Source organism: Lactuca serriola, chromosome 8 (genome assembly GCF_051521515.1).
Source record: "Lactuca serriola cultivar US96UC23 chromosome 8, Lser_US96UC23_V15, whole genome shotgun sequence".
Lineage (NCBI taxonomy): Eukaryota > Viridiplantae > Streptophyta > Magnoliopsida > Asterales > Asteraceae > Lactuca > Lactuca serriola.
In genome coordinates this window covers 45,471,447-45,543,535 of record NC_136415.1, presented here as the reverse complement: position 1 = coordinate 45,543,535, position 72,089 = coordinate 45,471,447, and the positions used below count along the sequence as shown (strand labels likewise).

Here is a 72,089-nt window from a genome sequence, read left to right as displayed (position 1 = left end):
ACAATTCTCAAATCAACTACTCTACCATGGAGAAGGAGTTATTGGCCATAGTGTTCGCCTTGGAGAAATTTAGCAAATACCTACTTGGTACCAAGGTCACAGTGTAGTCGGATCACGCATCAATTAAGTACTTGATGACGAAGAAAGATGCAAAGCCAAGACTCGTCCGGTGGATCCTACTGTTACAAGAATTTGACTTGGAAATCCGGGACAAGAGCGGATGTGAGAACCTCGTTGCCGATCATCTAAGTCGGATCACTTCAAATGAAACTCCTCTCCCGTTGCGGGACGAGTTTTCGGATGAGCATCTCTTTTCCCTTACTCAATCTATTCCTTGGTATGCCGATATCGTTAACTTTTTGGTCACAAAAGGTATCCCGACACATTCACACGTGCTCAAAAAGACAAGCTCAAAAGTGATGCAAAATACTATGTGTGGGATGAGCCTTATTTGTGGAAACATTGTCCCGATCAAATCATTAGACGATGTGTACCCCAACAAGAGCATCAATCTATTTTGAAATTCTATCATGAATTTGCTTGTGGGGGACACTTCGGACCTAGCCGAACCTTGAGAAAAGTTCTTGAATGTGGGCTATTTTGGCCAACCATGTCACGCGACTGTTACTTGTTTTGCAAAAGTTGTGAACGGTGTCAAATGACGCGAAACATTTTGGAAAAGAACCAAATGCCCCAAAATCCAATCCTTGTTTGTGAAATTTTTGACGTATGGGGGATTGATTTCATGGGCCCATTTCCTGTTTCGTTTGGCAACGTTTACATGTTGCTCGCGGTTGACTATGTTTCTAAGTGGGTTGAGGCCAAAGCCACAAGATCGGATGATGCCAAAACGGTTATCGAGTTTTTAGAATATAATGTGTTTGTGAGATTTGGTGTGCCTAGGGCTTTGATTAGTGATAGAGGGACGCACTTTTGCAACAAAATGATGGAGGCTTTATTGAAGAAGTACAACGTGCCCCATCGTGTCTCTACCGCCTACCACCCTCAAACGAATGGTCAAGCGGAGGTCTCGAATCGTGAAGTGAAGTCTATTCTAGAGAAAACGGTGAATTCGACAAGGAAGGTGTGACATCCCCAAAAATCTCGGCCAGAAAAGACCGGTTTTCATTTATGCTTTTAAAATATTTTCAGAGTAAATCCTTTTGATTTGAAAGAGTTGCGGAATTTGTTCCCAAAAACAAAACATGATAAAACAATGTTTACCAAAGCATTTCATAAAAGAAATGTATTTTCATTATAATCAAAACTCGGGGTGTCATGTTCCGATACAGACCAATAAGCATAAACGAATACATTACAAGTCATTCAACAAATATAAACATATACAGACTTGCAATCAAAACAACTGATGGTTCATCCATCTCATGCTCTTGCGCCACTTCCTGTAATACAAATAAAACTGAGTGGGTCAGGCTTGGGGAGCCTGGTGAGCATATAGGGTTTTCAACCCACAATAAATAATCATATTTAATTTTCACCAACCAACAATAACCCAATTACCCATTCCCGTTATTCTCACTTTATGTCCCTAAAACAACTAACACAAGGGACCTAGTCTAAGAATATTTCATCGGGGCGACAACACATGCTTCGGGGATACCTCAGCAATATAAGTCAAATAAGGCAACCATGAGGGGGATGGAGTACAGCGAATGAACACCCAAGTTCATTAACACCTACAGGTGGTGAACCTGCTAATGTTTCCACAAGACTGTCTAGAATAGCCAGTGGTCGTCATCTAAACTCCGCTAGATGACTAAATCAAACAACAACGAGGCCTCTCATCTGTTTATTACACACCAACTATCTACCCATGTTCTACCCAACATATTAGTAGATAAAAATATACATTTTTATACATAGTTTAAAAACCTGTATAGCATGCTTTAATCAACACAAAATCCACATAACAGATGAGGCACACACACACATAACACATATCTCATAGAGAATAGATCATATCTATGAGATAGAAGAGAGTGAATACACATTCACACATATAAACAACAATATACCATACACATAACACGTATTTTATATAAAATACTTAATATTTATGTGTTAGAAGAAGGTAACTACACACTCACACCTATAAACAACAATATACTTAATACACTCGAACCAAACTTGTATTATTATCGTGTTTATGAAAGGTAGTATACACTCACTTGATCAGAAGATGATCGGACAACACTACGACTTGCAGAAGTAGTAATCCTCAGCAGATCTGGAAGATCTCTTCAAAAATCGAACTTCTCGCGGGCAGAGCTTCGGCTCGGGAACCGCACTTCTCGGGATCTCGGGACTTGCTTCGGGACTCGGGAATATTACCGGGGCTTCGGGATACTTCTGGCACGCAAATCGATGCAAAAAGGGAGAGAGAAGAGAGAAAATAGCAACCCTAAACGGCTGGCCCTTCAAATCTATTTATAGGGCAAATTTGGCCCTTGCCACGTCGTGGCAACCTTTTTCCACGTCGTGGGCTTGGTCGTCACTGCATGCGTCATCCCAAGTTGCATCTGGGGGCCTTCCGGAGGTGACAGGAGATTTGCCACGTCGTGGCACTGCTTGCCACGTCGTGGTCTCTGACAGTTTTCGGGTTTCGCGCCCCGAACTTCAGAAATTCATAACTTTCGCATACGAACTCTGTTTTCGACGTTCTTTATATCGCCGCGAAGGTGAGATTATGCTCTACAACTCTCGTTTAGACTCCGTTGGCTAATTTTGACTTTATTTTTAATATATTATAAGTATATTACTTATATATTATCTTTAGTAGGCCGGGACAGGAAAACTTCGTTCGAAATTCATAACTCCTTCATCTGAACTCCGTTTCTGCCCGTCTTTCCGTCGTTGCACTACTATCGACGAGATCTTCAAGTCTCATTTAGATCACTAAGGATAGATATCTATCTACCTTAAATTCACTATTTACGTCGCGCTGGGTCGCGCCGGTTCTGTCGCGAAACTTCGACAGGTCATAACTTCTTCGTTATAACTCGGATTTTGGCGTTCTTTATATGCACGGAAACCTCGCTTCAACTACTACAACATTATCCATAGATATCGGCTTTATCTAACATTTCATTTTGATGCTTAGTTTTTTTTATTCTTAATTAAATTAAGACACACAATTAAGCACATAACACATAATACTCAAATTATACACTTCTATTATTTCAAAACGGGTTACAAAGGTTAACCTAGACTATTACATTGCTAAAAATGGCAAGCCCGGAAACACAGGCGTTACAGAAGGATTGGAGTTTGAGACTTGATGATACCTTATTGGCCTATCGGACCGCTTATAAGACCCCGATAGGAATGTCGCCCTTCAGATTGGGTTTTGGAAAACCATGTCATCTTCCCGTCGAATTAGAGCACCGTGCATTTTGGGCGCTCAAGCAATGCAATTTTAACATTGACGAGGCAGGTAAGCATAGGAAACTTCAACTCCAAGAGCTATAAGAATTGAGAAACGACTCTTATGAAAACGCAAGGATTTACAAGGAGAAAACGAAGCTCTTCCATGACAAATCCATCACCCGGAAGCATTGTGAATCGGGGCATAGGGTCTTACTATACCATTCACGATTGAAGTTATTTCCAGGCAAGCTAAGGTCAAGATGGATTGGACCTTTTGTTGTGATAAAGACCTTTGACCATGGGGCGGTAGAAATTCAAAGCGAAAAGACGGGACAAATTTTCAAAGTCAATGGGCACCGGTTGAAGCCATTCTATGAAGGTTTCAGTGCTAATGCCCTTGAAATCATCCATTTGGATGTCCCGATGTGTTGAAGAAAGCCAGGAAGACGTCTCGCCAAAGACGTTAAAGAAGGACATTTTTGGAAAGCAATGTGCTTTCACCCATTTTCAAATTCAAATAAATCATTTTCCAAAGCGTTTTTTTTTGGGATTCAAATAAAATTTTGAAGGGTTTCACCATTCGTTCCCCGTTTTACTCCACATTTTGTCAAAATTTTGAAACCGGGTCTTACGGGGATCGTTTTGGCTTAAAAATCAAGTTTTTTGGAAAAATATCATTTTTGATGTGCAGGAATGCCCCACGGCCCGCGTGGCTTGTAGGCTTAAGGTTTGCGCGGCCCGCATAGCTCACTAATCTAGTTATAGTTCAGCACCTGCGGCTAGCTCGCGGCCCGAGCCTTGCCCGCGTGAAAGGTCAGAAGGTTTAGAAGTTTTTCTAGCAACTAGATGCGGCCTACCCGCGGCCCGAGCCTTGCCCGCGTGATGATTCGAAGCACATAGATTTTTTTTTGTGACCATCCAGTACCCGCGGCCAGGCCGCGGCCCGAGTCCAACCCGCGTGTAGGATCAGAAAGCAACAACACATTTCGAGCAAGAAGACGCGGCCAGCATGCGGCCCGCGCCCTGCCCGCGTGTTGGTCGTTTGACTGATTCTTTTGAGCTGTTGACTGCTTTGACATTCGTTGACCATGGGATTAATGAGTTGACCAACATTGACCCGGGTTTGACCTTTCTTGACCATAGATTAAACTCCTCCAGCACCCTTCTTCTTCATTCTAACCTAACAAAATCCCCCAATTTCTCTCTAGAAGCTCAAGAACTCCATAACCACTTCTCACAAAAATCCATTTTCCCGGAGTTCTACCGGTCGGAATCTCGTGAAACCACCGCCATTCTTCGCCATTTTTCACCCTCTACAAACCCACCCAAATTCCGGTCCGATTTGTGGCCGGAATTCCAGGCGTCACCACCACCTTCTTTCACGTCCGGCCACCATTGGAGATTCCGAGCACGGGGTTTTGTTTCTCTCCTCGAGGGCTTTCTCACCATACCAATCTTTCCGCAAAAAAAACTCACGAAAAATTTCCGTCTAATTCCAGGTGCCGTCACTCTAGTCGCCTGAAAGTCATCTTGAAGCTTGTTTGTGGGGTTGTTTTAGCGATTAAAGCGTCAAATATAAAGCAAAATTATAAGCTTGGGGTGTGTCTTGACGAAATCTTTTTGGTGGCACTAATTCATCTCGGGTCTAAGAAATTGGGTAATTTCATTCCTTTAACTTGATTATTTACATCACAATTTCCCATTTGTTGTTGGTATTGTGTGCCTTTGTTGTGGCTTGAAAGTTATTATTGGTAAAATTTTGTCCCGAGTAAATGTCCAAACATGTGAAGACGGGGACGGGAGCTACTTCCTCTAAAGGAGGCTCAAAAGGAAAATCCAAGGATCCCCCGTTTCGTTTATTGAATCGCGAGGACCGCAAAACTTATGATTTTCTCGTTTCAAATAAGTGTCAAGTCAAGTCAACAAAATTCCTCCATAGGGAATCTTTTGCTAGTCTTGGGGTACTCGATGGAGTCCAAGCGTTATTTAACAACATCGGGTGGGGTCAATTCCTCTATAACCGCGCCGCCACCTATGTTGAACTCACCTTGGAATTTCTTGCCACATTCAATCCCGAGGTGGAAGCCTAAACCGTCACCTTCCAAATGTTCGGTGAGAAACGATCCCTACCGCATCGGGTCGTGAACGCCCTGATGGGCACTCCAGTGGACAACCTATATTACCAACAAGACCCATGGCCCGCAAACTTCAATGAGCATTACTTTTAGCAGCAAATTACCAACGAGCCACAATATCCATCGTCTTCGTCAAAGGCCTCCTCCATAATTCACCCATGTTTGCGCCTAGCTCATCGAGTTCTCACATGCACCATTTTCGCCCGCTCCAAAGTGGGACAAATTTCAAAGGCGGAATTATTTTTTCTTTGGTGCATGACTCGTGAGAACGGTCCGCGGCCGGATTTTGCCTCCTTTTTCTTCACCAAATGTTACAACCTCACAACTATGGACAAAGGAGACATTTTCATTGAGGGATTGATCACCCTCATTGCATCTCGACCACTGCTTCAACTTCATCTCTCTACTCTTCCATTTGAGAAGGCTTCCGGCCCCTCTAGCCTTGACGGCCACGCACTTCGCCGAATGCAACTCATCCGGGATTCGTTCGTCGGTCCCATATGGATTCTTGACAACCAACCATACCTCATTCTCCCCCATGAGTATATAGAGAGTTTTGAGCCAACCGATCCCGAGCAATGGATCGTTCCATCAGACTACCCTCTACCTGTAGATGATGAGGATGACCAGTTTCAGCGTGCACAACAATTCACCGAGCCTCAATTTCAGCCACAGCAGCAGGGGGGACACGAAGTCCCACCATATTTCCCCCCTACGTTCTTTGACCAATTTGCCACAATGTTCTCCACGGTGCAGCGCATCGACACCCAAACGCAAGAGAATACGAGAGCCATCCAAGATGTGGCGAGTCGTGTTGATCGATTGGAGCAGTCCTTCCCTCCCACTTCCCGCCAGGTCCAAGATATGTGGGACTACCACTATTGCCACGGGCATTTCTCGCCACCCGACCCTCTGATTTAGGTCCTTTCCGCCCTTTCCTTAAGCATTGAGGACAATGCTTGTTCTTAAGCTTGGGGTGGGGCATTTCCCTTATCTTTTACTTTTTCATGCAGTTTTAATGTGACAATAGTCAATTTCGGGTCAAGTCAAAGTCAACGAGTCAAACCGGTCAACTCAATTAAACATTGTATATTAGGGTTTACGTTATGTAATTACTGTACAACTCACCATTTTAATGAGAAAACATCACTTGGAAAATTCGTGTGTTTAATTTTCCTTAACCTTAGTGCTAAACAATAAACCAAACTGATAAAACAATGTTTCATACTCATCTGGAGTGTGTAAGATCCCAAAACATGGCTTAATGGGGCTTACGGACTTTGCATTGCGAAGCCAGACACTCACAAATGTCACACACGAAACCTCTCTAAATCGTTTTCACTCTATCTCTCTTTATCTGAAATCTCTCTTTGTATGAGAAATCTCTCCAAGTATGTGAAATCTCTCCCAAATCTCTCTTTATATGAGAAATATCTCCAAATATGTGAAATCTCTCTTTGTATGAGAAATCTCTCCAAGTATGTGAAATCTCTCCCAAATCTCTCTTTGTATGAGAAATCTCTCCAATTATGTGAAATCTCTCCCAAATCTCTCTTTGTATGAGAAATCTCTCCAAGTATGTGAAATCTCTCCCAAATCTCTCTTTGTATGAGAAATCTCTCCAAGTATGTGAAATCTCTCCCAAATTTCTCTTTGTATGAGAAATCTCTCCAAGATTGTAAAATCTCTCCCAAATCTCTCTCAAAACCCCCTTTCGATTTATTTTGATCATTTGAGGGCATCCCAGTATAGGGATGTTATTCGGGTCGGAACCGAACCGAACCGACCCGAACCCAATAAACCGAAAACCGAATAAGGGTAATTATATGAACCGAAAACCGAACCAAATAAGCAATACGGGTTCGGTTCGGTTCGGGTATTATTTGATTCGGTTCGGTTCCGGCCCGAATAACCCAAATAACATGTACAAGATGATTAAGGAGTCGAATAACCCGAATAACTCGAATAACCAAATAAGATTTACAATGTGATAATAAATGTTGTATTTTGTATGACTTTTGTAGCATATGATAAACAAAAAAAATAACACGGATTAACTATTCTTGATATATAAAATGTAAAATCCAACCACTACATTCTTAAGATATAGTTATTAAGCAACATATTAAACACTAAACATTAAACATCTAAAACACCTAAAAATCTATCTATAAGTATATAAGTTAAACATTAAACCTTACTTGGGTATTTTGGGTAACGATCGATAGAACACAAGACCAAATAAGCAATCGTGCAAGTGGAAAAAGAATGTGACTTTTCATATTCGGTTCGGTCATTTTGGACCGAATAAGCCCTTATTCGGGTAACCCGGACCGAATAACCCGAAAACCGAATAAGGCTTATATAGATACCTGAAAACCGAATCGAATTGCTTATTCGGGTCTAATTCGGTTCGGTTCGGTTTTCGGTTCGGTTCGGGTTTTCGGGCCAAATTCTCATCCCTATCCCAGTACTTGGTTTGATGAGAAACCACTCAAAGAGGGGAGATAGTTTGGAAAATAGCTCCTTTGGGCCGAAGCCTCTCTATAGGGGTCAAGTCCTCTTGGATCCGAGGCCACTTAAGCCGAGTCTGAGGTCCCTGAGTAGTTGCAGCCATCCAGCCGCAGCCACCGAGCCGAAGCCCAGAGCCGCAGCCGTCAAGACCGGAGCCACCGAACCCGGAACCAAGCCCCGCAGCGAGCTTCACTTCGGACCGCAGTGAGCCTTCCACATCAGCAACGAAACCCTTCAGCACCCTTGCCAGAACTTCGGATTTCAGCACTTTCTACCCAGCTTTCGACATTTTTAACGTTTTAAGCCCGTTTTTAATTATTTTAACGTGAGATTTTCTCCAAAAATCATATTTTAACATATAAGACCCTAAATATTCATAATTTATACATATTTTTATGGAAATATTTATTTAAAAATAAAATATTTTAAGTAAGATCTTGAGGTGGAGTGTGGATCTTGCCATAATATTAGACACAAACAACCATCCCATACCCATTCCCATGACCAGCCATTGTACTCCCCACCATACTTGGTCATTCAAAAGTACTTTCCCCACCATTTGACCATCCCCACTCATGGTCAAAGGCTGAAGACTCTTACCTCTCCTTATTCTCACTCATTTGCTCTCATGTCTCTAAAGATCAAACACCTCTTTTCTCTCTAACTCCCTCTCACAAAAACGAGATTTTCAAGGCATTTCCAGCTTTTCTCCTTCACTTGGTAAGTATAATTTATCATCCTTGTGATAATTACACTTCATTCTACTCAAATCATTGATGGCTTACACAAACTCCATCATTATTGTGTTAGATTCTTGAAATCTTCAAAGCAATCCTTCAAGTGTTCTTGAGTTGAACACTTCTCTTCTTCAACATTCAACCACTGAAATCACTCAAGGTGAGTTCATACCCCTACACTTTCATATTTTCTCAAGTTTTTAGGGGGGGGGGGAATACAAGTTAAAACACCAAGAACATAACTAAACTTTTCTAACAGCTTTCATCAGAAAAGTTGGACTCCATTCACGGACTGTTTTGGACAACTTAAACATTTTAGTTTTCAAAACTGTAATAGCTGCAAATAGTTCAAGTTCTTAGCTTTAAAATGACTACTTTCACATCTCCATAAGATTTTTCTACAATTTATAGTGATTTTTACAAAACTGCCTATCATCTCAAACATCAATCCGGACCAGTCTGTGATTATGGACTTATTCACACAAGTTAGAGGTCATTAAAAATCATGAGAAAATTTATGGAGAATCTAGACTCATTTTCCAAACTCTCAGAATTTTTGGATTCTGATTTGGACCTTTGATAATTTTTCTACAAATTTTCTAAGAACAGGGATAGAAAATGTTATCAACAGAAAAATACTATCAATTTCAATTCACCTTGTAACATGTTGAGAAAGGTGTACATCTTTATGTGATTATATGTTATTGCAATATATGACAATATTGTGTAGGTATGTAGACATACATCAGTTAATAGATGGGTTTTTCTAGACAAAGCATAAAACAAATTGTTATAATCAAAGTACATCTATTACATACAAACATTTGAATAAACTATGCTAAGTATAGTTTATATACATTACCACTTTTACCCTTGTTTTGATAAACTATAATAGCTATAGTTTATGATACATCACATAACACACTCATACAAAAATGTTATCAACAGAAAAATACTATCAATTTCAATTCACCTTGTAACATGTTGAGCAAGGTGTACATCTTTATGTGATTATATGTTATTGCAATATATGACAATATTGTGTAGGTATGTAGACATACATCAGTTAATAGATGGGTTTTTCTAGACAAAGCATAAAACAAATTGTTATAATCAAAGTACATCTATTACATACAAACATTTGAATAAACTATGCTAAGTATAGTTTATATACATTACCACTTTTACCCTTGTTTTGATAAACTATAATAGGTATAGTTTATGATACATCACATAACACACTCATACAAAAACGATACATTTATACAAAAAGGTTTTACATTCACGCACACCACACGTAAACTTGTTAACTTAAATTGTGAGACATTCTCTCCCCACGTCCGAGTGCGGGATCTAAATTCCTGGTAGCTATATCCAGAGTCTCTTGTAGGGAGAACGTGATAATTGTGTATAGATCTATATTGGGTTAGACACCCCACACCTGAGCTGCATGCAACAGCTAGACCGGCAGGTCTATGGTGACAAATGTCATATTAGTTTCGCGACGCCTGAGAAACGTCGTGGCAGGTTCATTCAGTCATAGTATGGTTATAGTGACTCACTTAGGAAGTTAACAACTCATAAAGTTTACGGGAATTTTCATAATCAAAAAGGGTTTTATGCCGATTTAAAACCACGGTTATATCATTAAGTATGGAAAATACTTGTTTATTCTTGGTTCTGGGATTTAGGACCACATAACTTTATAAAGGAAAATATTGGATTTTTCTAGAACAAACACTACTTTTACAAGAAAAAGCTTTTCATAAACCGTCTACAAATGTTTATGAACTCACCAACCTTTGTGTTGACACTTTTTCAAACAACTTGTATTATCAGGAAATCACTAAATAGGAAATCAAGTGCATTTTGAGGATGGGACGTTAAGACGTCAATATTTCATATTTTGTCAACATATTGTAATTGATTTTGAAACATGTAATTCATACAATGGTGTAACTCTTTCAATTATATATTTGTTGGTTGTGTTTACTTTCATCACTATTGTCATTGTTGTTATGATACTATACATGAAGTCCTCCACCCCCGGACGTTTCCGCCATCCTTGGTTTGGGGGTGTGACATTTAACTAGGTTGCATAACATTTTAGTTTTAAGCTAATTTTCATTCATTTTTTTTATATAAAATGCCAAAAAGATTTTATTTTCTTCTTTTTCACCTTTTATATTTTTGCATAACATTTAGCTTAGGACATTAGCATTCATGCATTTTTGTTGTCTGTTTATTCTCACCTCTCTTGGATGCCATGGAACAGGTTCACAGTTATTGTATCATTATTGGTCCAGGATCTTGTTGCTATCTCACCCATCAAACCGGGACCACTAGTTGTAGTTTGGGATTTATATACTATAGCAATGGATGTTCTTAGCCTTGTGGTCACTACTGCTGAGAGGATCACACTTGATCATGTTTGAACTGTTTAGGATGAAGCATTGGTGCTTGTCCCCGAGTAGAATCCATATCCGGTCTCTTTACATCACAACATCTTTTTGCGATTTTCTTAGAATTTTTTAGAGTCTTTTAGTCCACATTTGGACATTTTCATTATCTTTGAAAAACCACAAGTTTGAAAAGGAGCTTACATTACATCTTTATGCTCCACACATGGTCATTTTCACACTTAGGCCATTCGGATTATATCATTACCCTTTCGGTTCCACTTACACACTTTTGGGAACCAAATTTTGTGTCAAAGAGTTTTCTTGTTAAAAATTTCGATTGTTAATACGTTACCTTCAAGTATGTGTTATAAAAAAACAAAAACAAAAAAAAAACAAAACAAAACAAAGCAAAAAGAAGCATGCAAAATTTCAGTTGCAACTCTCTTGGTCACCCGGCATTTGGTATTCATTTGTATAGGTCTGTTTTATTGTATATAGATCGAGTTGTTGTTTTTTTTTCGCAAATTGGTGATGTTAGGGAGACTGTCGAGTCGGATACTACGGGAGGTTTGGGCCAACACTAAGTGAACCGATTCCTACAACGGTGCCCGAGCGATTAAACCTAGTTACACATGAGAGAAACCGGCAGACGTGAGATCAGATTGTGCACTTAAAGAAGAGCTCCACCCGAGCCCATCCAATTGCTTTCTCCCTACTACAGATGTTCTTCATTGTATGCATGTTCCATTAAGACTATGACTGACCATCCCTCCTTATTCACCTAGAGGAGTTGTCCTGGTTGTGGTTTATGGTCCCATTGTCATCGGATGAAAAAGTTGTGAGATAGCAGCGAGATCAATTCTGACCATGTTGACTAACGTTGAACAGGTTCCATGGTTCTATCCATTCTTTTTATTTCTAGGGTAGTTCGTCCCAAGTTCATTTTAGTCTTGTCTTACTTGAGGACAAGTAAGGTTTAAGCTTGGGGTGATTTGATAGCTTCATTTTATTTACTTCTTTTTATAGTTTTTAGCACATTCCATTCGCATTTTAGTTAATTTCCATGCATATTTTCCTTTTTGTTGTTTTTATGACCATTTCGGGTACTTTCTAGTTTCTTGAGCATTATTACAGATTTTCAGGAAACTAGAGGAGCGGGAGTGTGCGGGATCTTTTGGGAGGCGATTGGACTTGAAAAGCAGTGGGGATGTCATGCTTGATAGCTTTGGAGGTGATCCAGGGAGTAGGCTTGTCGATTGCTTGAAGGTGCAGAAGTGTTGAACTTTAAATTTGAAAGGGCGCGAGAGAATTCTTGAGTGTGCAAGATCGATTTTTACGAGTTTGCGGAAGTTTTGAGTGATGTGGAAAGACAAGTTGGGCTTTAATTGAAGAAATATTGAAGAAAATGGACTAGGAGCTGATTGGATTTGAACTGGGCCAATGGATTAGCTTTGGGGGCCCAAGATTTGAAGAAGCTCAAAAATCCCGTCGAAGCCCGCGACCCGCATGGATTCCTGACAAGGGCAATTTCGGGATTTTGCTAAGAGCTCTATATTTGGAAGGTTGGTGTGCCTCTTTATCCTTATCTTGGAGGTCCGAGTTTGACTTGTTCTCTCTGGAGTTTGGAGTACTTTTGAAGGCCAAGAACACCTCAAGAACATCTTGATTTCACCTCTTGATTCTTGTGAAATGTTTGGTACAATCTCATCTAACTTTGTTCCTTTGAGTTTAGCCATGCTTGGCTAAACAAATCTTGGTTGATTTCTTGTTGAATCCTTTGAACTTTTGTTGAATGTTGAAGAATCCATGAACTTGTTCTTAAATCTTTATGGAAATGTTTTGTGTTTTATCATATTATCACTATTAGTATGTTTTTATTCATGAGTTTAAATGTGTTTGTGGTGATTAGTTGGCTAATTTCTTGATTAAGTAAAGGATCCTCAAATTAGCAAGAAACAAGTGATTTTTGTGTTGTTTTTGCTTCACACTGTCATAAAAACATTTCCTCCAACATGGTAGTGAAAGCAATTGACTCCTCTTGGATTTGGTGACTTTTTGGTTCTTAATGCTAGTTGACTTTCACTAATTACATGCTATTTGGAATTAGTGACTTTGACTAAGGAAATTGTTATGAGCTTATCTAGCCATTTCAACAATTAAGAAAAGTCTAGGTAATCTCAAGCTCCTTGGATTACTATAGCCAAATTAAGGATTTAAATCAAAGTATTGCACCATTGGATTCTAACGATATGTCCATCAAAAGTCAAAGTGAGGAAACTTTAAGTCAACCATCTCTCCCTTATTGATTTTACATCAAACCCCTATTTTTGTTGAAATTGTCTATTTAATTCATAGTTAATTCTAGTTTGTTTCAAGTATTTCAAAACACCAAATCCCCCCATTTTATTTTTATTGTTATTTTACAAGCATTTTTACAAAGAGATTTTTCATTGAGTTACAAATTGAACCAATCTCCGTGGATTCGACCCCTTTACCACTATACACTATTTTAGTGTATAATATTTAGGGTTATTATTTGTGTTGGCCTCGACAACCACCAATCGATATGTGAGAATCGATGGGTTTGGTAACTAGTGGTATCATAGAGGTATATCATGTATGTGTTGTTTGATAATGTTTGTGTTTGCAAGATAAATATAATAATATTTTGGGTTGAAAACCTTATGTGTCTCACCAGTTTCCGAAACCTGACACACTCAAACTTTTTGTAACACAGGTAGCGGTACTAAGGTTGCTCGGCGGTAATAAGAGTGTGTTGAATAAATAAGAGACTTGTTATGCTATTATAGCTTGTAATAAGTCATGTTGTGTACTATGACTTGCAAACTATTATACTTGTAACATATGTTTATGATAATGATTATGACATCCTTATAGTTGTAATTTTAAACATGATTTAATATCTAAAAATGTTTAAGGTTATCTGGGGTTTTCCACAACATATTTTTATAAAAGACTTTACTATTTTCAAATCATTAAAGAAAAGTTTTTTTTCAAGCATGAAACTACGATATGTCACAATTGGTATCAGAACATTAGTTTAACCGCACTAGGAGTATTAGTTATTTCTAGACTTAATCTTTGATGCAAAGTGAAAATGATAAAGATGAGTATGATAGCATACTTTAGGATAGACTTCAAAAAACTATATATATATATATATATATATATATATATATATATATATATATATATATATATATATATATATGGTATGCATTTTTCTGAGGTTTGGTCCAAACCTCAGATTTTTTTGGATTGATGGTCCTTTTGAACTAATTTGTATATATAAAAGGTGTCTTCCCAAATTGAAAAGACCAAACCTAAGAAAACCCTAGATTGCAGGGAAATGTTGGAGTTCTGGTGCTCATCTGAATGGCAATTGAAGGTGGTGGTGAACTGGTGACCAGTAGATATTTCATCAGGTGAGCTTCTTACTAGAATTCAAATATGAAATCAAGACTAAACCTAAGAAAAACCTAGATTTATAAAATTTGATCTCATAACCTCTACAATCCTCCCTCTTTGAATCTGAAATCGTTTATGAAAGCTGATAACTTACATCAAATTAGGTGGGTGTAGATGTGGTGGTTTTTGAAATTGAAGAATAAACTCACACTTTTCCTGAACATTGGAGTAGAAATCGGTATTCATCTGGTGAAAAGATAAAGAAACATGAGTAAAAGAAGTGAAACGGTTTTGAAGTGTGTATGCTTTTTATTTTTCAATGTATGTATTTGTGTATGAGATTTTTGAGTTGTAGCTGAAAAAGGGTGGGGAAGGAGAGAGAGAGAGAGAGAGAGAGAGAGAGAGAGAGAGAGATAGTCATTTTCTTTTTTATTTATTAATTATAAAATAGTTAAAAAAGAAAGAAAAAGAAAAAATAAATATATTAAGGGTATTTTAGTCTTTTCAATTTGAAGAGGGACCTTTTTCATATACAAACTAGTTCAAAAGCACCACTAATCCAAAAAAATCGAGGTTTTGATCACATCTCAGAAAAAATGCACACCACAGGGACCATTTTTGTAATTTTGTCATATATATATATATATATATATATATATATATATATATATATATATATATAGAGAGAGAGAGAGAGAGAGAGAGAGATAAAGATAGGTTCTGATGTTTAAAGTAAGTATTGTGTTATTGTATGCATAAATGTGGACCAATCATTTCAAAAACTTAAATAAGGATATATAATCTTACCTATTAATTAATTTTTTTAATTAAATAAAAATTTAATTAATCCCTAAAATATTGGAATGCTTTCCTTTAAATCCCTTAAAACCATTATTGCTTCTTTATCACCGTCCATCACTTCTTTTTCAACCTAACCGATGTCGATGATTGAAGAAGATAAGAGGCTGGAGCTTGCCCGTTCGCCGACCAACACCATCAGGCACCACCGAACACCATCAACCACCATCGTTCATCTTCAACAGGTAACATACTCGTGTTGTTTCCCTTTATTTGGGGATCGACGTTTCTCTCTAGCGTTAGTCGCTGCCTTTCCGCCAACGCCGCCCTCCTCCAGAAAATTAGTAAGTTTCTCTGCTCAATTTATGAAATCGATTTTTCTGAAACTGAAGTTGAAATCTGAAATCAATTTTCAATGCTTCGCCACTTTGTCTCAAAGAAAAAAAGTGCTTGCCCACCTAGCTTACAATGGAAAGTAGAATTCGCTTTGAATATTCAGTTCTACAAACGCCTTTATTTACTTTATTGATGGGGTTCACGTGGGACGCCTTTGCAGGTGGTGTTGATTACAGTCTTCTATCACTTTTAATATTTTCACTTTTGCTCATGGAATTGTGATCAATTGGATAGGGATTTGCAATTGGAAACGGACTCTCTGAACCTGGAATCCAATTCAAGGCGGATGTTGATTTCGCTTTCGAAAATCAGTTAATTACAAAAAAAATATTACAATGAATTGATTCAAATAGTACCAAAGTGTGAAGAAGCATCAAACAAATGTGGTAATTTCATTATTTAATCTTGTTATATTTTCGTTAATGTTGTATATATCCTACAATCATAACTGGAAATGTAATTCATATGTAATAGAAACAATTGTTGTATAACAGTCTTATGATTTGAGGAAGCAAAGATATGATGACTTGTCAAAGCTAGATGAATTCTTGAACTTGGAATCAGTGAAAAAGGCATTAGGGGTACCAGAGGAAATACACTTTGGGGCGTGTAATGGTGAGGTGTATCAAGCAATGAAGGAAGACATTATGAGAAACCTTGAAGTTAGGATTCCAGTGCTTTTAGAAGATGGTATTCAGATGCTTGTTTATGCTGGGGAATATGATTTTATTTGCAATTGGTTAGGTAAGATACGAATTACAATTCTGTTGGAATGGAATCACGAATTCCAATTCTGTTGGAATCACAGAAGTTGATGCTTGAAGAACGGACCACAAAATTGAAACGGACCACATTATTATTTTAGAATGTATTAGTCGTTGTTAGATTTTGATGTTTTCTTTCCAGATTTGGAAGTTTTTTTTAGTTTTATTCTTTAACAATAAATGTAATTCTTAGCAATTGTTACCCGTATTCTATAAGAATTAATGTAATGTTTGTTTTTGTTCTTCAATTGATGGTTCAATAATTTGTTATTATCCAAGAAGTTTTTAAAGTTATTTTTAAACTCATGGTTCAAAACTATTGTTTGTCTTCAAAATATTCATTCATTCAAAACATTTATTTTGTCAGAATAGATAATCTGACATTCTCATAGAATATCATTGTAACAAAATTATCTTAGAATTATAATCTAATTAATTAAAAAAATGAAAATTCAAAATTAAGAAAATCAAATATATCTGAAAATTCGAAACTTTTTATTAATTAAACTTGTGTTTCATAATTAGTAAATTTTTGGTAAATTAAGAAAGTGAATGTTACCTATTTATGCATACAATAACACAATAATCACTTTCTTAATTTACCAAAAATGATTGGCCCACATTTATGCATACAATAACACAATAATTACTTTGAATAGAATAACTTAGGCATATATATATATATATATATATATATATATATATATATATATAGTGAGAGAGAGAGAGAGAGAGTGTGTGTGTGTGTGTAACATCCCGTGTTTTCAAGTATTTTCAAATCTCTCATTTTGGTTTTGAATTATGTTATTTTGCTCCTTAGATCGTAATGATGAAGCCCTAAGAAGCCCTAGTGGCAAAATGGTAATTTTGGGATCAGGAGTTGTACGTCGAGCGTACATGTAAGTACGCTAAGTGTACATATATGTACGTTGGGCGTACTAATATCCGAGTGAAACCCTAATTTTTAGGGTTTGAGGGGTATTTAAACACCTTTATGGATAATTTAGCCTCATCTTTTCAGCCTCCAATCCTTTGAGTCGTTTTTTGCAAACCCTAACCCCATAAGAGAGTGTTTTGAGCTTAAAGTGTGTTCTTTGTGTGCTTAAGGAAGAAGGAGTTGCATCAAGGAGATTAGAAGGGAACCCAAGCTTATGGATCTTGGATCATCACCATCTTGGGAAGCTCTAGAAGTAAAAAGTTGCTACCTTTATGCTTGGTTTGCTTAGATATCATTTTGGTAGCTTTATGATGCTCTTTTTGTCCCAAAATTTCTATTTTTATGCATGTTTGGTTTTGGACGTTTTGGGCTGTCCTTTTAGACCCTAGGAAGGGTTCTAAGCCATAAAAATGAAGTCCCTTTAGCTAGTTTGGCTCCATGCTTCTTGTAGAAGGTCATAATGGATCAAGAACATGTATTAAGGACTTTTTTGGACGTTTAAAGTCATAAAGTTGGAAACTTTATGACTCTGGGGTGCATTTGGACTATGGATATGAAGTTTGGGCTTAAGTGCGTAAGCCATCAAGCACTTATTGGGTTTTTGGACTCTACGAGGGTACGCCCCGCACATGCTCGGTCAGTGTCCCCGTTAGGTAGTCAATGTGAGGTTGTGTACGCTGAGCGTACCTCCACAGTATTCCCTACGTACTCGCACAGTTCAACCATTTTCGAGTTAACTCGACTCAGTTGACTCGGTTGGGTTGACTCAGTGGGTTTATGGATTTTGACCAGATGACTTTGAATTGACCAAGTTTGACCATGTTTTACTAAGTTTGACTTTTAAGGGTATTTTGGGTATTATTGAGTTTTGATGGAATTTGTTACTTGGCGGTTGTAGGCATTTGAGTTTAGAGTTGAGTTTCAGAGTTGGGCCTTATCAATTATGTGCTACTTGTGATGTGAGTTTTCCTCACTTTACTTTTGGGTAGAAAGCACCGAGGTCAGCCTATTGGTTTAATAACCTGATATTGTTGATATGCATGCTAGTTTTGATATGCTAGTCTGGTAGATATGTAGGACTACCTGTGATACTGTATGTTTATTTGTATATGATACTATCTGATATATGATGACATATTGTGTGGGTTGGGTTGAGGTTGTATTGCTCTGTGCGGTAGCCAACAAACCCTGGAGCATACCAATTGTAAGTTGAGGGCCAGGGAGGGCATGCCAAACTGATATTGAGGGTTCATAAGCATTACGGATATGAGTTGAGGGTCGAGAGGGGCATGCCAGACTCGTATTGAGGGCTTATTGGTAGTCGAGGACTGATTAGGCTGGGGAGCAAACCAGACATAAGATGTGGGCCCAGGGGCAAGCCAGACTTATGTTGTGGGCTCAGGAGTAATCCAGTATGTTAGTTGTGGACCCATTGCATGATGCTATTTGTTATGTATCGATATTTTGGGGGAAGTCACTAAGCTTTGGGCTTATAGTTTTGGATTATGTTTCAGGTATCTCAGAGGATCGCGGGATTATGTTTCAGGTACCTCAGAGGATCGCGGGAAATCACTAAGCTTTGGGCTTATAGTTTTGGATTATGTTTCAGGCACCTCCTCTTTTTTTGTTTCATGATTTTGGGATTTCTCTGATGTTGAACTGATTTTGAAAACAATGATGGTTTCTGGGTTTATTTAAAAGTTTATAATTTTCATGAATTTTATGAATGTTACAGAAAGAGAGAGAGAGAGAGAGAGAGAGAGAGAGAGAGAGAAAGAGAGAGAGAGAGAAAGAGAGAAAGAGAGAGAGTTGGTGTAACGTCCACAAAATAATGACATAAAATTTTTGTTTATCAAATAAATAAATCGTTAATACATGCCATTTCCGTAAAACCATGGTAATCAAGATTTAGCAAAACATCATTGAATCACAGTAAATCACAGAATGCGAAAAGCATGTGGTGTGTGCCCTACAACTATGCCAAACTCTTCCATTTGAAAACCTAACTACCTGAAACATAAACTAAAATTTGTAAGCACAAAGCTTAGTGAGTTCCTTAATATACCACATACCATACATGACTTATCACATAACGGGCCCCGCCCACACTCGTATAACGGGAACCGCCACTAAGATACGGACCCTGTCCACACTAGCATAACGGGCCCCGCCCACACTCATATAACGAGCCCCGCCAACTGAGATACGGGCCCCACCTACACTCGCATAGCGGTCCCCACCCACACTCGCATAATGGGCCTCGCCCACTAAACATATAAACATATAATCATATAACATTCAAACACATGCGAAAATCCCAAAGATAGTAGCATACCGCATAATCACCGGGCCTCGCCCAGATATAAACCATATATGCATAATCCGATACTAGCATATAGAATAACCATCGGGCCTTGTCCACTTAGCATACAAACACATACACATGCAAGAGTCACGCATACATATTGCAATCTACATAGAAAACCATGGGCCAACATTGGTGCCTTCAACCCGCTAAACATAGTGCGGAAACTCACCTCGCACTGCCGAATCTCACAGAAAGAATCTCTGCTGGCTGCTGGCCCGCAAGAATCCCTACACTATCAATCACAAGATAAACATCCATCAATAATCGGATCCGACCCATACTAAGTGTCCAAACTAGTGTAAAAGACCTTTTTACCCTCTTACAGCTTGGCCCCAAAGCCAAGGCCCAATTCAACAATCCAAAAGGCATAAACATGGCCCAAAACATCCCAAAGTCAACCCTGATCAAACTTCTGCTCAAAGTTAAAGTCAACAGTCCATGTTGACCAAACACGCCATGTTGCCCCATGGACATGTCGTGTTCCTACTATCCCAAATAATCGGCAAATACGTCGTGCTTGCTTGAGATTCAATAGCTTGACCACTAAGCACTTAATTCTTAAAGACATGACCCCAAAACATAGATCTGACCTCCTTGAGTTGGATTATCATGTAAAGTTGTCAACTTTACGTCCATATATGACTAATTGAAGCTCTTAAGCTAAAAAGGGACTTAATAGGGGACTTGAAGCATACATGACACCATTCCTCACATAAAGTTGGCACCTTTATGCTCAAGGGTACCAAAACAAACCCAAATCCGAAAGAACAAGCCCTTAACTAACTCAACGCATCCAAAGACCCAAAAAAAGGAGACCAAAATCATAATAAAATAGCCATGAAGAGATCTAATCATACACAAGCGAAGATGCAAACTTGATACCTCAAAAAGACTGCAAGAAGTGGAGAGATTTTGGATCTATGATCTTCCTTCCAAGCTAAGCACCTTCAATCTTCAAATCTTCCTTTGGAAATGAGCAAAATAATCACAAGAATCCACTCATGGCTCAAGAACACCACCAAGAAAGCTTAAGGGACGAATTAGGGTTTAAGTGGCAATGGAGGCTGGTAAGGAGGCTAGCCCTTGGGGCTTAAGGAGATTATATAGGGTGCAATTAGGGTTTTCTTCCCAGCTGCCAACACGCCGTTTTTAGACACCAACACGTCGTGTTGGTCTTAATGAGACACACACTTTCCCTCAACTAGACACACTGTGTTGGTTCCTCCAACACGACGTGTTCCAATCCCCAAAATGGGATACATTCCTTACAATTGCTACTCAAGATTTCGAGTGTTACAGTTAGGATCATATATGAAAATTAATTATTGTGTAAACGTATGACTAAATGTAGACCAATCTCCCTCTCTCTATTCTAATAAAAGAATAGTTTTATTCTCCTTTTGACACGTGTCACCATATTAGGCCTCATAATTAATGCATATTTTATTTTTTCTTGTGACATGTGTCACTCTATTATGTCTCCTAATTAATACATACCACTTGTCAACCTATTGATTCTCCATTTCAAATTTTAAATTTTAGATTTTAAATTTCTCACTATACTTACATTAAATTAATCACATTAGAATAAAAATTAAAATAAAATTAATACAAATTATAAAGTGATATAATTTTACATATTTATTTAAATCAATGATTATAATTTTAAATAACTAAAAAATCTCTTAATTAATAATTTATTTAAAATAAATTATTAATAATTTTGAGTTTTACTATTAAAGTTTAATTAATTTTGTAACCGTGATTCCCACGAGTTATAAACTAGTCATTTTATATATAGATAGTATAGTAATTTTGGTAACTGAATTAAATATTATTTAAATTAAATCACAATATTTATGTAATTTAATTTAGATTTCAAAGTAAAAACCTATTTTTATGGAATTATATAACCAGATCTTTATCGTCTTCGTTTGTTCATCCTTAACCCCTGTAACTTCGACGATGTCAAAAACAATTTGAGGCTGAAATTGATCCGTGCTCTACTAGAATTCAAGATATGTAGTTATTAACTTATTATAACTATATTATCTTAAAGTTTTTTTTTTTAAACAAGAGAAAAAAGAATGAAGACGCCCGCAATGACTCTTAGGTGGTAAAAGAAGATGCTAAAGTGGGTGAGGATGTCCGTAATTTTTTAAATTGTAAAACTATTCATTTCTAAGTTTTTATTCTTGTTATATAAGTATTAAGTTGTTTACTGTATTTGCTTCATGATTTCGCTTCTCGTTCTTTCATTTTATCGTTTTTCAAATTAATTATTTAATGAATATCTTTTTTATTTTAAAGTGTGTAATCTATGCCATCATCGTATCTCGACATCGCCATCTTGTTTCTTTATTTATATTAGAATAAATATACGACAAAATTGAAAATAATTTAGATGGAATGTCTATTAGTTATATTTTTTCTATTTTCATAGAATAATATAAAAACGTTTGTAATTTTTAAGAATGTCATTATATAATTGTTATTTTTTAAGAATGATTTTTTTTCCATTCTCATAGAATAATATGAGAATGTTTGTTATTCTTTTAGAGTTATATATTTTCTATTCTGATAGAATAATATAAGAACGTTTGTTATTTTAAAAAATGTCATGATATAATTGTTATTCTTTAAAAATAATATTTTTCCATTCTAATAGAATAATATAAGAATGTTTCTTATTTTTATAAATAATAATACAGTTAAACTTGTATATGACTTTTGACGTAAGATATGAATGAATATAAATGTCTAACAATGATAGATATATTTCTATATATATATATATATATATATATATATATATATATATATATATATATATATATATATATATATATATATATATATATAACTTGTAATTCACGACATGTTCTTTACAAATGAGAATGATAATAATTGAAACTGAATTATACCAATGGAAATGTTAATAACAATCTTCAATAACAAATTATTGTTTAAGAATAAAAGTCATAAGAATGTAAATTGACAACCGTAAAAAAAAAAAAAATTAATTTTAATATATCGATTTTGATTTTTGTTGAGTAATTTCACTTTATTGCTTAAAATATAGGTAAAGTTTGTTTCTTTCTCTTAACAAAATGTTATAAATACCCTTATAATTATTTACATGTAATTATAGAGTAAGCACTAGCTCATGTTATAATTTGATTATTTATGTCTATGATTGCAAGAACGAAATTTTTCTGATTACGAGGTTGTTATCTTAATACAAAAAGTACAATTGTTGATTAATATAAGAGGGTCTCGTAGAGAACTAAACTCGTTATTTCTCATTTACCTACAACGTTACATAATATGGAATTTAAATTCATAGGAAGTTTAGAAATTCATAGTTTGTTTTTGGTCGCAAGGTATACCAACAACTATAAACTTAAGGTTTAGTCATTCCTTTGAAATATACTATATTGTGAAGAGTGTTCGGTGCAATGTTAATATTATATTAGACATGCAAACAACTCTAAATTTAAGTTTTAGTCATTTGTAAAATACTTTATCAATACCGAGAAGACATTTTGGTGTAATGTTTATCTTAAGCATGCACTCTATAAACTAACAATCATATGTTCATTTTTATATTTATCATTTTCATATTTTTCTTTATAAATAATGATAAATATTAATTATAGTAATAATTATAAGGCGAGCGTCATTTTTGTAAACATCTAGCAATAGTTGCCAACGATTTATAATATATGAAATGTATACAAGTGTAGTCTAGATAAACTTTAATTAGTGGCTAATCCTACATTTAGGTTATGTTTGACTTATTAGCTGAAAAACTAGCTTTTAACTGAAAAGCTAACTGATAGCTGAAAAACTAACTGTTAAATAAAAAGTCAACTGATAGCTGAAATGTTAACTAATAAAAAATATTTTTTGGTAAAACTAGCTGGAATATATAAAATTAAATAAAAGGACATTTACAAATATTTGTTTCCATAATTAATTAAGAGGTATATTTGAAATTTAAAAAAAAGCTTCTAAAAACTAGTCTAAGTAGCTTTCCAAAAAGCTAACTTATAAGCTTTTTTTAGGCTTGCCAAACACGACAACATAAAAAACCTTGAAAAAATAAGTTAGCCTATCAGCTAGTTGTGGCGCGCCAAACACAACTTTAACGTGGATGCTTAGACTCATAAAAAAAATGATAAGCCAAGAGTGTTTCCCTGATATTCTTGTAAAAGTATTTAAATCATGTCATGGTTGTTTTCACCTATTTCCTAAATAGGTTTATGTTTCCCCTTTGAACGTTTTTAACTTATCTACATGTTTTGCCGGTTACTAATAAGTATCATTATCAGTATTGAGCATAAGTTTCATAGTATGGCCCATTTAATATTTAAATCATGGCATGTTTGCTTTCACATAAAGTATAAATCAAGACTCATGAAAATAAACACATTTGTTTCTATTCAAAAACTTAAACGGTCTATTCACTTGGTCATATCATGCTGGCTTGCATATGGATATCGTTAAAAATAGTAGTAATCGGACAATAAAGCATAGTAAAATGGTTTGAAATTTGAATAAAGACAAACTATTAACAAACAACAAAAAAAATATTTGTGATAACACAACTATACATGTTACATCTTTTTCTTAGTTATATATTGGAACAATGATATGTAAAGGTAATGAATTTTGTTACGCGTGAACATTTATTCATTTAAGTTTTTTTTGTTCAAACCTTATTATCGAACTTGTTTATAGTGTTCAAAATAGATCATTATGTGATTAGGTCATATGATATATTTAAGCACTAGAAAAAATTTTAATAGTAAGATGTAGACATAAAAATTTGAATGATTAATATATATACGAAACAAAAGTTTGTTACTTTTTTTTTTTTTTTTTTTTTTTTTTTTTTTTTTTTTTTTTTTGGATTATGAGCATGATCAAATATTGCAATGTTTAGAGCAAAAAGATGTACACACTCTATATGAATTAAATACAAATCTAACTGTTATTAACTTTGTAAGTACATATATTTTTTTTTCATGAAGTACCGTTCTAAAGAAATATATTTTGCCGGCAATTGGTTACAACCAAATCAATTATTGTGAAATACTTGTACTAAAAATATATTTTCTTTAATACATGCTAAAGAAGTGATTTGTTCAACAGGGTAATTAATATATATATATATATATATATATATATATATATATATATATATATATATATATATATATATATATATATATATATATATATCATATCATACAACAATTAGGTTTTGTAAAACATGATATTATCATTTTTCTAAAATTTTAATCCTATGATCTAGGATCTTTTTAAAAATATTGTCATCATTCAAAATGTTTGTATTTCCATATTCCTCATAAAAAGGGATAATATTCTTTGATTTGTAAGGATAACAAATTTTGTTAAGTATACATATTTAATCACTAGAGTTTTCTTTGTATATATCTTACCAATGCACTTGTTTATGGTGTTCAAAATTTGTAATTATGACCTCTAATACCCCCATAATGATATATTTTGAACGTAAAAAAAAAATTTAAAAATCAATGGTAAAATATATATAAAAAATTAAATAATTAAAATATATATAAAAAAATTAAATAATTATATATACACACATAACGTAATAACAAAGTTCATTATCCTTTACAAGTCATTATCTCTGTATATTAAGACAAAAAAAATTCTAATCGTATATTTATTTTGTTAGAATCATGTATTGTTATATCATCTTGTTTAATTTTGAAAACCATACAATCTCATATTTCATCAAAGACCACCAAATATTTATGACTCTTTAATATATGTCGCTCATTTCCAAATCGCATCCCTAAAATCATCAAGTTCCTGTCTGTTTCTAGCCTTATTGTTTGTATACGTTGCATTTCTTTATTTCTAGCGTTATTTACCCTTTTTGTGTTAGATCATCAAGTAACAATCGTGATGCAAATATCAATTGCTTAACATTAATCCTTCATATGATCCGAACCTCAAGTTATTTTGGCACATGAGTTACCTCATGATGCCCTCACAACATGGAGTTTATAGTAACGTTCCACAAACTAGTAAAAGACAAATTTGTCCCCATACGATTCACCAACCTAGCTTGTATTCTTCCCCTTTATCTTTACTTATTTTGCTATAAAAAAACATAAGTAGAACATAAAAAAAATTAAAATACTAAAGTTAACCACAGTAAAGATGACAGTAGACTGTAAGAATACAGTTGTTATATTTGATTGATTTGGTGGGCATCTGCATTGGATCCCATGTTTACCTCGCTTCCATAAAAACTGTTAAATTTCTATTTTTTTAGATTTTTAATTTCCATTGTTTAAAGCTTCTACTGACATCAAGAAAAGGAGTGGGGATTGGCCCTGAGAAATCACGTGGACGCTCACTTAACCATTTGTCCGTGACTCTACTAACCACCAACTTCAAGAACACCTTAAAAAACCTGCAAATTGTTATCTGATTCTTCCTTTTCTATTTTGTTTTTGCTCTTTCAAGCTACACACACTCACTTTCATCGTATTAGTAACTAATCTATAATCCAGATCTATTGCAGATTTCGTGTTTAAAAATCTTCGGTCAATCATGGGTTTTAATGGCGGATTCCACCCTTCATTGCTTCATTAATGGAAACCCCATCTCAAAACTACAACTTTTCTTTCGAAATTTGACTTCAAATGTTTGAAATGAGAAACTCGAGAGCGGTTCTTGTTCTTTCATTTAGCTTGTGTTTTCGATTTGTATTCAGTGGTGATTTAGAATCACTTCTGGAGATAAAATCATCCATTGATCCTTCGAATTCATTGCAATGGAGAGGAAATGATTTCTGTAGATGGGAAGGAGTTCGAGAATGCTTGAGAGGTCGAGTTTCGAAACTTGTTCTTGAGAATTTGAACCTGAGTGGGACATTTGATTCAAGAATCATCAACCAGTTGGATCAAATTCGTGTTTTGAGCTTAAAGCAAAACTCAATCTCTGGTCAAATCCCTAATCTTTCCAACTTAACCAACCTTAAATCACTCTATCTTTCATACAACAACTTTTCCGGCGAGTTTCCGGCGTCTCTCACCACCCTCCACCGTCTCAAAATCATTGTTATTTCCGGTAACCACCTTTCCGGCGACATTCCTCATTCATTACTTGGTTTACAAAGACTGTATATTCTTTACTTAGATGACAACATGCTAACCGGAAAAATCCCACCTTTCAACCAAACCACCCTGAAGTACCTAAATTTATCCAACAATCAACTTTCCGGCGAAATCCCGTTGACACGAACTTTATCAAGGTTCAACTCAACGTCGTTCATCGGTAACAATATTGACTTATTATGTAGTGATCCCTTTGGTATTCCATGTGCGGTAGTTTCCCCGACTCCGTCTTTTACTCCGGCGGATCAAACACCACCCACCACCGGAGCATCGTACCACCATCGCCGGGTAATCAAGATCATAACGATAATCACCGGTTCCATCGGTGGATTATCTTTATTGTGTGTTTTAATCATTTTACTGGCGTTAAGCTTGAAAAAGGAGAATAAAACCAAGATGGGTACGTTCGTCGGAGGTAAAGGTGTAGAATCAGCAGAAGCGGTGGGTGGTGGTGGAACAAGTGGAGACGGAGGATCTTCATGGGATGAAGAAGGTGGTGGGATGGGGTCACTGGTGTTTTGCGGCGGCGGAGATAAGCCGGAGATGAATTATAAGTTGGAGGATCTGTTGAAAGCGTCGGCGGAGACACTTGGAAGAGGTACGGTGGGGAGTACGTACAAGGCGGTGATGGAGACCGGGTTTATTGTGACAGTGAAGAGGCTGAAAGATGCCACGTGTCCTAGTCTGGAGGAGTTTCGTAGACACGTGGAGGTGATCGGGAGGCTGAGGCACAAGAATTTGGTGCCACTCAGAGCGTATTTTCATGCAAAAGAGGAACGTCTACTTGTATACGATTATTTCCCAAATGGCAGCCTCTATTCTCTTCTTCATGGTACGCAATTAATATTATGCAATCGTTTCTATATATACTTTTTAATTTGTGAAAAAAAAAAATAGATTTTATACCAAATATACAACCAAAAAACATGTTAACATATCTTTTTATGTTAATGTTTAAATTTGTGTAATTATGTAACAAACTGACTTTTATACAAATTCATTTAAGATAAAGAAGATATGATATTTTAGTGGTTATTTGTTTAACAAGTTTCAAATATGATTACATTAGTTTGAGTTGCATTACTTGTTAAAAAATATATAAAATTGTTATTTAAATTAGTAAAATTTTGATTTTACTTTTGCTCCTTACTTGGCAAAAAGTTAAAAGTAGTTAACTAGTTACTAGTTAGGATGTTGTTGTCGTAGAACAAAATATGGTAACATGCATGTTTTGTCTATATTCACTTTGTTGTATAATTAGAAATTAAAATATAACATTGATGTGTAAATATACATTAACCCATATGATTCTTTAAGTTATGACATTATTATTCTTATTTATGCAAAAAAGTTTTTTATTTATTTATTTTTTTTTTATTTTCAGAGGGATATAATCATTTTTCATTTTTATGATCTATATATGCAAATTTACTTGCAGCTTGTCTAACGAGTTGGAATGTAATTGCATCCTTTTTCTCGAAAACTAGCTTGTTACATAAATCAACGTAGATGCAAACTTATATAAAAATATGTTGCTATATTATCTAGGTTTTCATATACTTCATGACGATAAAACAAAAGAGATATAGCCATGTAATTGCTTTACTTATTACAAATTTAGTTAATTTTTTAATAAATTCTTATGTATTTACAAAAAAGAAAGTATGAGATGTTAAAAAAAAAATGTTTTACAAAAATTATCAAATTATCAAAATATGATAAGGGAATATTTTGTATTTGAAAAATATTTTTACTTTTCAAAAACTTGTTCATTAACAAATTTTATGTTATTTTGATGATATAATCAGGCTTTTCGTATTTTCATTAAAAACTCTAACCAAAAAAACTTTGCCCTAATTAGAAATAATTTACGGCTTATTGCAGGATCAAAAACATCATCTGGAGGCAAAGGCAAACCACTTCACTGGACTTCCTGCCTCAAAATCGCCGACGATCTCGCCACCGGACTCCTCCACATCCACCAAAACCCAGGCCTCACCCACGGCAACATAAAATCATCCAACGTTCTCCTCAGCTCCGATTTCGAATCCTGCTTCACCGACTACGGCCTCGTCTCCTTCAAAAACCCCAACTCCACACACGAATCAAACCCTAATAATTCTCTACTCCACCGTGCCCCTGAATGCAGCAACCAAAAAACACCATCTCAACAATCCGACGTATACAGCTTCGGCGTTCTTCTCTTAGAGCTACTAACAGGCAACCCTCCATCCCAAGCCCTAATTTCAGACAATGGCTCCGACATTCCTAAATGGGTCAACACCATAAGAGAAGAACAAACCGAATCCAGCGGCGAAACCGTTTCTTCAGGTAACGAGAAACTCGCAGCGCTTCTCAACATTGCGATGGGTTGTGTGTCGGTTGTTCCAGACAACCGGCCGGCGATGAAGGATGTTTTGAAGATGATTAGGGAAACGAGAGCAGAAGCAGGTCATGTGGCGTGTAATAGCAGTGATCATTCACCTGGAAGATGGTCGGATACTGTTCAAAGCTTGCCAAGGGATAATAATCATAATCATCTGAATCTCAGCATATGATTGCAGTAATTCGTCTTGCTAATAAGTAAAATTAAGTAATTATCACTCGATTACAGTAGGAATCTTGTTCTCTTCTCCTAATTGCTACCCAGCAAGCTAAACATTCTTAGCTTTTTGAAAATGGAAGTTTCTTATTGTGGGTTTGAATCGAAATGGGCAATCAAAATACATGAAGAAAATTTGGATTGAATTCTGTACTTGGAGAATCTAAAAACTGAAGAAATCGTCTTCTCACCAAGAACCTGGTTCTTGTTTCATATGCATTCCGCTTGATGAGGTGAACATCATTGTCTGTTATTATAAAACTTTCATACATTACTCTAAAAAAACCAAGAATTGTAAAAAGTAGATGGAAATCTTGAAAAAAGAGATACCTGATTTTTGGTTGAGAGAATGGTATTAGCAAGATCTTCGTTTAGTGATACAGGTAGTGGAGGCCCAGGAATAAATCTCATGCTGCAAGAATTGTAGTAAAATTCATATCAATTTAAAGAAATAAAACTGAAGTTCACAGAAGCAATAAAACATACTCGTTTAAAATGGCAGATATATTGTTCTTCATCTGGCTGAAGAGGTTGACATTGTCTTGAAGCTGTTAAAAATGAATTCAATTCCATTGTAATCCAATTCCTTTGACGGATTCCATTCCTTCCAAAAACGTTTTACTAATTATTACTTACCTTTAGTGCACACATATTAGTTGAGATCTGACCAATAACTTGTTTGTTTTGTTCCAACAAATGTCTTATTGAGCCTTGTAACGCTGCTTAAATAAGTAAAATTATAAATCATTGTGTCTATAAAAAGTAAAACAATCAATAAATATAAAAGTCATCTTACAAAAGGCATACATTGGAATATGAAGGAAGGAATCATGAGAGACTAACCTTCAACATGATTACCATCAGTCTGGACTCGATTATTCATTGAAACTGAAAATGGAGCCACATTAAATGTTGATATTGGTGGTAGGACACTTGGCTTTGAGGAAAATTCCACCAATTTATCCTGAATAAATATGACACTTTAATTGATAAGTATTATAATACTAATACACCAACAAGATTAGAGAGAAATAGAGTGTTTCACAATGTAAATGGAGTATTAGACATTAGTTCTTACAAGCAATTTCTTAATTATTATCTTGGGATCTTGCAAAAATCATCTCATGTAAGTCAAGCTGAGTACCTGATCATATCAAAGCCCTCATTATCCTATAAAATGCTACTATATAACAAACTACTCAAAACCTATGAGTACAACCTTAAACACTATTATTCGATTATCTTTTTGACAATGTGCCATTAGAAAACTAAAGATGATTAAGAGACAGGTGTAAAGTAAATTCATCCAAAGAATCCAAGGACGCAACATTATTCTAATTCTAATTCCAGACTTCCCCAATATACACAGTTAGATATGGTTACATTTCTCATTAATTTGAAAAGAAAAAACAAATTAGTTGTTTCATATATATTTCAATAACAAAAATAACAAATAACACTATTTTATACCTTCTTGTCTTTTGACTTCTTCCACAAACTGAGTTCCTCATGTTTCCGTCTTTTTCTCTGAGAAAGATATGATGCAAAGATATTGATCAAAAAGTAATCTCTTAAAGTTTTATTTTAACATTTTTTAATTAATAAAAAGCAATTAATATGTTATATATTATTAAAAAAAAAAAAAAAAAAAAGAGTGAGAAACTCACCGCCATCCACCTACACCTGAGAGCAACATCACGAACAGTTTTATTACGCAATGTGGCAGCAATCTTGACATACCTTATAATTCCAGGTTCATCAGCATATCTACATATATTGAACAAGGAAAAGGGCATAAATGTAATTTACCAATTTTGAAAATGTAACAAAAAGTGAACCCACTAGAGCAAAATACATACTTGAGAAGTGCTTCCTCTAGTTTATATTGTTCTTCAACAGACCACTCCACAGCCACGCCTGCTCGGTGCTTCAATTCCGGGACGGAATCAACAATAATAGAATCACAGGAATTCCCAATTCCTGTGAATGTTGAACTACTGTTGTTTACAATAGCAGAATTCGCTGAAAAAATCATGCCATGTGTACCATTCATTCGATGGAAATCCAAATCCCCAATCATACTAATCTCAGATTTGCTGTCTCTTGGGCTAGATTGGAACGATATAGCTTGTTGATTCAGAGATGAAGTTTGTTGATGGTGAAAACCCGTATCCATCACAATTAATTGACTTGTTACACAAAGGAGTACGATTAGGAAAATGGTGTTGAAGTTATGTAGCGTTTGAGCTACAAAACGGAGGGAATTTCGTACACCCAAAACGAAAGGGGAAAGGAAATACCCATGTTTTGAAACCCTAGATTCTCAGCTCAGATAGATATAACAGCCATAAGAATAAAAATCAAAACCTCCATTGATATCATCAAGAGCAACGTTAAATCGATCCGATCCCACGAAATAAAGTAGCATAGAATTACTGAATCAGTGGTGGAAGTACCTTAGTGAAGCTGAAACCCCAATCGTAGAAACGACGAAATACCCAAAAAGGCAGAGAAGTTTCGTAAAATCTACGGAGTTCAGCAAACAAGTATCGATACAAAGAAAATTGAATTAAAAACGGGTAACTGAAAAGAGAAAAAGGAAAGTTTGATAAATTGCATCCGCTTTAGAAGGGAAGCTCTGATTGGTTGTTTGTGTCGCCGCCTTCGTTCTTTCTCTCACTACAACATTCTCTACTTGACTTTCTCTCTCTATATTTATTGGTGGCGAAAGAATAGAGAAGAGATCGTGTGGATAGATGAATGACTTTCCTTCTGCTGTTGAGCTTTTTTATAAAGTTTTGGTCTAGCAAGCAGACCAGGCCATGGGATTTAGCAAAAAGTGCGAATCGATGAGCATTTGATGCCCATTACTGTCACCATTCCACCAACCACCATGAAAGGGTGTATACCAATGATAGCCTCGATTGTCTAAAATGTTTTTCTTGAAGGTGTTTAAAGTTTAAACCTAATTTATATTTAGTTTAAACCTAAAATATAAAAAGGAATATAAAAGAAAATTAACCAAAAATATATCATTGTACAAAATCAATCGATTCATAAAACTTTATTAGGCTGTGTAAGTTGATAATAAATTACATTTAATAAAAATTAACTTATAATTTAACTAAAAGTGTAGAATAACATAAAAATACATATGGAAACATAATTCGGTATTTTCCAAAAGAAAATTTAAATATTTTTTTGCTTTTTTTCTTCCTACTTATAGTATCTTCAATGGTAAATATATCTTATCATTTCATATTTTTGTCGTATCATCATCATAATACTTTTGATTTGTAATTAAACGAGTCTTCCAATGGTTAAGCATTTTTAATAGTTTATTTATATAAACTAACATATAAATTTCACCTATGTTCAGTGGCGGATCCAGAACAAAACTTAACCGGGATCCATTATACATAAAAAAATGTATAAAAGTGGAAAATTCTGAAAATGCAAAGCATTTTTGAGGTTTTTCAGTAAAAACAAATATCAATGAGGGTATTTTCTGTATAAGTGGGTGCCAAGGAGGGGGTTTTAATAAAAAAAATGGAATTTTTGGAGGTTTGTTTAGTATAAAATATGGTGGGAGCCACTATCAAGTGGGGCCATACACCCCACTTGAAAGGCCTGTATCCGCCACTGCCTATGTTTACGGCGGGATTTGAACATTCGACCCAAAAGAGGGAAGACACCACCTAATACCACCCATGTGAAATGATGACACTTATCATATTTTGATAAAAATTAATAATAATTTAAAACATGTATCATCATTTCATATAAAAAGACAAATTGGAAAAAAATAAGAATATTTATTTTCTCTTTCCAAAAAGTTGAAACTTTGGCAAACATATTTGTTTTAAAACGCAGTGTAATTGTATATAATAATAACTCAACATTTTCTTTAGATTGATAATTTATCATTTGGGGCAAATTACATCAATCATCCCTTATGTACGTGCTACAATGCACGTTTAGTCTCTATTTTCAAAAATTAACTCGGACTCTATTGTTTGTTTAAAATTTGAACGTTTCATCCCTAATATGCATTTTGTTGCGATCTTAGACCATGCTAGATTTTAAGTGACCATAATGCCCTTTATGTATTTTTTCCAATGAATTTAATGTCATTGTTATTATTTGCAATTTAAAGAAAAATATGGCCCCACCCACCCTACCCTCAACCCCATCTCCTTCAGTGCCATGAATAGAACCTCTTCCTCACATCTACCGGCGACCATGTACCTCTTGTCAAATTCTAGTATGCCCTCCTCTGATGACACTCACTCTGGCAACTCTCAGTTTTGTTACCACCTAATCGTTTTTCATGAAAAAAAACATATCAAATTGATAAAAGCAAACCAAAACACATCGATTTCATAAATCTAAAGCAAATCGATTTCAAAACTAGGAAAATCAATTACCACAAGGAACTAGCTTCTCCTAAATTCAACCACCGGAAAGCTATATCTACCTACGAATTTAAGTGATAAGAGAGTCCAAGAGAGATACAGAGGGAAATAAAGTTTAGATTCAAAATCGACATCTTTTTTACAACGTGTAAAATGTTTATTTTTTGGATGAATTCTCCAACAGCAAATAAGAAGCAATAGGAAAGATTGAGAGAATATGAGTTTAGTGGATGAATTTTTCGGCCAACGATGGAAGTCGGCTCATTTTTGGGAAAGATGGAAGGCAACAATAGGTGTGATGCACAAAGTTACAATTCATCTGGGGTTTGATGAGAGGATCTTCAAAGTAGAGATGTGAGATGGTGATGGCGATGGTGGTGATGTTAATGATTCCACCGACGATGGTTGTGTTGATGATTCCATATATAATTCTTTCTTGAGTTTCAGGGTTTGATTGAGACGATCAATGGAAGAGGGAGATTGATTGGTCTGATTTTGGTTTATCAGTTTGGGGTGAAGGTGAAGGTGGGGGTGATGGGGCATTATCGACGTTTGGAGTGGGGGAAGGGTGGGTTCCGGTATGAATATTCATTGTTTTTTTCTTTTTAATCTATAAATAATAAAAAAATAAAAAGAAAATTAAAAATAAATAAATAAGGGGAAATGGTATTTTAATGTCCGTAGGGATGAAGTGTGCAAGTTTTAAACAAATGAGGGACAATCTGAGTTAATTTTTGAAAATAGAGACTAAACGTGCATTTTGGCACATTCAAGAGGGACAATCGTTATAGTTTACCAAATCATTTTATATGAACCTGTAACGTCCCAAAAATACTAAAAAAATCATTTCAAACCATCAAATCCATACGAAAATTTGTTCACAGCCAATCGTAGTAAAATCTATCTCAAACATCATAATAAAATGGTAATAATCAATGCGGAAAAATCATCAGGGGATATTGTGCAGTCAAGTCGGGCCCTTTCACTTGGAACTGGAAGTACCTGAAAACATTTAAAACATAAAACGTAAGCACAAATCTTAAAGAGTTTCACAATATACCACATACCATACATATCAATGGGCCCAACCCTAGGGGTGTATTTCAACCCCTGTGAATGCTATGATCCAACCATAGTGTTACAGTCATTTTGAGACTACAACCCCGTTGTAGCCTTTCCGCCATGATCAAACCATGGTCCTTTATTCAAGTCACAAAGACAAAAAAGTGTTGTGATCCAACCACAATCTTCCATACAAGTGTTGTGATCCAACCACAGTCTTACATACAAATAAGTATTGTGATCCAACCATAGTCTTTCATGCAAGAGTCATAGAGACAATCTAGCACTTATATAGTATAGTGAGAAGACTCACCTCTCTCACGAAGTTAGACAAACCACAGCTCAATGCCACGAAACGGGTGCTACAATCCATATATTGAATCACACTAGGTCACACCTTAGTCTACACTCTGGAGCTAGCATTTAACCAAAAGTGCACATGGTCAAAAAGTCAATGCTTAAGGTCATCAGTTACGTTTCACGTCGTGATCAATCCAGGGTCACATCGTGAAGAACAAACTCAGGCCCGGTTAAAATCCCGATCACGAACCAACTCCGCCATGGTCAATGCTACCGTCACGTCGTATAACAATAGTTATCACGCCAACATCGATCGACCTCCTTTTAAGATTCTTTATGAGAGGAAATGCAGAACCCTGATATGCTGGGGTGAGGTCGGTCAGCGATTCATGGGGAGTACCGAAGTGGTACTTAAGACCACCAATCTGATTCAACAGGTTCGAAGCAGACTTTAGACAGTCAGAGTCAGCAGAAGAGCTATGCCAACAAGTGTTGATCAGACCTAGAGTTTCAAGTTGGAGATATGGTTCTCGTGAAGGTGTCACCTTGAAAAGGTGTCATCCAATTCAGGAAGCAGGGTAAGTTGGTCCCCACGTATATTAGTCCTTTTCATGGTGGTAGCCCCGGTGGGCAGGGTAGCTTATCGGTTGGATCTTCCAGAGGAACTTAGTTAGATTCACAACACTTTTCACGTCTCTCGGCTATGAAAGTGTTTGGTTGATGATTCCATAGTGGTTCCATTGGAAGATATTCAGGTGGATGACCGCCTGAACTACATTGAGAGACCGGTAGCGATCCTCGACAAGAAGACGAAAACCTTGAGGAACAAGGTTGTTGAGTTGGTAAAGGTGCGGTAAAAGCACCACAAGGGTTCAAAATGGACATGAGAGCATTACCTAGAGTTATTTTCAGCAGCAGACTTCGAGGACGAAGTTTAATTCAAGTGGGGGAGAATTGTAGCATTTTGAATATCAGGTATTTCTATTTCTAGCCTTAACCTATTTGAGTCTGTGAGAGTTTTGCATCTCATCTGTACAATGGGCGTACATGTAGGTACGCGCAGCATACTCATGTGATCAGATCGCGGAGGGCATGCTAGTATGCTGGGTGTATGTATGGTACGTTGGGCGTACTAGTTCAACATCAAAACCCTAATTTTAAGGGTTTGCTTCCCTATTTAAGCCACCTTGTCACAACTAGGAATTTGGATGCCTGTAACGACAACAATGATAACATTTGTAAACCAAAAATGTGAAAGTGTGTATGATGCTTATTCAATAACAACAAAACTTTCATCAAACGCTTTATACAAGCACTACAACTAATCAACAAAGATTTGGAAACCCTAGAAATTCCGGTTTAAGTCCATTTTGGACTAGGATTTTCCTATTGGGCCTATTAGACCAAAAAGTTTCCAATTTGATTATTTTGGGCTTAGAACTCTTAGATGGACTCTAATTGGACTCATATACATGAAACTTAATATCTTGGGCCTGATAAGCCTAAAATGAACTAGTTTATCTTTAATGGTCCTTATTGGGCCATAACAAATCTAATTAGCCCTAATGGATCATAAAAATCATCCCTTGATTTATTTTGGGCCAAAAATTACCTAATTGGGCCATAAGATGGACTTAAGAACAAAAGGCCCAATTTTTCTTTCTCCTTTCTCCTCCTCTCGGCCTAAACCACACATGGGTGGAAGAGTTGACTTTAGGATTGCCACTTCCTTATTATATCTTGGTTCTCCATGCAATATCCCATGTTTCCAAGTAACCATCTCATCAACACTCTCTCTTTTCCTCTCTCTTTTTCTCTCGGCCGAAGACACACCCACACACACATTTCATCAAATTTTTGAAACAAACTCTCTCAAGAATATCCTCACTCTTCTTCATCAAATTTTCTAGATTTAGGAGCTTTTCAAGGAGATTATTTCATAAAAATCATCATCTAAGGTAAGTTGATATTTAAATCTATGATCTAACTACTTCATTTCATCAAATACCTCCTCCTAATCTATTCAAACTCGTGATCTTACATCTTAGAACACATCTAAGTCAAAAATCCTCCAAGAAGCTTGCTAGGCCGAGAAATAGCATCAAACTTCTTTTATTCTTCATCAAAACCGAAACCACAAACTCAAGGTTAGTTCATACCCCTCTCTTTTCGGTTTTTTACAAGTTTTATGGGGGAGAATACAAGTAAAATGCGTAGATCTATGTGTATGTGTATGCTATGTATGATTTTATGCATGTATGTGTGGTTTTATGTGTTTTTGTGGAAAATATGTAACCAAAAGGGGGAGAAATCTCGGGATCTATGCTATAAGAAGGAAATCAAACATAATCCAAGTTATATATCACTAAACAAGTCAAAATATTAATCTCTAAGATTATTATAAAAACATTTCAACATAAAACTCATTTTTGGGCTTAAATCGTCAAATAAACAAAAGTTGGGTGAAAAGTTGCTATTCACGGTTTTCTTGAGGGTCAAAAGAGTCCAAACAGTTTAAATAAATGCTTTTGTGACAATAATGCTCTCCAAAGGACTTAAAATGTAAATAATAGCTCAATGGGCCAAATTTTGGGCTTTTCGGCCCATTAAGCCCAAGGTTGGGAAAAATCTGATTTTTAAAGGGCTAAAATGAAAATTTTCTCAAAACAGGAGATAAAAGGGTAAACAAAATCATTTCAGGGGTTAAAGTGCTTTTCTTTACCAAAAAGGATAAAAAATGTAAAGTTTTTGGATTTTGGGTCAAAATTGTAAAAGTTGCAAAATGTTTGGACTTCAGCCGAAAAATACTTTTCTGGAAGGGTTGAAACTGATAAAAGTAAATTTAGAGCTAAAACAATCACCTAAACAAAGTCTATGGGTCAAAAATGACAAGAAAATGGTTTTAGGGCCTAAAACGTCTTTTTATATATATAAGGGGCTAAAATTGTCATTTTTATCAAAGAAGGGCTGAAATGGTCAAACCAATATTTTGAGTCAATTATTTTATTATTAAGATATTTGGGTCAAAAATACCAAACTACAATTTATGACAAATGACAAGACGGATAAATTTCCAAATATCGTTATAAATGACTAACAGGTCTCGTAACAATACAAATTTAACAATTGATCAATTAAATATTCCAACAACTATACTATACCTAAAACAAGTAAACATTAAACTCTTTGGGCTTGAAAGTTTCCAAACATGCTTATTGGGCCTTTGTGGTCCATTAACATGATTTTTGGGCCCAAGGGATAATTATGAATGCTATCGGGCCTTCTATGACCCAATTTCATATTTAAGGGACCCTCAATAGCTTTTAAGTGCCATTGGGCCTTAGTGGCCCATTAGCATTGCTAGTAAGGTCCAAGTAATCAAATACAAAATGGACCAACGTATCCTTCGTATACCCAACAGCCTAAAATAACTCACGAAAGTAGCAGGGCTTTGTATTCCTCTTCTCCTCATTTGTTAGGCCTATACGTGATCAAAGTAAACAAATACAGGTCGATAATCAATAGTAATCAAAGTCAATTGGGATTTAGTGAGTAATAACGAGTGGCACTAACGTGTGCCGCCGTAGTCTGTAGTTATAATCGAAGTCTCCTGAAGGGAGAGCGAGAGTTTGTGTATAGATCTATACGGGGGTGACTCCTCCACACCTCAGCTGTTCGCTACAGTTAGACTCGGTCAGTCTAGGGTGACAAAATCTTAAGATCAATTCCGGCGTTCACCAGAGTGCCAAGACAGACGAACTAGTCATTATCATGCATGGTTATAACGACTCACATAAATAAATCCAATGTAAACCAAGTAAACAGGGTAATTCAAAGTCATTCACGTGATGAGTAACCATTCAAACCGTTATATGATATGTTTTATTTTGGAAAACATTGGGTTTTCCGGGAAAGTTCAACATTTTCACTTGTACGTTATTACAAAGTTTTTCAGTTATACATGTTTTGAAATCATCATGCATATATATTTACGGATCTTCACACCTTTTTATAAACAATGGTCTTTTCAGAAAATATCGGATTTCTGGGTTGTTTTCGTTCAAACTACACAAAACATTTTCATACCAAACATGCTTATGAACTCACCAACATTCCATATGTTGACCCGTTTTCAAAATAAATTGTATTCTCAAGTAACAGGTAAGCCGATGAATAAGTACCAAGTATGTTAGTGTGTTTTGCTTTTGAAAACTATCAAACAATTTATGTATGGATTTGTAACGTTAAAACAATGTACTTGATGTGAACAATGTCAGTTGTAATATATTGATGCATGGTGATGTTTATGTTATGATTCATGTATATTCATTGTGATGATATTCAATTTAAGTCACACGAGCCCTCAGACGTTTCCGCCGTCTGGTTTGGGCGTGTGACACACCTTATGCCTCCTTTGGACATTCCTTATCAGCCACCTTTCCCTCAAAAACCCTAATCTCGATTTAAGCCTTTTTATGAGAGTTTGGAGCTTATTAGTGACTTTTGGTACATATTGGTTAAAGAAGAAGACCCTTGAAGAAGGAGGCGTTTCTTGCAAGCTTATAGATCCATAAACTACTCCTCACCGTGCATCTTTTGAAGGTATAAAGTCTATACCTTGATGTGTTTCCTTTTTTTATCTCCATGGTTGGGTTTTATCAGCTTTTGTCCCACAAGTTTGGACCTTTATGAGTTTGGGACACTCCAGAGCATATTAGTTGTCCTTTCATGCATGTTAGGTCTTGTAGATTCATAAAAACCGTTATCATGTGGTGTAGCCTATTATAAGAGGCCTAGTGTCGGGTGAACTTGAATATCTATGTAATCGTTTCAAGAAATAATATAAACCTTGGTTATGTTATCTGATGTGTTAAGGTTCTATTTGAATTTTCTTGTGTGGTAGCTTGGAAAACTAAGAGATAGTTCTTGGGACGAGTATGAGTAGGTGTGAAAGGTAGTAGAGGCCTATATCACTGGAAGCACAAGACTCGCACTTGGATCAGGGAAAGTCATAAGGTTACCAAGACACTAGTAATTGATTATGTTTTGTTCATGTCTGTTGTTACCATCGTTTCGGTAATAACTAAGAAGATGATTGTTATTTTGAACCTAGTGGTCATATCAAATCAAGTCCGACTAAGATAATCATGTTACATGGTTCGAAGAACTAAGTTCGATGAGAAATCAAACTTAAGCCAGAAGATTGAAGTGAAAGATAATTGAAGCGATCAACAGAAGTATTTCGATCACCGTTAAAGTAAAGAAGCTTGTAGCTAGAAGTGTTACATGCTAGAATGTGATTATATCACATTAGAACATGAAGAAAGGTATATTCCATTCTAGAAACTGACTCAAAAAGACCCGAGTCTAAAGCGTTGCATCATATGATGAGAGGTCATTAGAACATGACCCATTGGTCTATTACAATAACTGAAGTAAAGAACTTCTTATAAGTTAAGTCTGTTAAGAAGGAGTAGGAATCTCCAATAAGGGTCGAGTTTATAACTCAAAGGTTACAACTGAAAGTCCAACATGGGATAAAAGGCAAGTGCAAGATTGAGCACCTAGCAGTTAAGAAGTCCATGAGTTAGATACTCATTTGAAAGAACATAAGAGTTACGGTTATTACCTAGGATGCAAAGATAGCATAGGGAGTCATTATACAATCCCTGCTTCGTTGATGATTCTGGAACGTAATCATCCTAAAGGGGAGATAATTGTAACACACGCAGGTTCGGGCTAGTCAATTTAAAGATAATAAGCGTTAAAAATGACTTTTTGATAAAAGATTATTTAGCATAAATAATCTTAACCAAAGTTATAATATATGTCACAAGGATTCCATACATATAAAGAACGTTAAAATCCGACTTATAACGAAGAAGTTATGACCCGTCGGAGTTTTGCGATTAAACCGGCACGACTCCACGTATCGTAAAAAGTAAATTTTTGACAAAATACTATTTAGTCTTATCAACCTAAACGAAAGTAGTAGTAGATGTTAAACCGAGAATGTATATATAGAGAACGTCCAAATCTGACTTCATTTGAGAAAATTATGAATTTTCTAAGATTTAGCGTAGTAGTACACAACCCGAAAATTGACAAAATACTTTTTAGTCTTGTTAAGTTTATATATATATATATATATATATATATATATATATATATATATATATATATATATATATATATATATATATATATATATATATATATATATATATAGGGTTAAAGAGATAGTAAGGAATTTATATCTATAGTTTTACATTAACAACCTATCTATTTTGAAGATATGGCATTTTATACCCTTATATTTTTAATAGATTCCACAAATAAAATAATTATTCTTGTTTATTTACCGAAGATAATTATCAATGAAATAATTTATAATAGTTTTTTATTTACTAAAATTTTATAATAGTTTTTAAAAAAACTATTATAAACTATTAATAAATATCTAAAAATTGTAGAAAACTATTATTCACATACCTTTTTTTTATTATTATTTGTGTGCGTAAAAACTAATCACTTTAGTTTTTAATAATCATAGTGTATTATAATAGTCTTTTAATAACATATTTATGGAATAAATAAAATAAATAAATATTTTAGTAAACAGATTTATAAATATTAATTATTCATATATAAAAAAGCTGTTAATTATAAATATATTAGTAAAAAAACATTATCATAATCTAATTATTAAAAGTAATATTAATTAGTTTTTTTTTTTGAACGGCAATCAAATATGTTAGCACAAAAAAGGATTTAAGCGAGAAGCTGACGTCGGATACAAGAAAAGTTCAATAAAGGTGACAAACACCATAAAGGCCAATCAATATTACAAAATTTGGACTTGTTATTAATTCAATTGAAAGTGTTAATGCTAATATCATCCGCCAAAAGCATAGCTGATCGCCTTTCATTCCTGAAGATAATTTCATTATACGCCTTCCAAATCATCCATAAAAACCTAATACTAATTTGTTGCGATATAAACTAATCCAAACATATTAAATGACTGTCATTTTATTTAGATAAATACATTCCTTTTCTATATGCTGAAACAAACGGTGGATTTGAATTATTTAAGTATCAAAATCGGAGGCATTATTCAAATGCACAAAAATATAGGGATTACATATGTTTGAATGAGATTTATGGTATAAGATCATGTAATTTAAATTGTGATGCTGATTTAGAGGGCTAGTCTATTAAAATGAATGAGATTTATGGTCTCAATCCCTAACTCGATTACTATTTTTTCCCATTCATGATTGAAGTCGCAAAGGGATAAAATTTTACACATTAGTTTTTGTTTGTATAAGACAAAAAAATCTGAAAAATATGATCCTCTAAGAAAGATGTTTACATTAATTAACTGCAAATTCTTAAGGGGGGATAACAAACCCCTCCCTTGCTCTGTCACTATTATGCCACCCGATGTGAAAATTTCACAGATTAATTAAGTTAAAGTGATTTCTTTTATAAATTTGTGATATTTAATTAGATTTTTCAAACATTATGAAATTCGAAGGCATGATTCAAATGCACAAAACTATAGGGATTACATATTTTGAATGAAATTATGATATAAGATCATGTAATTTAAATTGTAATGCTGAATTTTGGGCTAGTCGATTAAAATAAATGAGATTTAGAGTTTTTAATTGTAATTGTTGTAAATGTTGTAAATGACTGACACATGGCACATAACAAATACAGATTCATATTAAACTGGCACGTAACAATCTAAAACTATTATTTTATTATGTAGGGTAGAAGGATACATGATTGAAATGTGGGCTGGTGCACAATGGACAATTCGTATGTTTATTTTTATATTTTTCTATATAATTAATACAGTTATAAAAATTATATCATCAAAATGATAGTCCAAATTTCTTAATAGATTTAAAATGTATTTTTGGAGTCCACCCATTTTTTAGTAATCATTTATTTTACTAGATATGATAAATACAAATTATACTATCAAAATGATAGTTCAACCTGTTATCACTCACTAAAAAGGTTTTAACACTGAGGTGTATACATTACATTGGTGTTTTTTGTAACATTTTCGTCCATATCATTTTCATCAATGCTTACGATCTTTGCACTAAGTAACACAACGATTCTTAATGAGAAAGAATGAATAAAATATCATGACTTGCATTTTATAAATAACGTGTGAAATATCATTTCTTAGTAATCTTCGTACTATGTTTATCATGTGAAATATGTACATTGTACCCCATTACCATAAAGTATGGTCGTTACATTATTGTTCTTTCATACTTTGAAATAATGTGATTATTGTATTCGTTTTAAAAATCATAACCTCGTGTTTAAACAAGGAAATGACACACGCGTGACCTCAGTCCCTTAGTGCTTCACAATTACCCTCCTTCCTTGCAGTCAAAAGGGTTTGATGAATTCCTCTGAATCTAAACCATTTTCATTGTGATTCTTTTTCACTTCTAAAAAATTCCACACCGTTCTACATGTTGAGAATACTTGCTTACTCAAAAGTAAAAACGAGAATGACATAAAAATCAACAAGTAACATTAACCATCTTTTCTCAATGTTCTAGGGTTTAGTTATTATTGTTCTGTAAATTTCATACAATTTTAAATGTATCATTGAGGAGACGTGATTGAACTAGTGTTCTCAAATATCACATACAAGGGACTAACAAAATTAGAATCCTCAAAGTTTGTCATGTAAAATGAACGTATCTTCTCAATATTCTAGGGTTTAGTTATTTTCGTTCTGTAAATTTCACACTGTTTTAAATGTATCGTTGATGAGACATGCTTGAACTAGTGTTCTCAAATATCAAATACAAGGGACTAACAAAATCAGAATCCTCACACTTTGACATGTAAAATGAACACATCTTCTCAATAATTTTAGGGTTTAATATTCTGTCAAATTTCATATTGTTTTATGTGAGGAAGGAAACCAAAAATCAGAATCCTTATCAATGTTATGATTTAAATTTTGTAATTTTCTTTTCGAATTCAGGATCTTCTCAACTTCACAATCACCCAAGGATGGCGGCTGGTATAGAGATGGATCTACACATTGATCTTACAAGTCAAGAACAGAAGATAATATCACTTGAAAAAACTACAGTTATCACTGGGAGATCAGGAACAAGGAAAACTTCTATTTTAAAATTAAAATTATGTCGTAGACAAGTTTCTGAAGCAGGGAGTAGCAAGATCCATGGTGTCATTGATGTTCCTGAAGAAAACAAAGGGAGTTTTCTGCGCCAGCTTTTGTGACGATAAGCCCAAATCCACAAGTGAAGCAATACATTTCCCGCCATACAAGGTGTGCAATTGATTCACTTCATTTTATTTTTCCATTTTAAATGTTTTCACTCTAATGGCTTTTATCTGCAACATTTCTAGTGATGATCCCAAGACATTCGTTGACATTCCAAGGGAAAGCTTCCCTCTCATTATCACATTTGAGAAGTTATTGCTAATGTTAGATCACACATCGGGGAGTCGTTCTTTGACCAATTCAATATGGGTGACGGGAAAAGTTCTTTCATTAGATCAAAGAATGTCACATATGACATATTTCTGTCACACTACGGGCCACATCTTGGAGCAAAGAAGCTCGATGCCTCAAGAGTGTTCACAGAGATAATGTCTCATATAAAAGGCGGATTGCAAGCAGCAGCAAGTGTTGATGGAAGACTCAGCAATAAGGCGTATTTTGAAGGCCGGTCATCAACATTATCAAAACAGAAAAGAGAATTGATTTATGCAGCCTTTCAATCATATGAGGAGTTGAAAACGAAACGTGGTGAATTTGATTGAGGAGACTTAGTAAACGACCTCCAAAATCGGTTTCAAGAGATGGAATATTCAGGTGACTACATGGACTTTGTGTACATCGATGAGGCACAAGACCTGAGTATGCAAAGTATTATTCTATTAAAAAAGATGTGTTCGTGATTTTGAACGAGGGTTTATGTTTGCAGGTGATAGTGCACATATCTTCAAGCTTAAATTCGATCCCCATGGTTACAGTCTGTGCACTATCACCCTCAAACATAAACCCCCGTTCAAAATCCGGGACATATCTTTTTTAATAGAATAATACTTCGCATACTCAGGTCTTGTGCCTCATCGATGTACACAAAGTCCATGTAGTCACTTGCATATTCCATCTCTTGAAACCGATTTTGGAGGTAGTTTACTAAGTCTCCCCAATCAAATTCACCACATTTCGTTTTCAACTCCTCATATGATTGAAAGATTGCGTAAATCAATTCTTTTGTCTGTTTTGATAATGTTGATGACCGGCCTTCAGAATACACCTCATTGTTGAGTCTTCCATCAACACTTTCTGCTGCTTGCAATCCACCTTTTATATGAGACATTTTCTCTATAAACACTCTTGGGCATCGAGCTTCTTTGCTCCAAGATGGGAAGCTCCAAGACAGGGCCAATAGAGTGACATAAATATGTCATATGTGACATTCTTTGATCTAATGAAAAAACTTTTCCCGTCACTATATTGAATCAGTCAAAGAACGACTCCCCCTGTGTGTGATCCAACATTAGCAATTACTTCTCAAATATGATAATAAGAGAGAAGCTTTCCCTTAGAACGTCAACAAATGTCTCGGGATCATCACTTGAAATGTTGTAGATAAAAGCATTAGAGTGAAAACATTTAAAATGGAAAAATAAAATGAAGTGAATCAATTGCACACCTTGTACGGCGGGAAACGTATTGCTTCACCGGTGGATTTGGGCTTACTGTCACAAAAAGCTGACGCATAAAACTCACTTTGTTTTCTTCAGGACCATCAATGACACCCTGGACTCTGCTACTCCATGCTTCAGAAGCTTGTCTACGACATAATTTTAATTTCAAAATAATAGATTTCCCTGTTCCTGATCTCTCAGTGATAACTGTAGTTTTTTCAAGTGATATTATCTTCTGTTCTTGACTTGTAAGATCAATGTGTAGATCCATCTCTATACCAGCCGCCATCCTTGGGTGATTGTGAAGTTGAGAAGATCCTGAATTCGAAAAGAAAATTACAAAATTTAAATCATAACATTGATAAGGATTCTGATTTTTGGTTTCCTTCCTCACATAAAACAATATGAAATTTGACATAATATCAAATATTAAACCCTAGAATATTAAGAAGAGATGTTCACTTTACATGACAAAGTGTGAGGATTCTGATTTTGTTAGTCCTTTGTATATGATATTTGAGAATACTAGTTCAAACACGTCTACTCAATGATACATTTAAAACAGTGTGAAATTTACAGAACGAAAATAACTAAACCCTAGAATATTGAGAAGATATGTTCATTTTACATGACAAAGTGTGAGGATTTTGATTTTGTTAGTCCATTGTATATGATATTGGAGAACACTAGTTCAAGCACGTCTCATCAAAGACATTTAAAATTGTGTGGAAATTACAGAACGACAATAACTAAACCCTAGAACATTGAGAAGAGATTGTTAATATTACCTATTGATTTTTATGTCCTTCCCGCTTTCAAATTTAACTTAATTAATCTGTGAAATTTTCACACCAGGTGGCATAATAGTGACGGACCAAGGGAGGGATTTGATACCCCCCCCCCCTTTAAGAATTTGTAGTTAATTAATGTAACCATCTTTCTTATAGGATCAGATTTTTCAGATTTTTTGTCTTATAAAAACAATAACTAATGTTTAAAATTTTATTCCTTTGCGACTTCAGTCATGAAATGGGAAAAAACAGTTATCGAGTTAAGGATTGATACCTGCTCATGGATTCCCCTATGGGAACAAATATTATAATAAATATTTTATTGTGTTAATCCCTATTCACGTAATTCTAAGCATAAATTATTTATACGTATTCATTTATTTCATTCATGTCTCTAAATCTCATTTATTTTAATCGACTCTATATCATTCATGTATCTAAATCTCATTTATTTTAATCGACTAGCCCTCTAAATCAGCATCACAATTTAAATTACATGATCTTATACCATAAATCTCATTCAGATATATGTAATCCCTATATTTTTGTGCATTCAAATAATGCCTCCGATTTTGATACTTAAATAATTCAAATCCACCGTTTGTTTCAGCATATAGAAAAGGAATGTATTTATCTAAATAAAATGACAGTCATTTAATATGTTTGGATTAGTTTATATCACAACAATATAGTATGAAGTTTTTAAGGAGATTAAATGAAGAAAAAATTTGTTTTGGGAGGGAAAAGGAAAGACGAGAAGTGTTTTTAAGTTTTATTGTCCTCTTCTCAAGTTTTTTTTAGGATAAAAAAGGTGGGGAAGGAAATGAAAGATTAATAGAAGGAAAGAAATCTTAGAAAATACCGTAAGTATTTTTTCCTCTTCCAATCCCCTCATTTTCTTCCCTTTTCTTTCTTAAATGAAACTGGAAAACACTCTTCTTTTCCTTTCCTTCATTTATTTCTCCTTAAAAAACTCAAAAACACCTTTTATCTCTCATTTTCTCCTTTCCTCTCCTTAGTAGTGTTCTAGAATTTCAGTTACACTCTGAGCTAAATCTAGCACAACAGCAGGAATTTTGAAGTTTTGTGTGACCTGAACAATCACCGGTATGCGAGGTCTTGATAAGCCCCAGAACTTAGTGGTTAATAGCAACAAGGCAAAAATGATATATAGGTAATTTGTCCTTGTTCTGCTGGAAAATAGCCCAAGGGGCAATTTAGTACTTTTGATATTAGTACAAGATTTTATGTTAGTGATAGTTAATGTTAAGTGGTAAAACCCCATTGAATCTATTACCACTTAAATCAACTGCTTAAAAATGGGGGAAAAGAAATAAGGAAACATGAAGAGGGCCTTTAAGAAAATTGCGTGAAAGATTCAGTGTCCGAAGATGATTTAAATTAGAAAATGAATCGGAGCTACTGTCCGTTAATATGTGATTCGGGAGTTCTAATCTAACAATGCTACCAGAAGAGGACTTCCAATTGATACCGACCCAGTTGCAGCAACTGGAAAATGAAAAAGCTGATGAATTTGTAAGCCACCAACCATCAATTGGCAATTCCAATCCATTCGTGAAACCCCTTAATCCTCTCAGGTCATCAGAATTACATGTCAGATTTTGTGAGCTCAAGTTCTGGGTTTGGTGATTCAGTTTGAAGTAAGTAATTGAGTATAACACATAAATTCAGACATTCATTATGAAGAATTGAAAATAAAAATCAGATAAATTTAATCAGGGGGCTGATGGAATGGGGATGATGGTCCGATGAAGAAAGAGAGAATAGAGAAATGGAGAGAACACTGAACATACCTGATCGATTCCAGCGCGGAGGTGAGAGGTGGAGCTATCAGCGGTGATTGCAGATTGCCGATTGGAAGGTGCCGAGGTGGACAGGAGCTCCAGCGAACAGCGTTGAATCGACTGAGCAAGGGTTAGAGGATCGATGACTTTGGTTTAGAGTTTGGACTACCGAGACTCCGAGAGCAGGGGGCTAGTAGTTAAATGGGTAAATTACACATTTGGTCCCTCGTGCACATGCCAGAAAGCATGTTTAGTCCCTATTTCCAAAATTTAACTCGTGCAGTCCCTCATTGTTATTTATCTTGCATGGTTAGTCCCTATGCACGTTAACTGTTAACTCCTTCCGTTTAAGCTACCCACGTGCCTTGCACGCAGGGGCATTTTCGTCTTTTTAGGGTTTGTGTCCATATTTAATGCCGTTACACCTTAAATCTTATAAAGAACACTGCAACCCTCTTTTCTTCTGTATCCTCTCGTTCGTCTCTTCCCCTCGTTCGTCTCTTCCCCTCGTTCGATCGATTTCTTCCAAATACATAACAATGATCGATATTAAATGCAATTGTGGAGCCACTGCAGTGATTCGCACATCTTATAGCAAAAGAAACCCTGGGAAACTCTATTATGCTTGTACAGTAAAGGTAAGGTTAATGATTTCAATTTCGTTCTTCGTCTTCTCTAATTTTGCCCTTATTCTTCATCTACTTTAATTGGTTCAGGGACCATTATGCAAGTTCATAGGATGGGTGAATGATTATGATCAGGACTGTGATTGTATGGCGTTTAGGATGAAACTTGAAGAACAAAATCGCAAATTGAAGCTTTACCTAGTTATTAGCTGGGTTTTTTTTGTTTCAGTCCTTATATATAAAGTGTAGGTTAAGTAATGAAGTTGTTAGTATTTTGGTATGTGTATATTGTAATGGAGACTCTTTGTAATGTTATTTGTATTAACAAAAAAATTTCAATTTTAGTTGCAATATATTGTGTAATCATAATGTGGTGTTATCAGTTGGTGTTCAAATTTAATGAAAATGTGGTATTTGCAACATATGCAATATACCATTCAATACTAGCATCCAATATAACAATTAAAAAGGACAAAAACTCTAAAATATCCAAGATAACCATTGACCATTAACATAAAGGGACATCCAAAATAACAACATAGTCTTATGGCATACAAATAGTTATCCTACACAGCAACAAAGTATCAAAATACAACACATAACAACAAAGTAATATGGCAATAAATGCCTAACAAAAACATAGTTATCCTTCATGATCATGATACCAAACTACAAATTCTCAAAGCATGGGGCTTTTTCCTTTGTTCCCAACTCCATTTTGTACACCACCACTGCTACCTGCTGCACCTTCTCCTGTTGTATTCCCTGCTGCACCTTCTCCTGTTCCATTCCCAGTCTGTGATTGTCCCTTGCAGGTCCTTCCATTATGGCCCACATTTCCACATTTTGTGCATGTTACAGATTTCCATTTTGTGGACACTCCATCATCTTCTGTTGCAGATCTTCTTCTCTTTTTTTTTGGTCTGCCAATAGGGACACGATACTTTGGTGGTATCAACTTGGTAGGACATGTGCTTTTTTCCCACAATAACCTCCCATTAATAGGTTCAACTTTGAAGACATACATTTCTTTCCATGTCTTGAGCCAATAAGTTGGGTGTACCCATGTCTCAGGTATTCCAACATTTTCATTGTTGAGCCTCATATCCCATATAGCTGCTATACTATGTTTGCAGGGTATGCCTGTCAGTTCCCACCTATTACATGAACAAGTTTGCTGGTCCATATTAACCACATACTGATTAGTACCTTCACTTGTAACCTGGTACTTCCCATTGCCACAGAACACTGCCCTACACTGTGTTGCCCTTTCTTTAATTTTTTCAAGGGTCTTAGTGGCTGTAGGAGTTAATGGGCCATTAGCTTTATCAATTTCTTTTTGAACCATGACAATTTTCCTCATGATATACTCCCTAATAAACTCCAAGCAACTGATAATTGGCTTATCACGACCTTTCACTATCTTGCTATTCAAACTCTCACACATATTATTCAACACAACATCACAATGTGCCCTCCCTAATAAAACACAACTGTATTAGATTATATTTAAAAATTATACACTTATAAACATAATATTATATACCTGAGAAGTGGGATCTGGACCAGTGCTTAGGTGGAATAGAATTAAGCCAGTCATATGCTTCACTGTTAAGTTTCTTTAGTTCTTCCATGGCACTGTTGAATTGTGGTATGGTGGTACATGTTGCACATTTCCAAAGACAATCCTTGAATTCCTTGCCCCTCCATTTACGTTTCATGTTCTCATGAAGATGCCTTAGGCAATATCTATGCTCTGCTGCTGGGAAAAGTTTCTCAAGTGCAGGCAATAACCCCTAAATCATCAAAAGAGTGAAGTTGCTTATTGAATTGTAAAACATGCATGTGAAAATGAATGGAGAAATTTATTTACCTTCTGTCTATCTGATATGAAAGTGAAGTTGGAGTTTGCATACAAACCAAGATCATCTCCTAAGTTAGTTAAAAACCAGGTCCATGAATTAAAGTTCTCTGCTTCAACAACTGCATATGCCAAAGGGTATGTGCAATTGTTCCCATCTAAACCCTGAATTATCATGTCAAACACAGTAATAAGCAAACAATTAACTATGGTCAAACATTAATCAAATACTAAAATATGATTATGCACATACCACTGCTGTCAGGATCATACCATGGTATGGACCCTTCATGAATGCACCATCAAGCCCTAGTAAATCTCTTTTCCCTGCTGCAAATCCACTTTTCAGTGGACCAAGACAAATGTATACTCGTTCAAATACCCTGGTCTCAGATGCATAACATGGTTCACTTTGCACTTGAAGTTTGACTGTGGTGTTTGGATTTCTACTCTGCACCTCCTGTAAGTAGTCTCTTAGACATGAGTACTGAGCAGCAAAATCTCCCCTAATTGATTCCAGGGCTTTCGTTTTCGCCCTATGAACTTTCATGTCTGACAATCCAAGTTGGTATTTCTTCTCAAGCATCTCACGTAATGCTCTAAGTGGTATTTCTGGGTTTGCCTCCACTGTGTCAACAATCTGTTCAGAGAGAAACTTGTAGTTACATGCCCTAATTTTCCTTGTTTGAAGGCACGTATGTTGCTTTTCATAGGTCTTAACAGTCCAGTTAATGTCTTTTTTCCACTTACTCACTAGTAGGACCCATGGGCATTTATGAATAGAACCATCTTTCACTTTCTTTTTCTTTTGACTTGGTCCCACTTTGTCATTACTTTTGTTGGTCCCATCTGTTTCTAATATCCCAAGGTTTGGTATTGTCCCTTTGCAAACCACTCTAATCCTATTTTTGTCATTCTTGACGAAGTCTAACTCCCTTCTACTCTGTATGGAATGAAGATAAATTTGTTGTTTAACTTCCTTGGTTGTGCTAAAAGTCTGGTGGATGTAAAATGGATCTTTGACAGCAGCTGCTTCATTCTTATGTGCTCTTCGTAAATCTCTTATCTTCTTCCTTTTTTTTACTAGCTTCACCCTCATCTGATGAAGATGCAGATACAAATTCTTCAGTGTTTATAACCTCTAATTCTTCATCACCTTCTACTGCTTCATCTCGATCATCAGGAAAACTTCCAACCCACTCCACCTCTTTGTCAATGTTGAGGTGAAAGTTCTTCATATCAACCTCTGGATCATCTAACAAGTTATCTTCATCAACTATGTAATCGCTATCTTGACTGTATTCACTATCTTCAGTGTCATCACTATCATGACTGTCTTTACTAGCTTGACTGTCTTTACCTGCTTTTTCACTATTTGGTTCATCTTGTTCCATAGGAGTCCCACCAAAAGGTTCACACCATTCAAATGTATCACCCAAACCATCAACATTAGGACATGTGCTTCCTATCATTGGTTCAGTTAAAGGGCTATCAATTCTTGGTATATAGGCAGGGGTTGACTCAACTGTTTCACTCAATGTAACAAGGGGTTGTTCCAAGGTTGTTTCAAGTAATGTACTAGGGGGTTCGTCCATAGTTTCTACATTCTCAAAAACAGGGGCTTCTTCACTAGGACAATCCCCTGAATTTGACCATGTCAATAACAAGCTTTTACGACAAAGGGACTCAGGAATTTCGTGTATCTTTATCTTTGCAGGGTTTGGGGACATTTGATACGTATGGAGCTTGGTTTCCCAAAACTCTGTATACACTTCTATCACCTTGTGTTCATACACGTATGACCTAAAGTGGTTTATATCTTCGTCACAACCCAAAGCATACAACCCAAAATCTAAATCCCAGGTTGGTCGTTTGAAATGATAATAAATACTTTTACCTGGTTCCACACAATCAAGCAATTCCATTATCTCGTCCATATCATGCACCGAGAACAAGTCACTATCAATGCCATCAATATATTTCATCTTCCCCTTTATGTATTTGCGGCCTGGAAACTTCGTAAAAACTCCACCATAGTTCAATCGTATCGAGAACATACTTGGATTGTCAGCTGCGAACCCAAAAAAAAATTACGTTTTAGGAACGTATAATGGATGATCAACTGAAAATGTAGAAAATTTTACCGTATGAGCTTTGGAGGTCGTATTCCTCCCATTCTTGCCTAATCCTCCAGTTCACCATCGTAGAAAACTAGGGTTTTCTCGTGCAATGCTAAGGGTCGACGGAGGATGAAATCAGAAATGATCGGTTATCGAAGTCGCGCCATACTGGTTCATGTATAAAAACCCTGAAAAGACGAAAATGCCCCTGCGTGCAAGGCACGTGGGTAGCTTAAACGGAAGGAGTTAACAGTTAACGTGCATAGGGACTAACCATGCAAGATAAATAACAACGAGGGACTGCACGAGTTAAATTTTGGAAATAGGGACTAAACATGCTTTCTGGCATGTGCACGAGGGACCAACGGTGTAATTTACCCTAGTTACATATATACAATTAACCATTAACTAATATATACAATTATATTTGACAAAATTACAAAAATAGTCCCTGTGGTTTACTAAAAATCACAAACTCAGCCCCTATAATTTTTTTGATGCAAATGGTCCTTGTAGTTTACAAAACTTGCAAGGATAGCCCTTTTTACTAACTCCGTTAAAATTCTGCCGTTAGTGCATCAAATGTGGGGGTATTTTAGTTTTTTCAAGTATAAGAGGGATTGAATTCGTTACATTTAGCAAACCAAAGGGACCATTGGTGGTAAGGGTCAAACTCACGACCTCCACTTCCTATGCACAGCTGATCAATCCTATGATTTTACTTCCTAAAATTAATTTATATAGTAAGAACCCGTTAAAACATATAAATAATAAAAATATCCAAAAACATATTTTTACGTGATTTTTTTTAATAAAACAAATATATTTTTTCGTATTATAAAGAAATATATACAAATAAAGTTTTATGTTTTTTTTTTTATGTATTTTGCTTTGTAAAATATATTTTTTATATATTTAAAAATACATTTTCCAGCAAAAAAAAAAGTTATGTTTTTTTTTAATACATATTATTTAAACCGAAAAACAGTATCTAGAAAACCTAATGGGCCAATACAAAAACATATTCGACCGATTTTGCATTCCAATACAATGTAATAACATATTATATAAAAACGTATTATTTAAATACATATAAAAGCATATTTACATAAAAAATTAAGTTAATTGTATAAACTTATTATTTTTATTAATTTATTCAAGTTATGGTTTGGAAAGAACTTCTTTGACTAAATTAAAAGAAGACAAAACATATTAAAAAAAAAGGTTTTTATGTATTTTTTAAATCGAAAAACGGTTTTTAGAAAACCGATTGCGCCAATACAAAAACTTATTTGACCGATTTTGTATTCCAGTACAACGTAATAACATATTATATAAAAACATATATTTTTAATTACATAAAAAAAAACATATTTATATAAAATAAATACATAAAAAAAATATAAAAAACATACTTCACATAAAATAAATATATACAAAAAACTTTTTTTTTTTTTTTTATGTTTTTTAGGATTACATTTTTGTATAATATGTTATTACGTTTTTTTAATGTATTTAAAAGTATACGAAAACTTATTTTTTAAATACGTAAAACAAATATGTAAAAAAACAAATAATTGTTCGTATTTTTTTTACAATATGCTAAAAATATATTTTGTTTTATTAATTTTTTTTTGTAAAAATATGTTTTTTTTTTAATATTTTATTATTATTTTATTTACGATTTATAGATAATATTAGTTAGTTTTCGAAAATATAAATCAAATGTGACTCTAGCCTAGTTGGTTAAGGCTTTGGTTGATTAAGGGAGAAAGGCAGGAGGTCTAAAGTTCCAATCTAGTACCCTTCATTTTCTATCATTTATATTATTTTAAGACAAATTACAAAAATGGACCCTATGGTTTATCAAATGTCACAAATTTAGTCCCTTTATACTTGAAAAGACGAAAATACCCTTACAGATTCAGTCAAAGGGCCATCTTTGCAAGTTTTATTAGCAGCGACTGACTTTGTGACTTTTGGCAAACCATAGGGACCATTTTTGTAATTTTGTCTATTTTATAAATATCATCTCAGAAGAATGAATTAAGCACATAGTAGTTAAATAGGGGCCAATAATGGTTTTTTATTTTAAACACATACCTTTTATGCATTTTTTTTTTTAATATAGGGACCATTTCTGTTACCTATTTTAAACAAGAACCATTTATATAAATTTACTTTAACATGCACCATTTCTTTAAAACATCACATAAGTGTGTATATATGACTGTTTGTGTGTGTACCAGTGTGTTATTAGTGTGTTATTGTGTATGTATGTAAGTTTTTTTGTGTTTATGTAGGAAAAAATAATTTCCGAATTATACCAATTTACGTTAAAAAATGATTATTTATATAATTTCTGTTTGAATCAGTACCATTTATGTCATTGTATATGTGTGTATTTGAATTTTTTTTTTGAAAAAAATAAAATAATATTCATGTTTATAGCAATGTACTTTTAAAATATGGACCATTTATGTAATTTCTACCTCACAAAGGGACCATTTCTGTAACTACTGTTTGTGTGGCTGTTTTAGTGCAAAAAAATATACTTATTCCCAACTAAAGCAATGTACATTTAAAGTAGATTGTTATAATTGGGTTAAATTTGTCGGTGCTTTTTAGTGGCTTTTTTGTGCAAAAGAAATATACTTATTCCCAACCGATGGTTTAGGAAAGAAAGTCCTTAGTAATTTTTTTTTTTGCTTCTGACTCAAACTCATTGATGTTGCAGCACTTTGGTGGTTTTTTTATTTTTGGTTCTGGTTTGGACCATTTTGTCCTTAGGGATTATTCAGTCCTGTTGTGTGTTCCCTGGAGATTTTATGTACAAAGTTAAAGCAATTATGGATCTTTAATTGTATTTACAATGTTAATTCATGGAGTCCGATGTATTTTACCTACCATTGACCATTTTACCCCTGATGATGTTTAGAGGCATTCTGGCCTTAATACGTTGTCGTTGATGTGCTGAAATGTTAAGTTACCTGCATAAAATTCATTTCCTAGTGTTCAGGTTGTTGGCCTAATTCTTTTTGGTTGGTATCTTTACCATTTTGCCCTTGGGGTAGTTTTTTAAAGTTCTCCTTGGTGTTGTAAGAGTGGATGTACTTGACTCCATGGTGTTTTGAACTTAAGAAATGTCATGTCTTCGACTAATATGTATATATGTAATTTTACATTACCGACTTAATGTTTTAAGTCACTTTTTTTTTGAAAAAAAAATTTGCGGGAAAATATGGGTTCACAAAAGATCCTGACTATATATTCTATTGGGAATATGACTTGGCAAAAATAATAAGCACTTGAAGAGGTCATGCATTGTGGATGCCCTTATATGTTGTAGTTTTATATCTACTACTTTATCCTAACAACATTGTACTTTGTCGAGGCATTACGTCTTATTTGTGATATGATATATTTTCGAAATAAGATTATTATATTTTTAAATTCCCTCCTATCCGGTCTGACTTCAAACCTGCAAAATGATGGGCAACATGTCAAAGCTAAGGGTACATTTCTGAAATATAATTGGGCATAATTCTAAACTATAATGTTTTTAATAAAAAAATTGAAAATAATTGAGTATATTGTAAATATTATGTTTGTATAAAAAATGAAAATACGATATTGTATTCAGAAAATGAAATGGGATGTTGATAAATAAATAAATAAATTACATTGCTATTTTAGAGCATCTGACAAACACATAATCAATTACTAACAATGCGCGTCCGATGTGTTTTTTTGGAATATCATACGATTCCGATCATACCAAACACTACTATATTATAATTGGAGTAAATTACTGAAATCGTCCCTATGGTTTGATTTTATTGTGTCTTTCATCCCTATGGTTTGGTCAAAATTGTACGTTTGGTCCCTAATTTTATGCATGTAAGGGACAAAAACGCAACAAAATCAAACCATAGGGATGATCCGAGTGCAAAAAAATGTTAGGGACCAAACTTGTAATTTTGACCAAACCATAAGGACCATTTCAGTAATTTACTCTTATAATTGTTGAATCCGATTAATGATTGAATCTTGTAACGTTCATATAGTCCTTCCTCTCTAATAAATGAAAATCTTTTTGCCAAATGTCACTCTTACATTTATTTGGCCACATGTCGTTTTGTGGTTAATTTCAATTAAATTTTCTCCACATGGCATTTTATGCTTTTTTTTTTTCATTTTATTAAATCACATAATATTAAATGGGATAGTTGTAATAATTGACTTTCCTTATAATTTCAACATTTCTAAATTAAAGTTTCATTAGTTTCTTTTGTTTATTTATTTAATTTTTTTTAATTTACAAGAAAAAAACACTTTAGTTTTAATAATTCAATATTTTTCTAATTTTTCTTATAAATTTAAACTTTTTCAAATGTTTAGAATTTTTTTATTTAATTTTTTTAAATGAACCCATGTAATACATGGGTCTTAGAGCTAGTTTTTTAATCATTGACAATTTATTCTCAATTATATTTTTTAATGGCTATATTTCTATTACCATTCTATGTTATTATTAGAAGTCTTCAATAAAAACCAGACTTCTTTACCTTAACCTTTTCCAAGTCGTCAACCATTAGTAGTCCGAACCCAATAATTAATTATTGAAAGCTGAAAAAGGCAGAAGGTCTTGGTAAGTTAAATCTGTAAATCATTTTGAGTTCTATTTTTATATGTTTTTAGTAAATTAATTTTGTAATTAATGTTGTTATTTTTCTAGTGATCATTAATGAAAGTGATGAAACACAAAAGACATCGGAAGAAGCTGAATCACAACAAAGGGACAATGACTTGAAAGGGTAATAGACTTTCGACTTTGTTCATATTTAGTCACTAAACTTTTTTTTTTATTATCTATTTGCCACCGAACTATTGAAACTGTTCACATTTTACCCTTATGACCGGTTATTGAAACTGTTCACATTTTACCCTTATGCCGGTAACAATCGATCATAAGGGTAAAATGAGAACAGTTTCAATAGTTCAGAGGCAAATAGATAATGAAAAAAAAGTTTAGTGACTAAATATGAAAAAAGTCAAAAGTTCATTACCCTTTCATGTCATCCTAATATTATACCCCTAAAAAGGTATAAAAAACAAATTATTTAATCACACTCCTTAAGTTGTTCCTAACTATTTCTACTTATTTAGGGCTACCCACAAAGTATTTTGTTTTTAATTCATAAAGTTATATCAATTTAGTTTTGACCTTAGACACTTAATCTAACATTATTGGCTACCAATAGGGTATTTTGATTCTATCTGAATATCGATGCTCAACTTCATGTTTTAGTTGATGCAAGTTAGCTTGAAATCTTTATGAAAACGACATTTTTAATGTAAATCCAATAGTTATTGATAATAGATTTAAAATTGATGTTGTTGCTTAGTTTGATTAAATAATCAACTTCTTTTCCTCTCTCAGATGTTGTTGGTTAGTTCGATGGGCAGTTTTAGTTAATATTTGACTCTGTGTGTTTCCTGAACAAAACTAGTCAAAAAAAAGCCATTATGTGTATGTTTAAAGTAAAGATACCATATTGTTCTTTATCATTTTTTATTCTTTAATGAAAATAAGATGTTTTAAACTCATAGACAAATTAATAACTATACTATTTTATTTTTAAAATACAATCATTAAAAATGAAAAAATTAAAATAAAAAATTTCTAACTACGAGGGAGAATTCCTATAATAGATTTTTACATACGGAGCTACTTTTGAAACTGTAATATAATATGAACCATATATATATATATATATATATATATATATATATATATATATATGTATATTTAACCGTATGTATGTTTTCAACTATATGTATGTATATGTTAACACAAGTTACATAAGAAAAATTAAAAATAATAATAATATTAAAAATACTTCTAAATGTATGTTGTGTGTAATATGAAAATTTCGATATCCTTTTTAATAGTAAATATACTAATATTAAATTGTTTATATTTTACCCTTATGATCGGCTGTTACCGATCATAAGGGTAAAATGTGAACAGTTTCAATAGTTCAGTGACAAATAGATTATGAAAAAAATTGAGTGACTAAATGTGAACAAAATCGAAAATTTATTACCCTTTCAAGTCATTATCCACAAAATAAAAGGTTCGCCATTGATATTTAATTTCTCTTTTCCTAAAATATGTGTTTTCCAGATTAATAGTATTTTACTTTATTTCATTTTTTTTTTTAGCTTTCAATGCGTTTGCCTCTTGTCAAAAACCTGTTACATTAGAGACTCCTCTAAATATGTTGTCAATTTGCGACCTGAACGTTTTCTCTTCATGTTATTATACATGTAGCATTTGTTTAACTAATTTTAAAGATCATTTCGTAAAGTAGCATATTTTTAATAATTTTAAGCTTTAAAATTCTATCAATACTTGATGCATCTTGATTTTTGTTAGACCGAACAAAACTTATGTGTAAATTTATAACTTTTTTTTTTTTTTTTTTTTTAAAAGTGACTAGTGTAATACTAGTTATACATCAAAGGCTTATAGCCCAACTATAATGGTATCAAATATTGTCCTCGTTTGTTTTGAGGTCGAGTGTTTAAGACTTGTTTGGGACATACGCGAAATTAGACATAGTTTAGATATACATTAGATTTTTCGTTTCAAAAAATAAATAAAATAAAAATAACCTAGTTATACAATAAAGTGGCTTTTAGACAAGAAATATTACCATATTTCGTTTTAGGATAAAATATGCTACCACTTAACAATTATTTAATGGCTTGATATGGGCTAAAACATTTATTATTTATTTTTGAATAGCGGAGATATCCCTATTCTAATAAAAGAATATGTTTAATCTCCTATTGACAAGTGTCATACAATTAGAACACCTCATTAATATTATATATTCATTATCATGCCATTTGTCAACCTATTAATTATTCCTTTCAAATTTCAAATTTTAAATTTTTTCACTCTAATTACATTAAACTAATAAATTATTCTTTTATTTAAATTTCAAATTTTAAATTTTCTCACTCTAATTATATTAAATTAATAATATTAGATTGAAAAATAAAATAAAATTAATACATATTATAAGATGATATAACTTCATTTATTTATTTAAATCAACGATTATAATTTTATATAACTAAAAAATTTCTCTTAAATAATAATTTATTTAAAATAATTAATTAATAATTTTGACTTTTTATATGAAAGTTTAATTAATTTTATAACCGTGGTTCTCACGGGTTATAAACTAGTATTAAAAATAAAACAAAACTAACAAAATGATAGAACAAAAAACAAAACATGCTGGTGCATTTATGTAAATTACAAAAACAATGTTAAATGAAAAGAGTATTGTCTTTGTCCCATAAATGGGAAACATGCACACAATGAGAAGTAGTTTTAATTTTCATATTTTTCTTCTTTCTTGTACTCATATATGCCTTCTCTCAAATAAAGGAACTAAAAATATGTATTCTCAACCAATTTCTTGTTTATTTCCCTTCTACAAATACATACACATGCAATGCTGCACGTATAAAAAAAAGAATTGTTATAATAAGGTCATCTGGATGTCATCAGACTTGCTACTCGTTAAAACTGATAAAGACGATTCTTATTCGTAGTCAGGAATCATGCTTGCTCTTACTCAACAGAGGAACGACACCAGTAGTACTACCTTATCCTCATGGTATATATTATGATTGTTTGAGAATTTAGATAATTGAAGATCGCTAAAAATGAGAGAATTGTAGAGAGATAATGTGATATTTTAAGAAAGTATATTATTTGAGCCTTGAGGTATAAAATATGGTTAGAAGGTAAGAGGTATTTAAAGAATAATTTTGAATTTTTTCTTTAAAAAATTAGAGTTCATATACAACTAGGAGTGTAAACGAGCCGAGTCGAGCCGAATACTACCAAGCTCAAAGCTCGGCTCGACTAAAATACTCGAGCTCGAAACTCGGCTCGAACTCGACTCGAGCCTTGATTTTAAGCTTGAGCTCGGGCTCGTGAAATACTCGACAGTCTCGAGCTCGGCTCGACTAATATTTTAAAAAATAAAAATCACTAAATTGAGTAAGAAATATTAAACATTCCACATGTAAATGTCCAAACTACCAAAAAAACCACTATTAATCACCTAATATTAATATAACATCAACCATATATGTCATAAATGAATAATTATAAAGAAATGACATATATCTTATAAATGAACAATTATAAAAAAAATAACATATATGTAAATTACACTAAGCTCGACTAAGCTTGCGAGCCTTACGAGCTGAGTATTTTTGTATTCGAGCTCGACTCGATTAAAGTCAAGTCGATTTTGAGTATTTTCCGAGTCGGTCTCGAGTTTCTTGCGAGTTGGCTTGTCTCACTTACACCCCTATATACAACCAAAAAGTGACCAATGGCCAATGGGAATAAAAGTAGCTGTTGGCTCGGAGACTCAGCCGACATGAACCTAAACTTAAGATCTGTACATGGACCTTGACTGCTTGGTCCGTCCCATATCCGGTCCGGTTTGGGTCTATTTTTCGAGACCGGTCAAACCAGTTTAAGTGTTCGCCGTGTCTGAACCTACATTAGAGGCCCAACTTTATTCGGCCCAAGTACAATATAACCCATCTAACCCGGGTAGGGCTCCAGGCCTCCAAAGTCCAACCTCCAAGCTTTCTCCCGATTCACATAATCTACCATCTTGCCGGACCACTCACCAGAAACAGCTACGTCAACTACGTCCTCATTTCGACTCATGTCATTTGCTCTGGTTGGCAACCGGTGAATTCTTCGCTGTCGTCGGTGTTCAATTTGTATGAAATTCCCATTATATACCAGTTTAATATCTTGGGTAATATTTTCAAGCATGGAAATTTGTGTTCGGGATATAAATGTAAAACTTCAAAATTCAGATTGATTATTTCTTCAATTCTAATTGCAAATCATGGAATTGGAGTTACAAAACATACCTTAATTTGTCCTACAACCAAAAACACCATTCATCAAAGTGACGAGATAATCATTATAATGAATATCTCCCGTAAAATTAAATCCGGACATGTTTAATTTGTGTAGGGTTTTCTTTGAATTTTTCTTTTTTCTTGGAGAAGTATGTATCCTTCAAGAGGAAATAACGCGTATGGGCAGCAACAGCAACAGCAACAGCAACAGCAGCAATCCTTCTCTGGTCAATCTGCTTATGGTCAAAATGTAAGGTTTTCGATTGAAGGCTTATTTGTAATTATCTCCATATCAATCTTTCGTTGGTGAAACATGTAACTTTTGCCCTTAACCTCGATTTATGTTTCTGACTTCTTGATTTGATTTGGGTGAAGGTGGGTCCTGATGGCGGGGCCTCTCAGATGTCTATGGCTTCAAGGCATTCAGCCATGTTAAGTGGCCATCCATCATCTACTGGAACTCATTATGGCGGTCAATATGCTTCCGTGTATGGTGGTTCAGTGGCAATCAGCAGTGCCCTAGAGGTCAGTGAACGTTTAATTTGGGAATTAGTTTTCTTTTCATGGATTACAGATTATAAAGATTCTGATAAATCTCTATAGCATGTAAAGTGTAAACTTTGTAGTCACTTCTGCAGGCATCTGGTGCTAGTGCTAGTGGAGCATCTGGTGACTACTCTGTTCTTAGTCAAAAATATGGTCAAAAAGAGATTCCTGGTTATTCACCAGGGGATAGATCCCGGGCAGGTGTTTATTCTGCCCGAGATTTGCAAAATGAGCCTACTGCTCGGTTTGGTGATTCAGTTGCTTATGGTCATCATCAAAATCAGGTTTTGTATCATACTTATATATGTTGATGGTTATTTATTTGTTTTAAATTTTCCCTTGATGACATTTAGGGTTTCATCATGTCTAATTTGGTTTTGGAATAGGGGGACATATACAGTCACTTGGATGCTGCATCAGCACTACGGAAGGAATTGCTACAGACTCAGACACTTCAATCTTCTTCTATTGAAGGGAGTTCCAGGTAACCTACTTCATAAGATATATATGCAGATTTATGTCTTTTAGGTGCTGTTTCTTTTTGACTTTATGGACTTAATGGAGACAAGACTTAATATCGAGAAATATGTAATGGTGTTTCTTTTTGACTTAATATAAACATATGGGCTTAATTGGTTAGATGAGTGTAGGGTGTCTTTATCCATTAGGATTTAGGACCTCAATTTTTATGCTGCTACCCTCTAACCAAACTCTCCTCTAATAATTTTATTTCTTTTAAAATCCATTCATCTTCTTAGTTCTTCCCAAGAATCGACCAATTCTCTCTCCAGGGTCCATTTCTCGTCTTCTTCCCTTTTATCACTTTTTAAAAGTCTATTTCTTTTTTTATTTCTTCTTCAAGAATCTTTTTTTATTGCTATTAAAACCTATTTCTCTTGAAACCTATTCAAACACACAATATTTTGGATTTAACTTTTGTATTTCAACTTATTTGTGTTTAAGTTAAGTTATTATTGATTAATCATGTCAATTTATAAAGTTTCTTATCGTGGTCAACTTATAATGATTTTCAAATAAACAGTCAACATCACTTGTAGACTGAAGGGTAAAATGGTCACTTTTCCATATTCAGACTGTTCCCTTCGGTCCAAAAAAGAAACGGTTTTCCGTTTTCGTTTATAACAACATTTAGTCACATACTGACTTACTCCAGATGACATCATTATCCATTCAACACTTAATGAAGAAAAAAAAGAAACAACCCTTTAGTCTAATTATATATAGTTTCTTGCTTACATTCTTTTTCTGAGATTTCATACCATCTATGTCCCTCTTATGTTCTACTTACCAATGAATGAGGAGCAAGATATGTATCATACTACTTCCTTTCTCAGTCTACATGACAATTGACAACCACTTTCTAAGTCCCCAAACATTTCTGGCAGACAATCTGATTATCTATCAAGGGCAACTACCATTCGTCACACAGGTCAAGAACTTTCGTCTTATACTGGAAGAATGGATGACATGTCACATCATGGACAACAACATGCTCCATCAATCCTAGGAGCAGCTCCACCACAAAACATTGACAATCATGTGTATACTCATACATCTGCTTCTGCAACTTCTGGTTATGGAGTCAGCCTGCCACCTGGCAGGGACTACGGTTCAGCAAAGGGTCTTCATAGCACACCTCAAGGTGCCATGGTGGCACGTGGTGGTTATGCAAGGGTTGATGACAGGGCACAAGGACAAGGACAAGGACATGGACAAGGACACAATCGTGAAATTAACCGAAGAGCTGAAGATCTTCATAGGGATGTTTTAAGAGATAGAGAAAGAAAGAGGGAACGTGAACGTGTTTTGGAGAGGCGTGAAAAGGAGAGAGATAGGGAGAATAAACGTGTTATTGAAAAAAAGCGAGAGCGGACCCCACCTCGTATTGAAGCTTCTTCTTCTTTGCATAGGTGGATGATTGTTGCTTAAAATATAGTTCTCATACGATCTTTTGCAGCCTTCATGACTAACTTGTGTTGTGTTAATCTTGTTATATATGGTGAAGGCGTCGTTCTCCTGCTAAAGAAAAACGCAGAGATTATGTTTGCAAGGTAAAAAAAAAGGCACATATGAGCTCTTCATCTGTTGTCAAGTTTCCTTTTTCTTCTTGTTCTTGGGTTTTAGGTGGTAAATTGACTGAATTCTATCTAGCAAATCTTCCCCAATTCTGTTAAATTTGGAGTTTTGTACTGAAAAGTACTGTTTTTTTTTCACCTATCACTCTCATATTGCTATACTTCAAATCCCTTCTCTCTCTTGATTGGCAATGCACTTCTTGGCATTCACTGTTTGTGCTTTCCTTTCAATATTTACCTTCTTACTCTTACCCCTTCTTTACTTTCAACTTATATTGCTAGCATCTGCTTTCTTCTTCATTGCCCTCTTCCTCCCCCCTTTGTTGCTATTCATTATTGTGGGCTTGTGTTTCATATGTTGGAGGTCATTTATGGAAACAACCTTTCTACCCTTCATTCCATTCGTTAGAGACTTGGGTTTTGTTGTTGTTCTTGGCATATTCTTTTGTGATTCATCTGTCATCAGAACACCCTCTATTCATTTTGGTATTTCATGGTCTTCTATACGTTCTATAGGACACTTGTTGGCTTCTAGATCATTGGATTATACTGATTGAAGATCGTTTTGGGTGAACTTATTCAAGATTGATGTTGCGTTCTAATTATCTTCATCTTTGGCTTCATCTTTCTTTGATTGATAAGGACTTGAGCTCTAATGAGATGTGTTTATCAATTGAAAATATCGAGACATACGGCTAAATTGTCAATGCCTTGAAAGCAGGAAGATAAGATGACACTTGACTGTTTGCTTCCTATCACTTGTTTGTATTTCTGATAGGTTCAAGTACCATTTTGCAGGTTAATTCATCCAGTTTAGTAGATTTTGAAAGAGACTATTTGTCTATTGACAAACGGTATCCTAGGTTATTTACTTCTCCAGAATGTTCCAAGGTTAGTTTTATTTTATACTTTTGCATCAACTACTCCTTGCTCTTTTTATTTGACACTAACCCGAGTTCTAAATTGCTACAGGTGATCGTTAATTGGTCAAGGGAGAATCTTAAAATTCCTTTGAATGTTCCTGTCAGGTATGGTTGCCATTGTTTCATGTTCTTTCCTTATGTTCCATTTTCTGGTTGAAAGGGTATTGGTTTGGATGTATTTTGTTATGCATTCTAAAAGAATAAAGATCACCCAAAGTTATTAACAAATTGTTGTTTCTGTTAACACAGTTTTGAGCATGATTTTGTTAGAGATGATACAGAAACTCAGCAGAAAGAGGCATCCATTACAACTATGGTTGATGACCCTGTAAAATCAGAGCACACTCGGTGGAATGCAAAGGTATATATTTTCTCTTTGAGATTTCTGACTTGAATTTGAGAATAAAATTTGTAATTTCTTTTGCTTATTTTGTTCAGATTGTATTAATGAGTGGACTCAGTCAAAATGCTTTAGAGGAGCTATCATCTGAAAGAGATTATGAAGACCGAATTCCCCATTTTTGCAACATGATTAGGTTTGCTTGTCTTAAAAGTGGGAATACTTTCAAGGCAATTGGAGGCTTGTGGGAAACCACAGATGGCAATGATCCTTCAGTTGACAAATCCACTCTTGTTCACACTGCTATCAGGTTTGTTTTTGCATGATAAATTTTACATTTTTACCCCTGCAGAGTTTCTTGTTATCTAGTTTATTGATTTATACTATGTAGGTATGCCAAAGACCTTACAGGACTTGATTTGAAAAACTGCCAACATTGGAATCCTTTCCTTGAGGTAATCCATTAATGTTTTGAGGGTTTATCTAATTAATTAATTAGATTTTCTTGTTATCTAATCATTTGATTATGTCCATTTTTGCAGATTCATTATGACCGAGTTAAAAAAGATGGAATATTTAGCCATAAGGAGGTCACAGTACTCTATGTTCCTGATTTATCAGATTGTTTACCTTCAGCAGATGCATGGAGGGATCAATGGCTTTCACACAAGAAAGCTATTGCTGAGAGAGAGCATCAACATGCTCTTAAAAGAGAGGTATACTATTATTGCTTCATATTTTACATATATATATATATATATATATATATATATATATATATATATATATTTAAAAATAAATTAAAAAAAAGGACAGATGAAACTAACCTATTGTTACAATCTATTGAAACTAAAAGTTGTTTCTTCCATCATATGTTTTGGTTTGTATAGATAGCTCGAGGAAAGAAGGAAGGCTTGAAAGGTAACTAACTATTGATATGATCATACCTGAAAGTTACTTATTTTTTTTTATAAAAATATTGTAAGTTTACCTTTTATAACTCTATTGATTCTGCTTAGATAAGGAACCTGGGACACCCAAAGATCTGAAGAAGGATGCAAAATTAGAAAAAAAGAAAGTGTCTGAATCTGATGAGTCAGCATCAAAACTTAAAGAAATGGTAAAAGATAAAGTCAAAGAACCTGAAAATGAGGGAGTTCATATCAATTCAGTAGATATAGAGAAGAAAAATGTGGTTGAGACACCTGGCGAAGGGAATAACTCTGTAGAAAAGAAAACTGGTAGTGGAAAAAAGAAAATTATCAGAAAAATTATAAAAAAGAAAGTTGTTAAAAAAGATAAAGCAGGAGACACAACAAAACAAACTGATACATTATTAGATTCCAAGAAAGCGGGAGAGACTACTACAGAGACAGAGGTTGCAGGTCAAGGTCAAAGTCAAAGTCAAGAGTCAACTGGTAATACTCCTGCTGTGAAAACTCTTACAAAAAAGAAAGTTATAAAAAAGGTTCCTGTGGTGAAAGCTGTTAAGAAAGAAGATGTAGGGACACAATCTGAAGTAGTGACACCTGTCAAAGAGAAAGAGAGCTCTGAAATCAAGCCAAAGAGTGCAGATATAGGAAGTCTTACAAGTGTGAAAAAAACTGTAAAAAAGAAAATAATAAAAAGGGTTGTAAAAAAAAAGGTTGTTGCTAAAGATAAAGTGGCAGATAAACCAGAAGTAACTATTGACGAGGAACAAAGTGTTGTCCCTGAGCAGAAAAAAGATGAAATTGAAAACAAGGGTGAAAAGAAAGGTAAAATGGGTTCCAAAACGAAGGGTATTATTGTCCAGTCTGATAATAATGAAAAGCTGGAAACTGAGGAGAAGTTGAAGGAGGGGAAAGTGAAAAAAGAGAAGGATGTTAAAGGTGAAACAAAGGGTAAAGAAGTAAAAGATAATAAAAAGGATGAAGAGGTTCCTAGACACCCTGGGTTGTTTCTCCAAACAAAAGAGAGCAATAAAGTATGTGATTTTAACTTATGTATTAGTTCCATTTTGAAAATTAGGGCAAATTGCAATGAATAATGTATTTTACATTTTTACCCTTTCTGTCACAGTTTCGTTCATCTTCACTTTCACTGGATTCCCTCTTGGATTATGATGATAATGATGTTGAAGAATCAACATTTGAGGTGAGTGGCTTTATACAGTTATTTATTTTGTGAATGATTATCGTATTAAATTCTTTATACTTAAAGTAAAATAATTATTTGATTACTCTTGATTTACATTTGCAGTTGTCGTTGTTTGCTGAAACATTTTATGAAATGCTTCAGTATCAAATGGGTTCAAGGATTTTAGCATTTCTCCAGGTTTTGGTTAAAATCAATAACAGCTAATGATGCACTATTTTTGTTCCCATTTTTTATTTGTTTCTTGTATTGTTTTTTGTATTACAGAAGTTGCGTATCAAATTTGTGGCTAAAAGAAACCAGAAAAAGAGACAGTTGGAAGAAGTTTCTGAGAAGGAAAAGTTGAAAACATCAAAGCGTTTGAAAAGTGATGATTCTGAAGTAAAAATCAAATCAGTTGAAAATGAAATTTTAGAAAAAGATGAAAAGAATATTCCAAAAGTGGAAAACATGGTTACTGAAAACATAGAAAACACAAAATCAGATGAAGATCTTGAAGAAGATGAAGATATGACAGATGCAAGTTCCAAAGATAACACAAGGAATGAGAAAATTGACATAGATTTGAAGTCCAAAAACATAGTAAAGATTGAAGAAGAGGAAGAGGAAAAGGTGGATTTAAAAAAGAAAGAAATAATCGACAAGGAACTTTTACAGGCATGTTTTTTTTTTTAAAAAAAAAAAAAATCTCATTGTTGTAATGTTTTCTTGAATTAATTCTCATTCTTATTTTTTAATTTGAAACAGGCTTTTAGGTTTTTTGACCGAAATCGTGTTGGTCACATTAGGGTAAGTTTGCTAATAATATTTCAGTTCCATTATTGTCATGTTTAAAGGAAATAAAAAATTAAATATTGAATTTGTTTGTCTTTAGGTTGAAGATATGCGATTGATCATACATAATTTGGGGAATTTCTTGTCTCATAGAGAAGTCAAGGTAAATATCTACACAATCCATTATAATCCAATAGAAAGTTGTTTAAGAAAAAGGAGAATAGTTATAAACAGAATCACAAAAACGACCAAAATAGAACACAATGACTTTTTTTTTTCTTTACTTTTTACACAAATGTTTTATCCCTGACTTGTATTTATGTGTCAGGAACTTGTACAAAGTGCATTGCTGGAAAGCAACACTGGAAGGGACGATAGAATTCTGTATAATAAGCTGGTGAAAATGACTGACATTTGAAGTGATAGATTGATGCTTCTTTTTTCTATTTTTGTGACATTTTTGCACTCTTGTGTAATTGGAAGGCATTTGCTTTTGGATGTATGTATGATGTTATGTAGACATGTAACATATACCCAATTGATATGCGAAACTTGTTAGTGTTATTGATCAAGTTAATAATACATAAGAGTTTCATATAATTATACACTTGGAGTTTTGAGTTGCTTTAATTTGGTTTTGTTTGTTGCCTAGAATGAAGCCTCAAACTCCCTCTTTTGTGGGTGGGAGAGTTTTCAGTCTTTGTTCATGGTGTTTGTTAAAATGCTGAAGAGAGACTTTCAGATGTTACTGTTATAAATTTTTACTTCTACACAAGTTGATTAATCAAAGTCAAAGCTATTGACGTGTCAATAGTTTTGCAAAACAAAAGTTTTAAATGTGCAAAAGATCACCTTCCAAGATGTAGATCTTTCACAAGGCACTTTATTTATTTTGTGGGTCCAGGATTCCTTTGTTGTCTGAATGGCGAAGTGGGAAATAAGATAATCAATGAACATAAAAGTATGTTGTGGGAGGCTATCAATACACACCAATGACGTTATAGCAGTGGAGAAAACGTTGAAGTTGTTTGGTTGGTGGATGTGGGAAAAATATATGAGTATACATGTAATGAGTCGTGTTTGTCATGGGGCATTCTATTGGCACCATGGTAGAAATCATTTATGATGGTCAAAACCATTTTAGTCAAATCAATCTTAATAAATGTTAAAAAATATATTGACTTTATTTAAATAATGATACCTAATGTAATTTCTATGGTATTATATAAATAATTTTGTTTATTTTTACTTTTTGGTTCAAACTAATTAACTTTTTGCCTATGTTTATAGTTATAAAATAAAATTACACAATTGGTCCTATATTTTTCAAAACAAACGTAATAATGAAAACTTTAGTTTTCGTGGTATTAAAATTTTCACTTCATAGTCCTTTTATTCTGCCGTAAAAAAACTTTTTTACATTTTTTTCATTTTATATTGTTATTTTAATTAAATTTTCTTTATATATATATTTTTAATTTTTTTTATTAAGAAACTCTCTCTCTCTCTCTCATAGGTGGTGTAGTTAGTTGATTATTAATCTTTATATATGCAATTAATAAAAATTATGATATTAGTCATTTGGACACGATTTAATTTTATTCTCTGCATTATTTATAACATCACACAAAAACATATTTACAACTATTTTGTTTATAAAACATATGTATAGTAAATAAAAATTATAGTTTTCACGTACTACCGTCTTATAAAAAATACTCATATTTTAATTTTACTAGAAAAACGATTGCATTAACAATAAAATATGTAATATTATGATATATGAACTACTGTTCTAAAAACCTTTCAAAAAAATTTAACAATATATTTTTGTATACTTATTCTCATCAATTTTGCCTAACATAATTATGTAGTTAACAAAACTATCATATTATACATTTTACACATACATATATGGCCACTGTTGTTGTTGTTGTTGTTGTTGTTTTTTTTTTTTTTTTTTTTTTTTTTTTTTTTTTTTTTTGTTAATTTGTACACATTTGGTCACTGAGTTTTTTTCGTCTACATTTACCCCTTCAACTTGTTAAACTGTACACATTCAGTCCTTATGACCGATTACTCCAGGTTAGCCCGGAAAAATGACTTAATCGAGTAATATATATTTCTCATTTTGTACACATTTAGTGCTTAATATTTTTGTACACATTTTTTCCTTAATATTTTTTTGTTTCAAAATAAGTCTTTTGTTTCTGTACTTATTAAGGACTAAATGTGTATGAGAAATGTATATAAATCGAAAAATATATTACGCAGTGAACAAATTGTATTACATTCGAGTTTGCCACTGTTTTTTTTTTTTTTTTTTTTTTTTTTTTTTTTTTTTTCAATTTGTACACATTTGGTCACTGAGTTTTTTTCGTCTATATTTACCTTTTCAACTTGTTAAACTGTACACATTCAGTCCTTATGACCGATTACTCAAGGTTAGCCCGAAAATATGACTTAATCGGGTAATATATATTTTCTCATTTTGTACACATTTAGTGTTTAATATTTTTGTACACATTTTTTCCTTAATATTTTTTTTCTTGTTTCAAAATAAGTCTTTTTTGTTTCTATACTTATTAAGGATTAAATGTGTATAAGAAATGTATATAAATCGAAAAATATATTACTCAGTGAACAAGTTGTATTATATACGAGTTTGTCTACATTTCGACATATATTTTTTCTCATTTTTTACATTATCAGTATATATTCGAGTTCGTCTACATTTCAACGCATTTTAGAGATGCATGTTTTCTTTTAATAAAATTTACAATGAAAAAGATTATCAGGTTCTAATGAGTTTTTGAGTTTTCAAAATATCCTCTCTCTCTCTCTCTCTATATATATATATATATATATATATATATATATATATATATATAAGAAAAAAATTGAAATATTGATATATATTAAATTAAA

General features: G+C 34.0%; 4 protein-coding genes and 1 long non-coding RNA gene across 10 annotated transcripts; 2 read left to right on the top strand and 3 right to left on the bottom strand.

Moving 5' to 3' along the window:
* The first annotated feature begins 26,246 nt into the window (after positions 1-26,246).
* Positions 26,247-29,759, top strand: LOC145071208 (inactive leucine-rich repeat receptor-like serine/threonine-protein kinase At1g60630). Its single transcript, XM_079018130.1, has 2 exons — positions 26,247-27,880; positions 28,933-29,759. The coding sequence occupies exons 1-2, from the start codon at positions 26,575-26,577 to the stop codon at positions 29,604-29,606; spliced, it is 1,980 nt and encodes a 659-aa protein (XP_078874256.1). The 5' UTR covers positions 26,247-26,574; the 3' UTR covers positions 29,607-29,759.
* On the bottom strand, positions 29,604-32,556 carry LOC145071209 (uncharacterized). Its single transcript, XM_079018131.1, has 8 exons — positions 31,510-32,556; positions 31,318-31,417; positions 31,121-31,177; positions 30,494-30,614; positions 30,287-30,369; positions 30,137-30,198; positions 29,981-30,062; positions 29,604-29,897 (listed from the first exon to the last, which is right to left on the bottom strand). The coding sequence occupies exons 1-8, from the start codon at positions 31,824-31,826 to the stop codon at positions 29,838-29,840; spliced, it is 882 nt and encodes a 293-aa protein (XP_078874257.1). The 5' UTR covers positions 31,827-32,556; the 3' UTR covers positions 29,604-29,837.
* A 2,341-nt stretch (positions 32,557-34,897) lies between these two features.
* LOC145065731 (uncharacterized) lies at positions 34,898-48,934 on the bottom strand. Its single transcript, XR_013688521.1, has 2 exons — positions 48,770-48,934; positions 34,898-35,067 (listed from the first exon to the last, which is right to left on the bottom strand). It is a non-coding gene; the product is annotated as an uncharacterized LOC145065731 (long non-coding RNA).
* Positions 48,935-50,065: 1,131 nt separating this feature from the next.
* Positions 50,066-52,498, bottom strand: LOC145066858 (uncharacterized). The gene is made up of 4 exons (XM_079014112.1): positions 51,501-52,498; positions 51,260-51,412; positions 50,933-51,182; positions 50,066-50,865 (listed from the first exon to the last, which is right to left on the bottom strand). Exons 1-4 carry the CDS (start codon positions 52,344-52,346, stop codon positions 50,066-50,068), a joined length of 2,049 nt encoding a protein of 682 aa, XP_078870238.1. The 5' UTR covers positions 52,347-52,498.
* Positions 52,499-62,056: 9,558 nt separating this feature from the next.
* On the top strand, positions 62,057-69,761 carry LOC145070472 (protein SHORT ROOT IN SALT MEDIUM 1-like). 6 transcript variants are annotated; one of them, XM_079017412.1, is made up of 21 exons: positions 62,057-62,199; positions 62,462-62,596; positions 62,722-62,871; positions 62,985-63,176; positions 63,279-63,376; positions 64,299-64,823; positions 64,919-64,964; positions 65,787-65,879; positions 65,961-66,016; positions 66,161-66,272; positions 66,350-66,561; positions 66,643-66,706; positions 66,794-66,967; positions 67,142-67,172; positions 67,271-68,217; positions 68,313-68,387; positions 68,493-68,567; positions 68,655-69,044; positions 69,135-69,176; positions 69,262-69,324; positions 69,490-69,761. In XM_079017412.1, the coding sequence occupies exons 2-21, from the start codon at positions 62,498-62,500 to the stop codon at positions 69,577-69,579; spliced, it is 3,534 nt and encodes a 1,177-aa protein (XP_078873538.1). In that variant the 5' UTR covers positions 62,057-62,199; positions 62,462-62,497; the 3' UTR covers positions 69,580-69,761. The 6 variants fall into 6 exon arrangements, with proteins under 6 accessions (XP_078873538.1, XP_078873540.1, XP_078873537.1 ...); XM_079017414.1 differs by having other exon boundaries at positions 62,059-62,237; positions 62,497-62,596; XM_079017411.1 differs by having other exon boundaries at positions 62,059-62,237.
* The last annotated feature ends 2,328 nt before the right edge of the window (positions 69,762-72,089 follow it).

Excerpts from the sequence above, each read along its gene's own strand:
- LOC145070472 (XM_079017412.1), top strand. The coding sequence starts at position 62,498 with ATGTATCCTTCAAGAGGAAATAACGCGTATGGGCAGCAACAGCAACAG. Across the intron at positions 64,965-65,786 it reads GCAGAGATTATGTTTGCAAG|GTTAATTCATCCAGTTTAGT; the intron begins GTAAAAAAAAAG and ends ACCATTTTGCAG. Across the intron at positions 66,707-66,793 it reads ATTGGAATCCTTTCCTTGAG|ATTCATTATGACCGAGTTAA; the intron begins GTAATCCATTAA and ends CCATTTTTGCAG.
- LOC145066858 (XM_079014112.1), bottom strand. The coding sequence starts at position 52,346 with ATGAGGGTGAAGCTAGTAAAAAAAAGGAAGAAGATAAGAGATTTACGA. Across the intron at positions 51,413-51,500 it reads GTATGATCCTGACAGCAGTG|GGTTTAGATGGGAACAATTG; the intron begins GTATGTGCATAA and ends ATGATAATTCAG. Across the intron at positions 51,183-51,259 it reads TCATATCAGATAGACAGAAG|GGGTTATTGCCTGCACTTGA; the intron begins GTAAATAAATTT and ends TTGATGATTTAG.
- LOC145071208 (XM_079018130.1), top strand. The coding sequence starts at position 26,575 with ATGTTTGAAATGAGAAACTCGAGAGCGGTTCTTGTTCTTTCATTTAGC. Across the intron at positions 27,881-28,932 it reads CCTCTATTCTCTTCTTCATG|GATCAAAAACATCATCTGGA; the intron begins GTACGCAATTAA and ends GGCTTATTGCAG.
- LOC145071209 (XM_079018131.1), bottom strand. The coding sequence starts at position 31,826 with ATGGATACGGGTTTTCACCATCAACAAACTTCATCTCTGAATCAACAA. Across the intron at positions 31,178-31,317 it reads TCAGGTGTAGGTGGATGGCG|AGAAAAAGACGGAAACATGA; the intron begins GTGAGTTTCTCA and ends TATCTTTCTCAG. Across the intron at positions 30,615-31,120 it reads AGAAGTCAAAAGACAAGAAG|GATAAATTGGTGGAATTTTC; the intron begins GTATAAAATAGT and ends ATATTTATTCAG.